Genomic DNA, 72089 nt, shown 5'->3' with positions numbered 1-72089 from the left:
CATGGATGTCATAATATTATACATGGAAAACCATAAAGATCCTACCAGAAAACTGCTAGAACTCATCAACGAATGGGGCAAAGCTACAGGATACAAAAAATAGAGAAATCTTTTGTATTTCTATACACTACCAATGAAAAATGAGAAAGAAAAATTTAAAAAACAATTCCATTTTACATAGCCTCAAAAAGAATAAAATAACTAGAAATAAACCTACCTTAGGAGACAGAAAAAACCTGTACTCTGAAAGTTATAAGATGCTGATTAAAAAAAATAAAATATGACACAAAAATTGGAGAGAGGTACCATATTCTTGGGCTTCCATGGTGGCTCAGTGGTAAAGAATTCACCTTCAACGAGGAAACCACAGGTGACATGGGTTCGATCCTTGGGTCTGAAAAATCCCTTGGAAGAGGGTATGACAACCTGCTCCAGTATACTTACCTGGAAAACCCTGATAAACAGAGGAGCCTGGCAGGCTACAGTCCACTGGGTCATAAAGAGTCAGACACGACTGAAGTGAGTTAGCACGCAAGCATATTCTTGATAGAAGAACCAATATTGTCCAAATGAGTATACCACAGAAAACAATCTACAGAGTCAATATAATCCCTACCAAATTACCAAAGGCATTTTTTCACATAACTGGAACAAAAAAGGAATGTCCAAACTACAAGACAGTTGCACTAATTTCACATGCTGGTAAGGTTATGCTCAACATCCTTCAAGCTGGCTTCAGCAATATATGAACCAAGAACTTCCAGATGTACAAGCTCGGTTTAGAAAAGGCAGAGGAAACAAAGAGCAAATATCTAACATTTAATGGATCATAGAGAAAGCAATGGAACTTCAGGAAAAAAATCTACATATGTTTCATTAACTATGCTAAAGCCTTAGACTGTGTGGATCACAACAAATTGTGGAAAATTCTCAAATAGATGGGAATACCAGACCACCTTACTTGTTTCTTGAGAATGTTGGATGTGGGTCAAGAAGCAACAGTTAGAATTGGACACGGAACAACTGACTGGTTCAAAATTAGGAAAGGAGTATGACAAGGCTGTATGTTACCATCCTTTTTTAACTTATATGCAGAACATATCATGTGAAATGCTGGGCTGAACGAATCACAAGCTGGAATCAAGATTGCCAGGAGAAATATCAAAAACCTCAGAAATACCAACAACCTAGGAGTTGGAAAATTCAATCTCCATGACTTCATGATGATACCACTCTAATAACAAATGGTGAGGAGAAACTAAGGAACCTCTTGATGAGGGTGAAAAAGGAGAATATAAAAATTAACATTAAAACTCAACATTACAAAAACTAAGATCATGACATTCAGTCCCATCACTTCAGGACAAATAAAAGGGGAAAAAGTGGAAGCAGTGATAGATTTTATTTTCTTGGACTCCAAAGTCACTGCAGATGGTGATTGCAACTTTGAAATGAAAAAATGCTTACTCCTTCTAAGAAAAGCTATGACAAACCTAGACAGTAAATTAAAAAGCAGAGAAATAACTTTGCAATCAAAGATCCATACAGTCAAAGCTATGGTTTTTCCAGTAGTCATGTATAGATGTGAGTTGGACCATAAAAAAGGCTGAACACCAAAGAATTTATACCTTGAATTGTGGTGCTGGAAAAGACCCCTGAGAGTCTCTTGGACAGCAAAGACATCAAGCCAGTAAATTCTAAAGGAAATCATCCCTGAATAGTCATTGGAAGGACTGATGAGGAAGCTAAAGCTCCAATAATTTGGCCACTTGATGTGAAGAGCCAATTCATTAGAAAAGACCCTAATTATGGGAAAGATCAAAGGCAAAAGGAGAAAGGAGTGGCAGAGGATGAGGTGACTAGATAGCAACATTGACTCAATGAACACAAAATTGAGCAAACTCTGGCAGATAGTGAAGGACAGTGGAGCTTGTTGCATTGCAGCCCATGAAGTCATAACGAATTGGACATGATTTAGTGACGGAACAAAAAAAGAACCAAAAATCTTTAAAGTATAAGCATGTATGGAAACACAAGAGATCTTGAATAGTCAAATAAATATTGAGAAAGAAAAATGGAGCTAGAGAAATCAGGCTCCCTGACTTCAGACTATACTACAAAGCTAGCAACATCAAAGTAGTATGGTACAGGCAAAAAAAAAAAGAAATATAGATCAATGGAAAGTGATCACAAATACAGAGATAAACACATGCACCTATGGCCAAGTAATGTCTGACAAAGGATGCAAGACTCTACTATGGAGTACAGATGGTCTCTTCAACATGTTGTGCTGGGAAAACTGGACAGCTACGTTTAAAAAGTTAAATTAGCACATTTAAAAAAACCATTCATAAGAATAAAATCAAAGTGGATTAAAGACCTAAATATAAGACTGAATACTATAAAACTTTCAGGGAAAAACTTAGGTAGAACACACACGGACACAAGTCACAACAATATCTTTTGCAGTCTGTCTCCTAGAGTGCAGAAAATAAAAACAAAAATAAATAAGTAGGAGCTACTTAACTCAAAAGCTTTTGCACAGCAAGGGAAACCATGAAGAAAATGAAAAGATGATCCACAGAATGGGAGAAAATATTTGCAAATGACGACTGACAAGAGATAATTCTTCAAAATTTACAAACTATACGTGTGATTAATATGTAAAAAAATAAAAATAAATGGGCAAATGATCTAAATAGACATTTATTCACAGAAGACATACAGATGCAAAACACACACACACACAAGAAATGTGCTCAGTTCAGGTTAGTTCAGTCGCTCAGTCATATATGACTCTTTGCAACCCCATAGACTTCATCATGCCAGGCTTCCTTGTCCCTCACCAACTCCCAGAGCTTGCTCAAACTCATGTCCATCGAGTCAGTCATGCCATACAACTATCTCATCCTCTGTCATCCCCTTCTCCTCCCAATTTCAATCTTTCCCAGCATCAGGGTCTTTTCAAATGAGTCAGTTCTTCCCATCAGGTGGCCAAAGTATTGGAGCTTCACCTTCAGCAACAGTTCTTCCAATGAATATTCAGCAATGATTTCCTTTAGGATGAACTGGTTGGATTCCCTTGCACTCCAAGGGACTCTCAAGAGTCTTCCCCAACACCACAGTTAAAAAGCATCAATTCTTTGGTGCTCAGCTTTCTTTATGGTCCAACTCTCACATCCATACATGATGAGTGCAAAAACCATAGCTTTGACTAGACAGATCTTCATTGGCAAAGTAATGTCTCTGCTTTTTAACATGCTCTCTATATTGGTCATAGCTTTTCTTGCAAGGTGCAAGTGTCTTTTAATTTCATGACTACAAGGTGACAGAGTAGAAGGACATGTGCTCATCTTCTCCCGTGAGAACTCCAAAATTACAACTGGCTGCTGAAAAACATTAATAGTAGAATGTTCAGTTCAGTTCAGTTCAGTCACTCAGTCGTGTCCAACACTTTGCGACACCATGAATTGCAGCACGCCAGGCCTCCCTGTCCATTGCCAACTTCTGGAGTTCACGCAAACTCACATCCATCGAGTCAGAGATGCCATCCAGCCACCTCATCCTCTGTCGTCCTCTTCTCCTCCTGCCCCCAAACCCTCCAGGATCAGAGTCTTTTCCAATGAATCAACTCTTCGCATGTGGTGGCCAAAGTACTGGAGTTTCAGCTTTAGCATCATTCCTTCCAAAGAACACCCAGGACTGATCTCCTTTAGGATGGACTGGTTGGATCTCCTTGCAGTCCAAGGGACTCTCAAGAGTCTTCTCCAACACCACAGTTCAAAAACATCAATTCTTCAGTGCTCAGCTTTCATCACAGTCCAACTCTCACATCCACACATGACCACTGGAAAAACCATAGCCTTGACTAGATGGACCTTTGTAATGTCTCTGTTTTAAATATGCTATCTAGATTGGTCATAACTTTCCTTCCAAGGAGTAAGCGTCTTTTAATTTCATGGCTGCAATCACCATCTGCTGTGATTTTGGAGCCCCCCAAAATAAAGTCTGACACTGTTTCCACTGTTTCCCCATCCATTTCCCATGAAGTGATGGGACAAGATGCTATGATCTTCGTTTTCTGAATGTTGAGTTTTAAGCCAACTTTTTCAGTCTCCTCTTTCACTTTCATCAAGAGGCTTTTTAGTTCCTCTTCACTTTCTGCCATAAGGGTGGTGTGATCTGCATATCTGAAGCTATTGAGATTTCTCCTGGCAATCTTGATTCCAGCTTGTGCTTCTTCCAGCCCAGTGTTTCTCATGATGTACTCTGCATATAAGTTAAATAAGCAGGGTGACAATACCTTGACATACTCCTAACCCTAACCCTAGCCTTGACATACTCCTTTTCCTATTTGGAACCAGACGGTTGTTCCATGTCCAGTTCTAACTGTTGCTTTCTGACCTGCATATAGGTTTCTCAAGAGGCATGTCAGGTGGTCTGGTATTCCCATCTCTTGAAGAATTTTCCACACTTTATTGTGATCCACAAACTTAAAGGCTTTGGCATAGTCAATAAAGCAGAAAGAGATGGTTTCTTGGAACTCTCTTGCTTTTTCCATGATCCAGCAGATGTTGGAAATTTGATCTCTGGTTCCTCTGCCTTTTCTAAAATCAGCTTGAACATCTGGAAGTTCATGGTTCATGTATTGCTGAAGCCTGGCTTGGAGAATTTTGAGCATTACTTTACTAGTGTGTGAGATCGGTGCAATTTTGCAGTAGTTTGAACATTCTTTGTCATTGCCTTTCTTTGGGATTGGAATGAAAACTGACCTTTTCCAGTCCTGTGACCACTGCTGAGTTTTCCACATTTGCTGACATATTGAGTGCAGCAGTTTCACAGCATCATCTTTCAGGATTTGGAATAGCTCAACTGGAATTCCATCACCTCCAATAGCTTTGTTCGTAATGATGCTTTCTAAGGCCCACTTGACTTCACATTCCAGAATGTCTGGCTCTAGGTCAGTGATCACACCATCGTGATTATCTGGGTCGTGAAGATCTTTTTTGTACAGTTCTTCTGTGTATTCTTGCCATCTCTTCTTAATATCTTCTGCTTCTTTTAGGTCCATACCATTTCTGTCCTTCATCGAGCCCATCTTTGCATGAAATATTCCCTTGGTATCTCTAATTTTCTTGAAGAGATCTCTAGTCTTTCCCATTCTGTTGTTTTCCTCTATTTCTTTGCATTGATCGCTGAGGAAGGCTTTCTTATCTCTCCTTGATATTCTTTGGAACTCTGCATTCAGATGCTTATATCTTTCCTTTTCTCCTTTGCTTTTTCCTTTCTTCTTTTCACAGCTCTTTGTAAGCCCTCCCCAGACAGTCATTTTGCTTTTTTGCATTTGTTTTCCATAGGGATGGTCTTGATCCCTGTCTCCTGTACAATGTCATGAACCTCCGTCCATAATTCATCAAGCACTCTATCAGATCTAGTCCCTTAAATCTATTTCTCACTTCCATTGTATAATCATAAGGGACTTGATTTAGGTCATACCTGAATGATCTAGTGGTTTTTCCCTACTTTCTTCAATTTAAATCTCAATTTGGCAATAAGGAGTTCATGGTCTGAGCCACAGTCAGCTCCCAGTCCTGTTTTTGCTGACTGTAGATCCCACCAGAAAAGATCCCCCAAGCCCAACAGCAACGAAGAAGCTCCAGCAAGGGTAGGAGGGGCAAAATTTCATTTAGAATAAAACTCCATACCTGGCAGAGACACTCAGAGGGCTCAGACAAAACCTTTTGCACACCAGGAGACCCCACAGAGACTGAGCCAGGTCTGCCTTTGGGTGTTTGAGTGTCTCCTGTGGAGGTATGGGTCAGCAGTGGCCTGCTGCAGGGGCAGGGGCTCTGGTTGCAGCAGACCTCAGTATGGCAAAAGCTCTATTGGGAGGGGTCACCATTAACCCCACCACAGAACCACCAGAACTTACACAGGACTGGGGAAACAGACTCTTGGATGTCACAAACAAAACCTTGTGCCCACCAGGACCCAGGAGAAAGGAGCAGTGACCTCACAAGAGACTGACTCAGACTTTCCTGTGAGTGTCCGTGAATCTCTGGCAGAGGCATGGGTTGGTGGTGGCCTGCTGCAGGGTTGGGGGCACTTAGTGTGGCAGTAGGTGCAAAGGACCTTTTGAAGGAGGTTGCCATTATCTTCATTGCCTCCACCATACTTTGGCCTCAGATAAAACAACAGGAAGGGAACACAATCTTGCCCATCAACAGAAAATTGGCTTACTGAGCATGGCTCTACCCATCAGAACAAGTCCCAGTTTCCCCCACAGTCAATCTCTCCCATCAGGAAGTTTCCATAAACCTCTCATCCTTATCCGTCAGAGGGAAGACAAAATGAAAACCACAATCACAGAAAACTAATCAAACTGATCACATGGACCACAGCCTTATCTAACTCAATGAAACTATGAGCATGCTGTGTAAGGCCACCCAAGATGGACAGGTCATGGTAGAGAATTATGACAAAACATGGTCCACTGGAGAAGAGAATGGCAAACTGCTTCAGTATTCTTGCCTTGAGAACCCCATGAAAAGTGCTCATATGACTACTGGAGAAATGAAAATCAAAATTACACTGAGATATAGTCTCACTCCAGTCAGATAGCCATCATCAAAATGTCTACAAACAATAAATGCTGAGAAAGGATGTGGGGATAAGGGAACCGTCCTATACTGTTGGTGGAAATGAAAATCATTGCAGTCACTATGGAAAACAGTATGGAGCTTCCTTAAGAAAGCTAAAAATAGTCTATCATGTCATCCAGCAATCCCACTCCTGGGCATATATCTGGATAAAACCATGGTTCAAGAGGATACATGCACCCAAATGTTCATTGCAGCACTATTTACATTAGTCAAGACATGGAAGCAAACTAAATGCCCATCGACAGACAAATAGTTAAAGTATATGTGGTACTTGTATAAAATGGATTATTATTCAAGCCATGAAAAATAATGAAATAATGCCATTTGCAGCCACATAGGTGGACCTAGTGACTATCATACTAAGTGAAATATCAGATTAAAAAATACAAATATTATATGATATTTCTTATCATGTAAGCAATATCACATAAGACTCTGATTTATCAGAATGTAAAAATATATGATACAAATGAACTTAGTTACAAAACAGAAACAGACTCAAAGACTTTTGAATGAAATTATGGTTGCACACATCCTAAGTTGCTTCAGGCGTGTCAAACTCCTTGGGACCCACCCTATGGATTATAACCCACTCAGGCTCCTCTGCCCATGGGATTCTCCAGGCAAGAACACTGGAGTGGGTTACCATGCCCCCCTCCAGGGAACATTCTTAACCCAGGGATTGAACCTGTGTCTCTTATATCCCATGCACTGGCAGATGGGTTCTTTACCACTAGTGCCATCTGGGAAGCCCTGAAATTATGGTCACCAAAGTTTAACTGTCATGGAGAGGGGTACAATGAGAGTTTTGCATTGACATGTATACACTTCCATATTTAAAATATAAACAAAAAAGACCTACTGTCTAGCATAGGGATCTCTGCTCAGTATTCTGTAATAGCCTAAATGAGAACAGAATCTGAAAAAGAAAAAATGCAAGTATACGCAAAACTGAAACACTTTTTCTCTAAAGCAGAAACTAACACAATATTGTTAATCAACTATCCTCCAATATAAAATACTTTTCTCAGAATAGCAACATTACAAATGATAACACAGAAATACAAAGTATCATAAAAGACTACTATGAACAGTTATATACCAATGAAGTGGGATACCTAGGAGAAATGGAATAATTTTTAGAAACATGCAAGACTGAATCAGGAAGAAATAGAAAATCTGAATAAACCAATTACTGGCAATGAGATTATACCAGTAATCAAACATTTTCTAATGAAGTAAAACTGAAGACCAGATAGCTTTACTGGTAAATTGTACCAAACATTTAAACAAGAATTATACCATGAGTGCATGCATGCTGAGATACATCAGTCATGTCTCACTCTTTGCAACGCTATGGACTGTAGCACACCAGTCTCCTCTGTCCTCGGAGTTCTCCAGGCAAGTATCCTGGAGTGGGTTGCCATGCCCTTCTCCAGGGAACCTTCCCAACCCAGAGACTGAACCCTCATCTCTTATGTCTCCTGCATTAGCAGGTGGTTCTTTACCACTAGCGTCACCTGGGAAGCCCCAAGAATTATACCAATCCTTCTCAAATTCTTCTTAAAGATAGAAAAGGAGGAGACATTCTCAAACTCATTTTAAGAGTTTTATTACCATTATTATTATTATTTTGATGCCAAGACTTAATAAGGGAACCCTTAGTAAAGAAAATTACAGGACAATATTCTTGATTAATATAGATATAAAAATTGTCAACAAATTACTAGAAAACCAAATATCAGATTGGAAAATAATAAAAATGATCTCCATATGTTGATGACAAGGGTTTAAAGTCTTGAAGACTGAAGAGAAAACTTCTAGACATAATCAATGAATTCCCTAATATTTCTGGATGTGAAATTAAGTTACAAAAATCAATGACATTTCAATACACTAGTGACAAATTTTCTGCCTATGATCACACCCACAGTAGTAAGCTAGTCAAACAGAAGGAACAATGCAGGCAGCATAGAGGCAACCTGAGAACATACAGCCCTGGTGAAAGGTGGGCAGTGAGCTGTTGTGCCTCATAGAACATTTACTGCATAAGATTATTTCTCAAGAATTGGGAAATGTAACCAGTGTAGCAAATAAATATAAATAAAAACAGCAAATTAAGCAAAATGTGGCAACAGAGGAATAGCTCCCAAGTGAAGGACCAAGATTAAATCCTAGAAGAATTAAGTGAAGTGGAGATAAGCAAACTGCCTGATAGAGTCCTAGGTAATGTACATATAGAAACTGAAATGACTTGGGAGAAGAATGGATTAACAGAGTGAAAAGTTAGAAGTTTTTAACATAGAGTTAGAACATATAAAAAAGCAGCAATAAAAAATAAAATAAATGAAATAAATACACAAGGAGTCAACAATATATTTGATGAAACAGGGGAACCTATCACTAACTTGGAAAATAATGTAGTAGAAAACACTCTGTGTGTGATAGAGAAATAGAATATATGAACAGAGAAATCAAAAGCACAGAAATCAAAGCTGTAATCAAAAATCAGCATCCATATCAAACTACCAATGATATTGTTCACAGAACAAGAACAAATAATTTCACAATTTGTATGGAAACACAAAAGACACTGAATAGCTAAAGCAGTCATGAGAAAGAAGAATGGAAATGGAGGAATCAGTCTTACAGACTTCAGATTATACTACAAAGCTACAGTCATCAAGACAGTATGGTACTGGTACAAAGACAGAAATATACATCAATAGAACAAAATAGAAAGTCCAGAGATAAATCCACACACCTATGGACACCTTATCTTTGCGAAAAGAGGCAAAAAATACAATGGAGAAAAGACAGTCTTCAACAAGTGGTGTTGGGAAAACTGGTCAACCAATTGTATAAGAATGAAACTAAAACATTTTCTAATGCCATACACAAAAATAAACTCAAAATGGATTAAAGATCTAAAGGTAAGACCAGAGAAGACCAGAGACTATAAAACTCTTAGAGGACAATATAGGCAGAACACTCTCCGACATAAATCACAGCAAGACCCTCTATGACACATCTCCAAGAATAATAGAAATAAGAACAAAAATAGACAAATGGGATCTAATTAAACTTAAAAACTTTTGCACAACGAAGGAAACTATAAGTAAAGTGAAAAGACTGCCCTAAGAATGGGAGAAAATAATAGCAAATCAAACAGCTGGAAGGAGTTAATCTCCAAAATATGGAATCAGCTCATGAAGCTCAATACCAGAAAAATGAACAACCCAATCAAAAAGTGGGTGAAAGACCTAAACAGACATTTCTCCAAAAAATACATATGGATTGCTGATAAACACATGGAAAGATTCTCAGCTTCACTCATTAGAAAAATGTAAATCAAAACCACAGTGAGGTATCATCTCACATCAGTCAAAATGGCCATCATTAAAAGTTCACAAACAATAAATGCTGGAGAGGTTGTGGAAAAAAAGGAACCCTGTTACACTGTTGATGGGAATGCATACTGGCACAGCCACTCTGGAAAACAGTGTGAAAATTCCTTAAAAATCTAGGAATAGAACTATCATATCACCCAGCAATCCAGTGCTGGGCATACATCACAAAGAAACCAGATTTGAAAGAGAAACATGTACCCCAGTGTTCATTGCAGCACTATTTACAATAGCTAAGATATGGAAGCAACCTAAATGGCCATCAGCAGATGAATGGATAAGGAAGTTGTGATATATACATACAATGGGATATTATTCAGCATTTGAGTCAGGTCTAATGAGGTGGATGAACCTGGAGGCTATTATACAGAGTGAAGTAAGTCAGAAAAAGAAAGGTAAATACTGTATGTTAACCCATTTATGTGGAATTTATAAAAATGGTACCAATGATCCTACATGCAGGGCAGCAAAGGAGACATAGATGTAAAGAAACTTTTGGACTTAGTGGGAGAGGGCAAGGGTGGGATGATTTGAGAGAATAGCACTGAAACATGTATGTTATCCTATGTAAAATAGATGACCAGTGCAAGTTCGATGCATGAGGCAGGGCACCCAAAGCCAGTGCTCTGGGACAACCCAGAGAGATAGAGTGGGGAGGGAGGTGGGAGAGAGGTTCAGGACAAGGGGGAACACATGTTGGCCAATTCATGTTGATGTACAGCAAAAACCATCACAGTATTGTAAAGTATCATCCAATCAAAATAAATAAATTGAAATAACTAAATAAAATGAGGCATTAAGAGAGACAAGATGGTGGAGGATTTGGTGAACATCTCTCTCCATGCGTGGATCAACAATACATCCTCAGATGCAGAGGCTTTCACAGAGCACCAACTGATTGCTGGCAGGAGCCTCTGATCACCAGAAAACTCTATATCATTTCAGTTCAGTTCAGTCACTCAGTCGTGTCTAACTCTGCTATCCCATGAATCACAGCACGCCAGGCCTCCCTGTCCATCACCAACTCATAGAGTGTATGCAACCCATGTTCATTGAGTCAGGGATGCCATCCAACCATCTCACCCTCTATCATCCCTTTCTCCTCCTGCCTTCAATCTTTCCCAGCATCAGGGTCTTTTCAAATGAGTCAGCTCTTCACATCAGGTGGCCAAAGTATTGGAGTTTCAGCTTCAAAATCAGTCCCTCCAATGAGCATCCAGGACTGATCTCCTTTAGGATGGACTGGTTGGATCGCCTTGTAGTCCAAGGGACTCTCAAGAGTCTTCTCCAACACCACAGTTCAAAAGCATCAATTCTTCTGCACTCAGCCTTCTTCACAGTCCAACTCTCACATCCATACATGACCACTGGAAAAACCATAGCCTTGACTAGACGGACCTTTGTTGAAAAAGTAATGTCTCTTATTTTTAATATGCTGTCTAGGTTGGTCATAACTTTCCTTCCAAGGAGTAAGCATCTTTTAATTTCTTGGCTGCAATCGCCATCTGCAGTGATTTTTGAGCCCAGAAAAATAAAGTCAGCCACTGTTTCCCCATCCATTTGCCTTGAAGTGATGGGACTGGATGCCATGATCTTAGTTTTCTGAATTTTGAGCTTTAAGCCAACTTTTTCACTCTCCTTTTTCATTTTCATCAAGAGGCTCTTTAGTTCTTCTTCACTTTCTGCCATAAGGGTTAGTGTTAGGGTTAGATCCACTCAAAACTCAGTAGGATGAAAGAAGGAAGGGAAAAATAGGAGAGCAAGCAGGACTGGTCCTGCACCCAGGCAGTGGGACAGCTGAAGTAGGGGTGAGATCCCCACATCAAGACCAAGCAGTTCGGACAGACAGGGAGCATTTGAGGCTGTCAAGGTGAAGCAGCTGATCTGTAACAGTCTAAATGGAGTGAGAACCCACACAGACTTCCATGTTGCAGCTTTACATACCCTTGACAGGGACGCAAGTTCACCAGAATGTATAGTGGCTAGGAGTTGGAATGGGGCATTTGAGAGCAATCCCAGGGCAAAAACTGCTGTTGACTCTGGGGAAATGGTCTCAGGGAATGCCTTTGAAGGAAAGCTGGACAGCCATGTAGGCAGGGCACTACTGCTCAGCCACATGCAGGTAGTGCAGCCATCACTATAGTCACTCTGCCCCTACATGCCAGCACTGGCATGCTGACCAGTAGAAAAAGACCCCAGCAAGGGTGGCACTTTGAAAGTCTGAAGTACAAAGCAGTAGAAAAGGATCCCATCTAGAAGCCCCTTTGAAAAGTGCCTTCTGCCAGAGGCTACAAAAGGATCCTAATAGCACCATATCTTCTGCACCTGTGGCTGCTGCCTTCCCTGCACATCTGGTGCTGCTGGGGTCCCTGCAATGTAAACATCTGTGCTACATCCATGCTCAGTCCTCACAGGGGCAGAGCTGCCAGAGGGTTAGAAAAACCTTAATATCACCATATCTCTTACACCCATGGCCCTTGGCTTCCCTGCACACCTGGCACTGGCAGGGTTTCAATGATCCTAGCAGCCATGCTATCTACATGCCTTCTCCTCACTGGGGCAGAGCTGCCAGAGTCTAGGAAAGAATCCTAATAACATGATATCTCCTGTTCCTGTGGCTTGCCTGTGCACTGGGCACTGCCAGGGCCCATGCAATCCAAGCAGCTGCACCACCTCTATGCCTAGTCCTAACTGTGGCAGACTCAAGTCCTTCAGGGCAGCCTCAGGAGCAAACTCCTATGGATAACCCCCATGGAAAGGTGGGGATAAATCTCTATTGAGCTCCAGGGGTGCAGTGCATAAGAAAGAGGGTTGAAAACCTTTCCACCACCTATACAAGCTACAGATTAAATCCATGTGATTAACTGAGTCTGGTTTTGGAATATGTGAAAGGACAATGAATGTTCTCAAAAAGAAAATGCTCTAGCTCTGGAAGCAAGAACACACAGGAGTAGGGACAGATTAGTCCATGTAGTCCCATAGCAGGTCCAGAGACAGCCCTCCACAGTGCTGGAGGGCCTCCTAGGGAGGTGGAGGTGGTCTGGCCTCCTAGGGAGATGGAGGTGGGCTGTGGCTCACAGCAGGGGAAAGGACACTTACAGCTGAGATCCAAGAAAAATATTTAATATTAGTCTTATATTTTGATTCTTTCTGTAGTAGCTTCTGGATATTTTTTTCTTCTTTTTTTTTCTAAATTGCTGTGGTTGATTTATTATCTCTATTTAAGCTTTGCAGAATTTTAAAAAATCATACTTTTAATTTATTTTAAGTACTTCTACTTTCACTTTGGCTTTCTGTAGTTCTGTGGAGTGTTTTTGATTGTTTATTTTGTTGTTGTTGTTCTTTCCTTGTTGTACTTGTTGTTTTTTTTTTTTTTTTTTGAAATTATGGATTTTTATTTTTTTTAATTTTATTTTATTTTAAAACTTTACGTAATTGTATTAGTTTTGTCAAATATCAAAATGAATCCGCCACAGGTATACATGTGTTCCCCATCCTGAACCCTCCTCCCTCAGTATCGTGCATCGAACCTGGACTGGCAACTTGTTTCTTACATGATATTTTACATGTTTCAATGCCATTCTCCCAAATCTTCCCACCCTCTCCCTCTCCCACAGAGTCCATAAGACTGTTCTATACATCATGTCTCTTTTGCTGTTTCGTACACCGGGTTATTGTTACCATCTTTCTAAATTCCATATATATGCGTTAGTATACTGTATTTATGTTTTTCCTTCTGGCTTACTTCACTCTGTATAATAGGCTCCAGTTTCATCCACCTCATTAGAACTGATTCAAATGTATTCTTTTTAATGGCTGAGTAATACTCCATTGTGTATATGTACACAGCTTTCTTATCCATTCATCTGCTGAAGGACATCTAGGTTGCTTCCATGTCCTGGCTATTATAAACAGTGCTGCGATGAACACTGGGGTACACGTGTCTCTTTCTCTTCTGGTTTCCTCAGTGTGTATGCCCAGCAGTGGGATTGCTGGATCATAAGGCAGTTCTATTTCCAGTTTTTTAAGGAATCTCCACACTGTTCTCCATAGTGGCTGGACTCGTTTGCATTCCCACCAACAGTGTAAGAGGGTTCCCTTTTCTCCACACCCTCTCCAGCATTTATTATTTGTAGACTTTTGGATCGCAGCCATTCTGACTGGTGTGAAATGGTACTTCATAGTGGTTTTGATTTGCATTTCTCTGATAATGAGTGACGTTGAGCATCTTTTCATGTGTTTGTTAGCCATCTGTATGTCTTCTTTGGAGAAATGTCTATTTAGTTCTTTTGGGCCCATTTTTTGATTAAATCGTTTATTTTTCTGGAGATGAGCTGTAGGAGTTGCTTGTATATTTTTGAGATTAGTTGTTTGTCAGTTGCTTCATTTGCTATTATTTTCTCCCATTCTGAAGGCTGTCTTTTCACCTTGCTAATAGTTTCCTTTGATGTGCAGAAGCTTTTAAGGTTAATTAGGTCCCATTTGTTTATTTTTAATTTTATTTCCAATATTCTGGGAGGTGGGTCATAGAGGATCCTGCTGTGATGTTTGTTCTTTAATATATATAGATCTTTTTATATAATTATGTTTAACTTTCCTTCTCTGTTCTTTTTCCTTTTTTCCACTATGTTTGTTTCCTTGCTTTCTTTTCTGTATTTCTCAGTTGACACTCTGTTTTGGTCTTGCTTACTCTTTTGAGTTTTAGATATTTTTGTTTCTAATTGGTTGATTTATTTTTTGGATTTTCTTTGATCCCTGCATAACACTTTTATACTTTTTTTTTTTTTTTGGTCTGTTTTGGCTCTCTATATGTGTGTGTGTATGTTTGTGTGTGTCTGCTCCTTTGTTTTTGTCTCTATTTGTATGGTTTTGCTTTTATCATTTGTCTGGTGTTCACTTTTTGTTTCCTTTTTTTTTGTAGTTATTTTGTTCCGTACTTTTTGGTTGTAATTCCCTTTATTGCCATAATAAAACAGCTTGTAGGATCTTGGTGCCTCAACAAGAACTCAGGTCTGAACCTCTGGAATTGGAGTCCTGAGTCCAGGACACTAGACCACCAGGGACTGTCAATCAGTAAGAACTCCCACAAAGGCCTTCACCTATATCCAAGACCTGGTACCATCCTACTGGCTGCAGAACCCAGTGCAAGATGCCTCATATAAACAACAAGCAAGACAGGAATACAAACCCAATAATCAGCAGACAGACTTCCCACGAACATCCCAAAACAAACCACCTCACATGACTCTACTAATCAGAGAGGGAAAAAATCACGTCCTTCCACCAGAATGCAGGCACCAGTCCCTCCCAACATGGAGCCTACACAAACCACTGAACCAACTACAACCACCAGAGGCAAAGACCAAAAGCAAGAGGAAGTGAAACCCTATAGCCTTGGGGAAAGAGATCTCAAACTTGATAAGTGAGAAAGAAATGAAAAGACAGAGAAATATTGTGCAGATGAAAGAACAAGGTAAAAATCCAAAAGATGAAATAAACAAAGAGGAAATAGGCAAACTACCTGAAAAACAATTCAGAGTAATGATAGTGAAGATAATCCAAAATTGTGAAAATTGAATGGAGAAAATAAAAGAATCATTTAAGACATTTAACAAAGACCTAGAAGAAATTAAAAATGACCAAACAATGAAGAACAAGATAATTAATGAAATTCAAAATACTCGAGAAGAAATTAATAGCAGAATAACTGACAAAAGAGTGGATAATAGACCTGGAAGATAGAATGGTGGAAATAACTGCTGAATAGCAAAATAAAGAAAACAAATGAAAATAATTGAGGATAACCTCAGAAACATCAGGGACAATATTAAATGCACCGACATTTGAAGTGTAGGGGTCCTAAAAGAAGATGAAAAAAAGAAAGGTCTGAAAAAATTTTTGAATAGATTATAATCAGAAAATACTCTAACATGGGTAAGGAAATAGAAGTCCAAGAAAAGCAGAGAGTCCCATAACAGGAGAAATCCAAAGGGAAACACTCTGAGACACATATTAATCAAACTAACAAAAATTAAATGCAAATAAGAAATGTTAAAAGCAGCAAGGGAAAAGCAACAAATAACATAAAAAGGAAACCCCATAAGGTTAAAAGCTGAACTTTCAGTTTAAATTCTGAAGTCTAGAAGGGTATGGCAGGATACATTTAGAGTAATGAAAGGGAAAAACCTACAACCAAGATTACTCAACTAAACAAAGATCTCATTAAAAATTTACAGAGAAATCAATAGTTTTGCAGATAAGCAAAAGTTACGAGAATTCAACACCAGCAAACCAACTTTACAAAAAATGCTAAAGGGATTTCTATAGGCAGGAAACATAAAAAAGGGAAAGACACACTAAAATAAATGCAAAGCAAAATTAACCTCCAATTAAAATAAATAAATTTATATTTAAAAATTAAAAAATAAAATAAATAAAAAACCAAAAAAAAAAAATGTGAATAGGAATATACATATCAATAATTACTTTAAATATAAATGAATTAAATGCACCAACCAAAAGACACAGATTGGCTGAATGGATACAAAATCAAGACCCTTATATGTGCTGTCTACAAGAGACCAATAGACATAGAGACACATACAGACTGAGAGGGAGAGGATGGAAAAATATATTTTATGAAAATACAAATCAAAAGAAATTCATACAAACAATTCTTTTTGTTGTTGTTGCTGATGTTTTTCTTTTATAAATTCAATTTATTTATTTTAATTAAGGGCTAATTACTTTACAATATTGTAGTGGTTTTTTGCCATAATTAAAATGAATCAGTGATTGGTGTACATGTGTCCCCCATGCTGAAACCCCCTCCTACTTCCCTCCCCATCCCATCCCTCTGGGTCATCCCACTGCACCAGCCTGGAGCACCCTGTTTCTCGCATATAAGGTTATTGTTACCATCTTTTTAAAATTCCATATATATATGCATGAGTATACTGTATTGGTGTTTTTCTTTCTGGAACTTCACTCCATACAATAAGCTCCAGTTTCATCCACCTCATTAGAACTGATTCAAATGCATTCCTTTTAATGGCTGAGTAATATTCCATTGTGTATATGTACCACAGCTTTCTTATCCATTCATCTGCTTTTGGACATCTAGGTTGCTTCCATGTCCTGGCTATTATAAACAGTGCTGCGATGAACATTGAGGTACACATGTCTCTTTCAATTCTGCTTTCCTCAGTGTGTATGCCCAGCAGTGGGATTGCTGGGTCATATGGCAGTTCTATTTCCAGTTTGTTAAGGAATATCCACACTGTTCTCCAGAGTGGCTGGACTAGTTTTCATTCCCACCAACAGTGTAAGAGGGTTCCCTTTTCTCTGCACTCTCTCCAGCATTTATTGCTTGTAGATGTTTGGATAGCAGCCATTCTGAAATGATACCTCATTGTGATTTTGATGTGCATTTCTCTGATATTGAGTGATGTTGAGCATCTTTTCCTGTGTTTATTAGCCACCTGTATGTCTTGTTTGGAGAAATATCTGTTTAGTTCTTTGGCCCACTTTTTGATTGGGTAATTTATTTTTCTGGAATTGAGCTGCAGGTGTTGCCTGTGTATATTTGAGATTAATTCTTTGTCAGTTACTTTGTTGTAATTTTCTCACATTCTGAAGGCTGTCTTTTCACCTTGCTTATAGTTTCCTTTGCTGTGCAAAAGCTTTTAAGTTTAATTAGGTCCTACTGGTTTATTTTTGCTTTTATTTCCAATATTCTTTGAGGTGGGTCAGAGAGAATCCTGCTGTGATTTATGTCGGAGAGTGTTTTGCCTATGTTCTCCTCTAGGAGTTTTATAGATTCTGGTCTTAGACTTAGATTTTTAATCCATTTTGAATTTATTTTTGTGTATGGTGTTAGAAAGTGTTCTAGTTTCATTCTTTTACAAGTGGTTGACCAGTTTTTCCAGCACCACTTGTTAAAGAGATTGTCTTTTCTCCACTGTATATTCTTGCCTCCTTTGTCAAAGATAAGGTGTCCATAGGCGCATGGATTTATCTCTGGGCTTTCTATTTTGTTCCATTGATATTTCTGTCTTTGTTCCAGAATCATACTGTCTTGATGGCTGTAGCTTTGTAGCAGACCCTGAAGTCAGGCAGATTGATTCCTCCAGTTTCATTCTTCTTTCTCAAGATTGCTTTGGCTATTCGAGGTCTTTTGTATTTCCACACAAATTGTGAAATTATTTTTTCTAGTTCTGTGTAAATATCATTCGTAGCTTGATCGGGATTGCATTGAATCTATATAGGTTGCTTTGGGTAGTATACTCATTTTCAGTATATTGTTTCTTCAAATCCATGAACATGGTATATTTTTCCACCTATTTGTGTCTTCTGTGATTTCTTTCACCAGTGTTTGATAGTTTTCTATATAGAGATCTTTTGTTTCTCTAGGTAGATATATTCATAAGTATTTTATTATTTTTATTGCAGTGGTGAATGGAATTATTTCCTTAATTTCTCTTTATTTTTTTTTTTCATTGTTAGTGTATAGGAATGCAAGGGACTTCTGTGTGTTAGTTTTACATCCTGCAACTTTACTATATGCATTGATTAGCTCTAGTAATTTTCTGGTGGAATCGTTAGAGTTTTCTATGTAGAGGATTGTGTCATCTGCAAATAGTGAGAGGTTTACTTCTTCTTTTCCAATCTGGATTCCTTTTATTTCTTTTTCTTCTTTGACTGCTGTGGACAAAACTTCCAAAGCTATGTTGAATAGCAGTGGTGAGAGTGGGCACCGTTGTCTTGTTCCTGACTCTAGGGGAAATTATTTTTTATTTTTCACCATTGAGAATAAAGTTTGCTGTGGGTTTGTCATATATAGCTTTTATTATGTTGAGGTATGTTCCTTCTATTCCTGCTTTCTGCAGAGTTTTTATCATAAATTGATGTTGAATTTTGTCAAAGGCTTTCTCTGCATCTATTGAGATAATCATATGGTTTTTATTTTTCAGTTTGTTAATGTGGTGTATTACATTGATTGATTTGCAGATATTAAAGAATCCTTGCATCCCTGACATAAAGCCCACTTGATCATGATGTATGATCTTTTTATTATGTTTTTGGATTCTGTTTGCTAGAATTTTGTTAAGGATTTTTGCATCTATGTTCATCAGTGATATTGGCCTGTAGTTTTCTTTTTTTGTGGCATCTTTGTCAAGTTTTGGTATTAGAGTGATGGTGGCCTCATAGAATGAGTTTGGACGTTTGCCTTCCTCTGCCATTTTCTGGAAGAGTTTGAGTAAGATAGGTGTTAGCTCTTCTCTAAATTTTTGGTTGAATTCATATGTGAAGCCTTCTGGTCCTGGGCTTTTGTTTGCCCAGATTTCTGATTACAGTTTTGATTTTCATGCTTGTGATGGGTCTGTTAAGATTTTCTATTTCTTCCTGGTTCAGTTTTGGAAAGTTATCCTTTTGTAAGAATTTGTCCATTTCTTCCAAGTTGCCCATTCTATTGGCATATAGTTGCTGATGGTAGTCTCTTGTGATCCTTTGTATTTCGGTGTTGTCTGTTGTGATTTCTCCATTTTCGTTTCTAATTTTGTTGATTTGGTTCTTCCTTTGTTTCTTCATGAGTCTGGCTAATGGTTTGTCTATTTTATTTATGTTCTCAAAGAACCAGCTTTTAGCTTTGTTAATTTTTGCTATGGTTTCTTTTGTTACTTTTGCATTTATGTGTGCCCTAAATTTTAAGATGTATTTCCTTCTACTAACCCTGGGGTTAGGTTATTTATTTGACTTTTTTCTTGTTTCTTGAGGTAAGCATGTATTGCTATGAACCTTCCCCTTAGCACTGCTTTTGCAGTGTCCCATAGGTTTGAGGTTGGTGTGTTTTCATTTTCATTTGTTTCTATGCATCTTGATTTCTTTTTTCTTCTGCAATTTGTTGGTTATACAGCAGCGTGTTGTTTAGCCTACATATGATGGAATTTTTAATAGTTTGTTTTCTTGTAATTGACATCTAATCTTACCTCATTGTAATCAGAAAAGATGCTTGGAATGATTTCAAATTTTTTTTGAATTTACCAAGGCTAGATTTCTAGCCCAAGATGTGATCTATCATGGAGAAGGTTCCATGTGCACTTGAGGAAAAGGTGAAATTCGTTGTTTTGGGGTGAAATGTCCTATACATATCAGTTAGGTCTAACTGGTCCATTGTATCATTTAAAGACTGTGTTTCCTTGTTAATTTTCTGTTTAGTTGATCTATCTATAGGTGTGATTGGGGTATCAAAGTCTCCCACTATTATTGTGTTATTGTTAATTTCCCGTTTCATAGTTGTTAGCATTTGTCTTACATATCCTGGTGCTCCTATGTTGAGTGCATATATATTTTTAATTGTTATATCTTCTTCCTGGATTGATCCTTTGATCATTATGTAGTGTCCTTCTTTATCTCTTTTTACAGCCTTTATTTTAAAATCTATTTTATCTTATATGAGTATTGCTACTCCTGATTTCTTTTTTTATCTATTTGCATGAAATATATTTTTCCAACCCTTCACTTTAAGTCTGTTTGTGTCCCTAGTTTTGAGGTGGGTCTCTTGTAGACAGCATATTTAGGGTTCTTCTTCTTCTTCTTCTTCTTCTTCTTCTTCTTCTTCTTCTTCTTCTTCTTCTTCTTCTTCTTCTTCTTCTTCTTCTTCTTCTTCATCCATTCAGCCAGTCTTTGTCTTTTTGTTGGGGCATTCAACCCATTTATGTTTAAGGTAATTATTGATAAGTGTGAACCTGTTGCCATTTAGTTTGTTGTTTGGGGTTCAAGTTTATACACCCTTTTTGTGTTTCCTGTCTAGAGAAGATCCTTTAGTATTTGTTGAAGAGCTGGTTTGGTGGTGTTGAATTCTCTCAGATTTTGCTTGTCTGTAAAGCTTTTAATTTCTCCTTCATATTTGAATGAGATTCTTGCTGGGTACAGTAATCTGTGTTGTAGGTTTTTCTCTTTCATCACTTTAAGTATGTCCTGCCAGTCTCTTCTGGCCTGAAGAGTTTCTATTGAAATCCCCTTGTGTATTATATGTTGTTTTTCCCTTGCTGCTTTTAATATTTGTTCTTTATGTTTGATCTTTGTTATTTTGATTAATATGTATCTGGGGTGTTTCACCTTGGGTTTACCCTGATTAGGACTCTCTGGGTTTCTTGGACTTGGGTGGCTATTTCCTTCCCCATTTTAGGGAAGTTTTCAACTATTATCTCCTCAAGTATTTGCTCATGGTCTTTCTTTTTGTCTTCTTCTTCTGGGACTCCTATGATTCGAATGTTGGGGCATTTAACATTGTTCCAGAGGTCTCTGCAGTTGTCCTCATTTCTTTTAATTCTTTTTTCTCTTCTCTCTGTTTCACTTATTTCTACCATTCTATCTTCTACCTCACTTATCCTATCTTCTGCCTCCATTATTCTACTGTTTGTTCCCTCCAGAGTGTTTTTTATCTCATTTATTGCATTATTCCTTATTGATTGAATATTTTTATTTCTTCTAGGTCCTTATTAAACATTTCTTGCATCTTCTCAATCCCTGTCTCCAGACTATTTATCTGTAGCTCTACTGTTTTTAAGATTTTGGATCATTGTTACTATCATTATTCTGAATTATTTTTGAGGTAGACTCCCTATATCCTCCTCTTTTATTTTGTTTGGTGGGCATTTATCATGCTCCTTCACTATGAATATTTCTCAGCCTTTTCATCTTGTTTAGATTGCTGTGTATGTGGTGGCCTTTCTGTATTCTGGCAGTTTGTGGTTCCTCTTTTTGGTGGAGGTTCCTCCCTGCAGGTGGGGTTGGATGAGTGGCTTATCAAGGTTTCCTGGTTAGGGAAGCTTGCTTCAGTGTTCTGGTGGTGGAGCTGGATTTCTTCTCTCTGGAGTGCAGTGAAGTGTCCAGTAGTGAGTTTTGAGATGTTTATGGGTTTGGGGTGACTTTGGGCAGCCTGTATATTGAAGCTCAGGGCTATGTTCCTGCGTTGTTGGAGAATTTGTGTGGTATGTCTTGCTCTGGAACTTGTTGGCTCTCTGGTGTTGCTTGGTTTCAGTGTAGGTATGGAGGCTTTTGGATTATTTCTTATCGATTAGGAGTCAGGAGTTCTCTGGTATTCTCAGATTTTGGGGTTAAGCTTCCTGGCTCTGGTTTTCAGTCTTATTCTTAAAGTAGCCTCAAGACTTCTCCATCCATATGGCACCGATGATAGACCATCTAGGTTAATGGTGAAAAGATTCTCCACACTGAATGACACACATAGAGGTTCACAGAATTACATGAAGAAGAGAACAGGGAGGAGGGAGATAGAGGTGACCAGGAGGAGAAATGGGGGGATCAAAAGGCAAGAGATAGATCTAGGCAGTAATCAGTTGCCTAAGTGTTCTCCACAGCCTGGAACACACACAGAGATTCAGAGTTGGGTAGAGAAGAGAAGGTGGAGGGAGGAGATAGAGGTGACCTAGGGGAGAAAAAGGAGAGTCAAAAGGGGAGAGGGCAATCAAGCAAGTAATCACTCTCCTAAGTAAAAACAGGTACTGAAGATTGAATTTTTAAAAGTACAAAATGGCACGCCACTCCAGTACACTTGCTTAGAAAATCCCATGGATGGAGGAGTCTGGTAGGCTGCAGTCCATGGGGTCGCTATAGGTTGAATGCGACTGAGCGACTTCACTTTCACTTTCACTTTCACACAATGGAGAAGGCAATGGCAACCCACTCCAGTGTTCTTGCCTGGAGAATCCCAGGGACAGCAGAGCCTGGTGGGCTGCCGTCTATGGGGTCGCACAGAGTCGGACACGACTGAAGCGACTTAGCAGCAGCAGCAGCACCCAAAAGCAAAGATTAAAAATCTAGAGTAAAGGTCAGACTCTGGAGCTGTTGAGGGCAGTATGTGTTCAGTTAAGTTTCAGATAGTTACTTGTTCCAGCTTATATTTTTCAAGATGTATACGCCCCTTCCAATGTAGTTGGTGCTAACTACAGGGTTTTAATCTGTTGCACCTGTCACTTGCAAAGCGGTTCCCTCTGTTTATTTTGGCTTCTTCTGTTTTCAGGTCTCTTCAGTGTCTACTTTCTGCCCTGACACAAGGGGGCGAAGGTGGTCACTTATTTAGGCTCACTTGTTCAGTTGTCCTGTGGGGAGGGAGGAACTATGCAAACATATCACTGGAGTGTGTGGGGAGTGCTTGCAGTGATTTGGCCACACTGGGTTTGCCCCTGTTCATGGTCTGTGTGCTTTCCCAGTCTACACTGCTCAGGCTCCAGGTTGCCCTCCAGGGGAGCTATCTAAAGCAGGCCCTGGGTTGTGTGTACTTCCCAGGTCTAAGCTGCTCAGGTTCAGATTCTCGGGTACTCCACAAAGGCACAGACTCTGTTGGGCCTGCATTTTGTGCCTTTCCCAGGTCTGAGCAGCTCAGGTGACCAGGTGCTTGGTAAGCACACTCTCCCCAGGCTGGGGGTGTGTCTTATCTCCTCCCCATCCCAGCCACTCAGTTTCCTGGTGTGTAGCAGGCCCACCTTCTCAGGTGTGCCTTGTGTCTCTTCTGGGGAACTGATCTCTGGCCATGACCCTCCTGGCGAATGCCATCCATCCAGAATTCCAAGAAGTCTGGTTTAGCAACTGGGAGCCTACTCACAGTTTGGTATAGGACGCTGTCTCTGTGGCCGAAATTGCCCCTTTCCACCTCTGGCTGCCCCCTGCCTGCCTCTGGTGGGGGATGGGCTGGTCCGCAGCTAGCTAGCTAGCTCTCCTCTGGTATTCACTCAGTCTTTGTTCTGTGAGCAGGCCTGGCAGTGCCTTAGGTTAGGGCTTTTCACAGGATAGTACTCTCTCTCTTTTTCTTTTTTCTTCTTCTTCTCTCTCTGGCTCTCCCACAGTTTGGGTTGCTATTTCACGGTTGCTCCCTCAGATTGCCCTCAGGGAATTCAGGCCCAGTCACTACCCTAAGCAATGCAGCCCATGCCTCTTTGTTCAGCTCCAGCTTGCTGGTGGTGGATGCGAGCATCTGGGCTACTTCTCTGCTAGGAGATGTAGTTAGGCACATAATCTGTGGGGTTTATTTATTTATTTTTCCTCCCAATTATGTTGCCTTCTGAGATTCCAAAACTCCCCACAGACCCACCAGTGAGAGTGTTTCCTGGTGTTTGGAAACGTCTCCTGTTTTATGACTCCCTTCCTGTGACAGGTCTCCATCTCTAACTCTTTTGTCTCTTTTTATCTTTTCTATTTTGTCCTACCTCCTTTTGATGACAATGGGCTGCATTTTCTGGGTGTCTGACGTCCTCTGCCAGCGTTTAGAAGTTGTTTTGTGGAATTTGCTCAGCATTTAAATGTTCTTTTGATGAATTTGTGGGGGAGAAAGTGGTCTCCCCATCCTATTCCTCTGCCATCTTAGGACCATCCCCAAACAATTCTCATATCAGATAAAATAGACCTTAAAATAAAGACTGTTATAAGAGATAGGGAAAGACCTATATAAAGATCAAGGGTCAATCCAAGAAGGATATATAGCAATTGTAAAAATGTATGCACCCAACATAAGAGCACCTCATTACATAAGGCAAATGGTAACAAACAAAAAAGTGAAATTAGCAGTACCACAATAATAGTAGCATATTTTAACACCCAACTTTCATTAATAGCCTGACCATCAAGATAGAAAATTAATAAGGAAACAAAAGCCCTAAATGACACATGAGTGTCATTGGTATCTTCAGGACATTCCATCCAAATGCAGAGGAATACACCTTCTTTTCAAGGGCACACAGAACATTCTCCAGGATAGACCACATCTTGGGTTACAAAATAAGGCTTTATAAATTTAACAAAATTGAAATCATATCAAACATCTTTTCTGACCACAATGTTATAAGACTGGATATCATTTACAGGAACAAAACTATGTAAAACACAAATACATGGAGATTAAGCAGTGGCTCAGAGGTTAAAGTGTCTGCCTTCAATGCTGGAGACCCGGGTTTGATCCCTGGGTTGGGAAGATCCCCTGGAGAGGGAAATGGTAACCCACTCCAGTATTCTTGACCAGAGAATCCCATGGACGGAGAGGCCTGGTAGGCTATAGTCCGTGGGGTCACAAAGAGTTGGACAGGACTGAGCGACTTCACTTCACTAAGCAATACACTTCTAAATAGCCAACAGAAAATTCAAAGAAAATCAAGGACGACATCAAAGAATACCTAGAAACAAAAGACAATGGAAATACAATAACTCAAAACCTTTGGGATGCACCAAAAGCAGTTTATAGCAAAACAATCAATTCTACCTCAAGAAACAAGTAAAATATCAAACAGACAACTTAATCTCACACCTAAAGCAACTAGAAAAAGAAGGGGGGGGAAGAAATCCCTAAAGTTAGTAAAAAGAAAGAAATCATAAGGCTAAGAAGAGAAGTAATAAAAAACGAAGAAAATAGCAAAAATCAATAACACTAAAAGCTGGCTCTTGAGAAGATAAACTAAACTGGCAAACCATTAGCAGGAATTATCAAAAAAGGGAGATGACTCAAATCAACAAAATTAGAAATGAAAAAGGATAGGTTACAACAGACAATGTAGAAATAGAAAAGATCATAAAAGATTATTATGAGCAACTATATGCCGATAAAATGGATAACCTGGAAGAAATGGACAAATCCTTTAAAAAGTTCAGCCTTCCAAGACTGAACCAGGAAGAAATAGAAATTATGTACAGACCAACCACAATCACTGAAATTGAAACTGTGATTTAAAAAAAAAAAAATCTCCCAAAAAGAAAAGCCCAGGGCCAGACGGCTTCAGAGATGAATTCGATGAAATGTTTAGAAAAGAGCTAATGCCTATCTTTCTCAAAATCTTCCAAAAAGTTGCAGGAGGAAAAAACACTTCCAAACTCATTCTACGAGGCCATACTCCCACTGATACCAAAATCAGACAAAGACACCACAAAAAAAAAAAAAAGAAATTAAAGGCTAATGTCACTGATGGACATAGATTCAAAAATCCTCAACAAACTACTAGCAAAAAGAATTCAACAACACATTAAGAGGATCATACATGATCACATCAAGTTTATCCCAGGGATGCAAGGATTCTTTAATATATGAAAATAAATCAATGTGATATACCATATTAATAAATTGAAAGATAAAATTCATATTATAATAGATGCATAAAAAGTTTTTTGACAAAATTTAGCATCAATTTAAGATAAAATCTTTTCAGAAGTCAGAATAGAAGAAATATACCACAACATAATGGTTATATATGACAAACTCCCAGCAAACATTAATCTCTATGGTGAAAATCTGAAAGCGTTTCTTCTAAAATCAGGAATAAGATAAGAGTGCCCACTCTCACTACTATTATTTATCATAGTTTTGGAAGTCCTAGCCATGGAAATCAGAAAAGAAAAAGAAATAAAAAGAACTCAGAATGGAAAAGAAGTAAAACTCTCACTGTTTGCAGATAACAGGATGCTATAAATACAAAATCCTAGAGATATTATCAGAAAATTTCTAGACCTAATCAGTGAATTTAGTAAAGTCACAGGATACAAAATTAATATATGGAAATCTCTTGCACCCTAATACACTCTCAATGATAAATTAGAAAGAGAAATTAGGGAAACAATTCCATTCACCATTATAACAAAAATAATAAAATACCTAGGAATCAAACTAACTTATTTGACAAAATATCATAAAATACTCAAGAAAGAAATCAATGACACAAAAAGATGGAGAGATGTACCATGTTCTTGGGTTGGAAGAATCAATATTGTGAAAATAATTGTACTACCAAAAACAGTCCACAGATTCAATGCAATCCTTATCAAATTACCATTGACATTTTTCACAGAACTAGATTTAAAAATTTCACAGTTTGTATGGAAACACAAAAGACCCCAAAGAGCCAAAGAAATCTTGAGACAGGAAAACAAACTGGAGGAATCAACGTTCCTGACTTCAGACTATACTAGGAAGTTTCAGTCATCAAGACAATATGGTACTGCCACAAAAACAGAAATATAGACTAATGGAAAAAGACAGATTTCCCAGAGATAAGCCCATGCATCTATGGGCAACTTATCTTTGAAAAAGGAGGTGAGATTATACAGTGGAGAAAAGACAATCTCTTCAATAAGTGATATTGGAAAAACTAGACAGAAACATGTCAAAAAATGAAATTAGAACACTTCCTAATACTATACACAAAAATAAACTCAAATGGATTAAATATATAAATAGAGGACCAGAAACTATTAAACTCATAGAGGAAAGCATAGGTATAACAATGTATAACAAAAACTGAAGCAAGGTCCCCTATGACCTGCTTCCTGGAATAATGGGGAAAAAAAAAAAATAAACAAAAGGAACTTAATTATACTTAAAAGATTTGCACAGCAAAGGAAACTATGAACTAGATTAAAAGACAAGGCAAAGAATAGGAGAAAATAATTGAAAATGAAGCAACTGACAAAGGATTGATCTCCAAAATATAAACACAACTCATGCAGCTCAAAATCAGGGAAAAACAAAACAAAACAAAACACACAATACAAAATATGCAAAAGACAAAATAGGCATAGAAAAGAATGAAAATGAAAACACAACAATCCAAAATCTATGGGATTCAGTAAAAGCAATGAAAAGGGGAAGGTTCATAGCAATATGAGCCTACCACAAGAAACAGGAAAAAAAATCAAATAAATAACCTAACTAGATTGATTATATTCTTTGCAGCCAAAGATGGAGAAGCTCTATATAGTCAGCAAAAACAAGACCTAGAGCTGACTGTGGCTCAGATCATGAACTTATTGCCAAATTCAGACTAAAATCGAAGAAAGTAGGGAAAACCATCAGACCATGCAGGTATGACCTAAATCAAATCCCTTATGATTATATCATGGAAGTGAGAAATAGATTTAAGGGACTAGATCTGATGGGTAGAGTGCCTGATGAACTATGGACGAAGGTTCGTGACATTATACAGGAGACAGGGATCAAGATAATCCCCATGGAAAAGCAATGCAAAAGGCAAAATGGCTGTCTGGAGAGGCCTTGCAATTAGCTGTGAAAAGAAGAGAAGCAAAAAGCAAAGGAGAAAAGGAAAGATATAAGCATCTGAATGCGGAGTTCCAAAGAATAAATAGCAAAGAGAGATAAGAAAGCCTTCCTCAGTCATCAATGCAAAGAAATAGAGGAAAACAACAGAATGGGAAAGACTAGACATCTCTTCAGGAAAATCAGAGATACCAAAGGAACATTTCATGCAAAGATGGGCTCAATAAAGGACAGAAATGGTATGGACCTAACAGAAGCAGAAGATATTAAGAAGAGGTGGCAAAAATACAAAGAACTGTACAGAAAAAATCTTCACGACCAAGATAATCACGATGGTGTAATCATTCACTTAGAGCCAGACATCCTGGAATGTAAAGTCAAGTGGGCCTTAGAAACCATCACTACGAACAAAGCTAATGGAGGTGATGGAATTCCAGTTGAGCCACTTCAAATCCTGGAAGATGATGCTGTGAAAGTGCTGCACTCAATATGCCAGCAAATGTGGAAAACTCAGCAATGGCCACAGGACTGAAAAAGGTCAGTTTTCATTCCAATCCCAAAGAAAGGCAATGCCAAAGAATGCTCAAAGTACCACACAATTGCACTCATCTCACACGCTAGTAAAGTAATGCTCAAAATTCTCCAAGGCAGACTTCAGCAATACATGAACCATGAACTTCCAGATGTTCAAGCTGGTTTTAGAAAAGGCAGAGGAACCAGAGATCAAATTTCCAACATCTGCTGGATCATGGAAAAAGGAAAAGAGTTCCAGAAAAACATGTATTTCTGCTTTTTGACTATTCCAAAGCCTTTGATTGTGTGGATCACAATAAATTGTGGAAAATTCTGAAAGAGCTGGGAATACCAGACCACCTGACCTGCCTCTTGAGAAACCTATATGCAGATCAGGAAGCAACAGTTAGAACTGGACATGGAACAACAGACTGGTTCCAAATAGGAAAAGGAGTATGTCAAGGCTATATATTGTCACCTTGCTTATTTAACTTATATGCAGAGGACATCATGAGAAACACTGGGCTGGAAGAAGCACAAACTGGAATCAAGATTGCCAGGAGAAATATTAATAACCTCAGATATGCAGATGACATCACCCTTATGGCAGAAAATGAAGAGAAACTAAAAAGCCTCTTGATGGAAGTGATAGAGGAGAGCGAAAGTCTTGGCTTAAAGCTCAACATTCAGGAAACGAAGATCATGGCATCTGGCCCCAGTACTTCATGGGAAATCGATGGGGAAACAGTGGAAATAGTGTCAGACTTTATTTTGGGGGGCTCCAAAATCACAGCAGATGGTGATTGCAGCCATGAAATTAAAAGATGCTTTCTCCTTAGAGGGAAAGTTATGACCAACCTAGATAGCATATTCAAAAGCAGAGACATTACTTTGTCAACAAAGGTCTGTCTAGTCAAGGCTATGGTTTTTCCATTGGTCATGTATTGATGTGAGAGTTGGACTGTGAAGAAGGCTGAGCACAGAAGAATTGATGCTTTTGAACTGTGGTGTTGGAGAAGACTCTTGAGAGTCCCTTGGAATGCAAGGAGATCCAACCAGCCCATTCTAAAGGAGATCAGTCCTGGGTGTTCATTGGAAGGACTGATGCTAAAGTGGAAACTCTAATACTTTGGCCACCTCATGCGAAGAGGTGACTCATTGGAAAAGACTCTGATGCTGGGAAGGATTGGGGGCAGGAGGAGAAGGGGACGACAGAGGATGAGATGGCTGGATAGCATCATCGACTCGATGGACATGCGTTTGGGTGAACTCCGGGAGTTGGTGATGGACAGAAAGCCCTGGCGTGCTGCATTTCATGGGTTCGCAAAGAGTCAGACACAACTGAGTGACTGAACTGAACTGAACTGATATCTAAAGCAACTAGAAAAAGAAAAAATGCAGGAGCCCAGTGTTAGTAGAAGGAAAGAAAGCATAAAAATTGGGGCAGAAATAAATGCAAAAGAAACAAGGGAGACCATAGTTAAAATCAACAAAGCTAAAAGCTGATTCTTTCAGAAGATAAATAAAATAGACAAAATATTAGCTAGACTTATCAAGAAAAAGAGGGAGAAGAATTAAATCAACAAAATATAAATGAAAATGGTGAAATCACAACAGACAGTACAGAAATACAAAGAATCATAAGAGACTTCTATCACCAATTATATGCCAATAAAGTGGACAACTTGGAAGAAATGAAAAAATTCTGAGAGAAGCATAACTTTCCAAAACTGAACCAAGAAGAAATAAAAAATCTGAACAAACCCATCACAAGCATGGAAATAGAAACTGTAATCAGAAAACTTCCAACAAACAACAGCCCAGGACCAGATTGCTTCACAGCTGAATTCTACCAAAAATTTAGAGAAAAGCTAACACCTATCTTACTCATAATCTTCCAGAATATGGCAGAGGAAGGTGAACTTCCAAACTCATTCTATGAGGCCACCATCACCCTAATATCAAATCCAGACAAAGATACCACCAAAAAAGAAAACTACAGGCCAATATCACTGATGAACAAGATGCAAAAATCCTTAACAAAATTCTAGCAAGCAATCCAACAACATATTAAAAAGATCATACATCATGACCAAGTGGGCTTTATCCCAGGGTTTCAAAGATTCTTCAATATTTGCAAATCAATGGGATACACCACATTAACAAATTGCAAGATTAAAAACCATATGATTATCTCCATAGACTGAGAGAAAGCCTTTGACAAAATTCAACATTCACGTATGATAAAAACCCTCCAGAAAGCATATATAGAAGGAACATACCTCAACATAATGAAAGCCATATATGATAAACCCATAGCAAACATTATCCTCAATGGTAAAACATTGAAAGTATTTCCCCTAAAGTCAGGAACAAGACAAGGGTGCCCACTCTTATCACTGCTATTCAACATAGATTTGGAAGTTTTGACCACAGCAATCAAATAAGAAAAAGAAATAAAAGAAATACAGATTGGAAAAGAAGAATTAAAATTCTCACTGTTTGCAGATGACATGAACCTCTACAGAGAGAACCCTAATAATTCCACCAGAAAATTATTAGAGCTAATCAATGAATATACTAAAGTTTCAGGATATAAAATTAACACAGAGAAATCCTTTGCATTCTTATACACTAACAATGAGATAATAGAAAGAGAAATTAAGGAAACAATTCAATTCACCACTGCAATGAAAATAAAATACTTAGAAATAAATCTACCTAAAAAACAAAAGACATCTATATAGAAAACTATACAAGACTGATGAAGCAAATCAGTGATGACACAAACAGATGGAGAAATATACCATGTTCATGGATTGGAAGAATCAATAGAGTGAAAATGAGTATACTACCCAAAGCAATCTATAGAATCAGTGTAATCCCTATCAAGCTACCAAAGGTATTTTCAAAGAACTAGAAAAAATAATTTCAAAATTTGTGTGGAAATACAAAAAAACCTCGAATAGCCAAAACAAACTTGAGAAAGAAGAATGGAACTGGAGGAATCAATCTGCCTGACTTCAGGCTCTGCTACAAAGCTACAGTCATCAAGACAGTATGGTCCTGGCACAAAGACAAAAATATAGATAAATATAACAAAATAGAAAACCCAGAGACAAATCCATGCACCTATGGACACCTTATCTTTGACAAAGGAGGCAAGAATATACAATGGAAAAAAGATAATCTCTTTAACAAGTGGTGCTGGGAAAACTGGACAACTTGTAAAAGAATGAAACTAGAACACTTTCTAATGCTATACACAAAAATAATCTCAAAATGGATTAAAGATCTAAAGACAAGACCAGAAACTATAAAACTCCTAGAGGAAAATGAAGACAAAACACTCTCCGACATAAATCACAGCAGGATCCTCTCTGACCCACCTCAAAGAATATTGGAAATAAAAGCAAAAATAAACAAATGGGACCTAATTAAAATTAAAAGCTTCTGCACAATGAAGGAAACTATAAGCAAGGTGAAAAGACAGCCTTCAGAATGGGAGAAAATAATAACAAACGAAGCAACTGAAAGAATTAATCTCAAAAATACACAAGAACTCCTGCAGCTCAATTCCAGAAAAATAAACGACACAATCAAAAAATGGGCCAAAGAACTAAACAGATATTTCTCCAAAGAAGACATACAGGTGGCTAACAAACACATGAAAAGATGCTCAACATCACTCATTATCAGAGAAATGCAAATCAAAACCACAATGAGGTACCATTTCACACCAGTCAGAATGGCTGCTATCCAAAAGTCAACAAGCAATAAATGCTGGAGAAGGTGTGGAGAAAAGGGAACCCTCTTACACTGTTGGTGGGAATGCAAACTAGTCTAGCCACTCTGGAGAACAGTGTGGATATTCCTTTAAAATCTGGAAATAGAACTGCCATATGACCTAGCAATCCCACTGCTGGGTGTACACACTGAGGAAACCAGAACTGAAAGAGACACGTGTACCCCAATGTTCATCGCAGCACTATTTTACAATAACTAGGACAGGGAAGCAAACGATATCCATCAGCAGATGAATGAATAAGAAAGCTGTGGTACATATACACAATGGAATATTGCTCAGCTATTTAAAAGAATGCATTTGAATCAGTTCTAATGAGGTGGATGAAACTGGAGCCTACTATATAGAGCGAAGTAAGTTAGAAAGAAAAACACCAATATAGTATATTAACACATATTTATGGAATTTAGAAAGATGGTAATGATTATCCTATATGTGAGACTGCAAAAGAGACACAGAGGTAAAGAACAGACTTTGGACTCTGTGGGAGAAGTCAAGGGTGGGATGATTTGAGAGAATGGCACTGAAACATGTATATTATCATGTGAGAAATAGATTACCAGTCCAGGTTCAATGCATGAGACAGGGTGCTCAGGGCTAGTGCACTGGGATGACCCTGAGGGTTGGGGATGGGATGGGGATGAAGGTGGGAGGGAGGGTCAGGATGGGGAAGACATGTACACGCATGGCTGATTCATTTGAATGTATGGCAAAAACCACCACAGGATTGTAAAGTAATTAGCCTCCAATTAAAAAAAAAAAAAAACAGGTGGTTTAAAAAAAAGTTCCTATTGATATACGTGCACTACTATATAAAATAGATAACTAATAAAGACCTACTCTATAGCACAGAGAGTTCTACTCAATACATTGTAATTACCTACATGGGAAAAAGAATCTTAAAAAGAGGGGATATGTGTATATGTATAAATTACTCACTTTGCTGTACACCTGAAACTACAAAATTGTAAATCAACTATATTCCAATAAAATTTTTTAAAAAAGAATGAAAAACTAAAAAAAAAATGCAGAAAAATTGAACAGACATTTCTCCAAAAAGGATATACAAATGTCCAATAAACACTGGAAAAAATGCTCAACATTGTTCATTATGAGAGAAATGCAAATCGAAATACAATGAGGTATCATCTCACATCTGTCAAAATCGCTATCATCAAAAAGCTATAAACAATAGTGGCTGTACTAGTTTGCATTCCCACCAACAGTGTAAGAGGGTTCCCTTTTCTTCACACCCTCTCCAGCATTTATTGCTTGTAGACTTTTGGATCGCAGCCATTCTGACTGGCATGAAATGGTACCTCATTGTGGTTTTGATTTGCATTTCTCTGATAATGGGTGATGTTGAGCATCTTTTCATGTGTTTGTTAGTCATCTGTATGTCTTCTTTAGAGAAATATCTGTTTAGTTCTTTGGTCCATTTTTTGATTGGGTCGTTTATTTTTCTGGAATTGAGCTGCAGGAGTTGCTTGTGTATTTTTGAGATTAGCTGTTTGTCAGTTGCTTCATTTGCTATTATTTTCTCCCATTCTGAAGGCTGTCTTTTCATGTTGCTTATAGTGTCTTTTGTTGTGCAGAAGCTTTTAATTTTTATTAGATCCCATTTGTTTATTTTTGCTTTTATTTCCAATATTCTGGGAGGTGGGTCATAGAGGATCCTGCTGTGATGTATGTCAGAGAGTGTTTTGCCTATGTTCTCCTCTAAGAGTTTTATAGTTTCTGGTCTTATGTTTAGATCTTTAATACATTTTGAGTTTATTTTTGCGTATGGTGTTAGAAAGTTTTCTAGTTTCATTCTTTTAAAATTGGTTGACCAGTTTTCCCAGAACCACTTGTTAAAGAGATTATCTTTTCTCCATTGTATATTCTTGCCTCCTTTTGTCAAAGATAAGGTATCCATAGGTCTGTGGGTTTATCTCAGGGCTTTCTATTTTGTTCCATTGATCTATATTTCTGTCTTTGTACCAGTACCATACTGCCTTGATGACTGTGGCTTTGTAGTAGAGCTTGAAGTCAGGCTCCTCCAGTTCCATTCTTATTTCTCAAGATTGCTTTGGCTATTCTAGAGAACAGTATGGAGATTCCTTAAAAAACTGAAAATAGAACTGCCATACGACCCAGCAATCCCACTGCTGGGCATACACACCAAGGAAACCAGAACTGAAAGAGACACGTGTGCCCCAATGTTCATCACAGCACTGTTTATAATAGCCATGACATGGAAGCAACCTAGATGTCCATCAGCAGACGAATGGATGAGAAAGCTGTGGTACATACACACAATGGAGTATTACTCAGCCATTAAAAAGAATTCATTTGAATCAGTTCTAATGAGGTGGATGAAACTGGAGCCTATTATACAGAGTGAAGTAAGCCAGAAAGAAAAACACCAATACAGTATACTAACACATATATATGGAATTTAGAAATATGGTAATGACAACCCTGTATGCAAGACAGCAAAAGAGACACAGATGTATAGAACAGCCTTTTGGACTCTGTGGGAGAGGGAGAAGGGGATGATTTGGGAGAATGGCATTAAAACATGTACAATATCATAAGAAACGAATCACCAGTCCAGGTTCGATGCAGGATACAGGAAGCTTGGGGCTGGAGCACTGGGATGAACCAGAGGGATGGTATAGGGAGGGAGATAGGAGGGGGGTTCAGGATGGGGAACACGTGTACACCCATGGCGGATGCATGTTGATGTATGGCAAAACCGATACAATATTGTAAAGTAAATAAATAAATAAAAAGCTATAAACAATAAATGCTGGAGAGGATGTGGAGTAAAGGGAATCCTCTTGCACAGTGGGTTGTAATGTGCATGCATTATAAATTGCTTCAGTTTTGTCTCTTTGTGACCTTATGGACTCTAGCCTGCCATGCTTCTCTGTCCATGGGATTCTCCAGGCAAGAATACTGGGGTGATTTGCCATGTCCTCCTCCAGGGGATCTTCCCGACCCAGGGATCAAACTCACTTCTCTTCTGTATTGGCATGCAGGTTTTTTACCACTAGCATCACCTGGGAAGCTCAAAACTAACATATGGCCCAGCAATCCCACTACTGAAACTGTACCCTTGTTGTTGTTCAGTTACTAAGTCATATCTGACTTTTAATGACCTCATGGACTGCAGCACGCCAGGCCTCCCTGTCCCTCATCATCTCCTAGAGTTTGCCCAAGTTAATGTCCACTGTATCAGTGATGCCAACCAACCATCTCATCTTCTGTCACCCTATTCTCCTTCTGCCTTTAATCTTTCCCAGGGTCTTTTCAAATGAGTCAGCTGTTCCCATCAGGTAGTCAGTCTTGGAGCTTCAGATTTAGCATCAGTCCTTCCAGTGAGTATTCAGGGTTTCCTTTAACATTAAGGAAACATTTAACATTTTATTTAACATGGTTTGATCTCCTTGCTGTCTAAGGGACTCTTAAGAGTCTTCCTCAGCATCATAGCTCAAAAGAATCAACTCTTTGGTGCCCTGCCTTCTTTATTGTCCAACTTTCATAACCATATGTGACTACTGGAAAGACCATAACCTTGACATATGGACTTTTGACAGCAAATGACGTCTATGCTTTATAATACACTTTCTAGGTTTGTCAGAATTTTCCTGCCAAGAAGCAATCCTCTTCTAATTCCATGGCTGCAATTCAAAAAGTCACATGTACCCTCAATGTTCATTGCTGTACTATGTACTATTTACAATAGCTAGGACATGGTAGCAACCTAGATGTCCATCAACAGATAAATGGATAGAGAAGTTGGGGTACATGTATAAATGACATATTAGTCAGACATAAAAAGGAGTGAATGTGAGTTTGTTCTAGTGAGATGGATGAAACTAGAGCCTATTATACAGAGTGAAGTAAGTCAAAGAAAAAAATTACATAACAGTGTGTGTGTGTGTGTGTGTATATATATATATAATAGAAAAATGTTACTGATGAACCCATTTGCAGGGCAGGAATAGAGACACAGATACAGAGAACATACTTGTGGACATAGCAGGGGAAGGACAAGATGGGGCAAATTAAGACAGGACCACTGAAACATATATATTATAATATGTAAAATAGGTAGTTGGAATTTCTGTATAACAAAGGAAGATGAACCCAGTAATTTGTAGCAACCTAGAAGGGTGTAATGGGGTGAGGAGTGGGAGGAAAGTTCATGAGGGAGGAGACATGTATACGTATGCCTGATTCCTGTTGTATGGCAGAACAGTTAAAAATTAAATTGAAAATGAAACATCATGTTTCCTGATTTCAAACTATATACTACAAACCTATAGTATCCAAATCAGTACAGTACTTGTATAAAAACAGATACATAGGTCAATGGAACAGAACAGAGAACTCAGAAATAACACACTTTTATGGAAAATTAATCTATAATAATTGTAGAGGAGACAGGGATCAAGACCATCCCCATGGAAAATAAATGCAAAAAAGCAAAATGGCTGTCTGGGGAGGCCTTACAAATAGCTGTGAAAAGAAGAGAAGCAAAAACAAAGGAAAAAAGGAAAGATATAAGCATCAGAATGCAGAGTTCCATAGAATAGCAAGAAGAGTTAAGAAAGCCTTCCTCAGTGATCAATGCAAAGAAATAGAGGAAAACAACAGAATGGGAAAGACTAGATATCTCTTCAAGAAAATTACAGATACCAAAGGAATATTTCATGCAAAGATGGCCTCGATAAAGGACAGAAATGGCATGGACCTAACAGAAGCAGAAGATATTAAGAAGAGGGGGCAAGAATAAACAGAATAACTGTACAAAAAAGATCTTCATGACCCAGATAATCATGATGGTGTGAACAATGACCTAGAGCCAGATATCCTGAAATGTGAAGTCAAGTGGGCCTTAGAAAGCATCACTATGAACAAAGCTAGTGGAGGTGATGGAATTCCAGTTGAGCTATTTTGAATCCTAAAAGACGATGCTGTGAAAGTGCTGCACTCAATATGCCAGCAAATTTGGAAAAATCAGCAGTGGCCCCAGGAACGGAAAAGGTCAGTTTTCATTCCAATCCCAAAGAAAGGCAATGCCAAAGAATGCTCAAACCACCACACAATTGCACTCATCTCACATGCTAGTAAAGTAATGCTCAAAATTCTCCAAGCCAAGCTTCAGAAATATGTAAACCCTGAACTTCCTGATGTTCAAGCTGGATTTAGAAAAGGCAGAGGAACAAGAGATCAACTTGTCAACATCCGCTGGATCATGGAAAAAAAGAGAGTTCCAGAAAACCATCTATTTCTGCTTTATTGACTATGCCAATAGTCAAAAAAAAAAAAGAGTTCCAGAAAACCATCTATTTCTGCTTTATTGACTATGCCAAAGCCTTTGATTGTGTGGATCACGATAAACTGTGGAAAATTCTGAAAGAGATGGGAATACCAGACCACCTGACATGCCTCCTGAGAAATCTGTATGCAGGTCAGGAAGCAACAGTTAGAACTGGACATGGAACAACAGACTGGTTCCAAATAGGAAAAGGAGTACGTCAAGGCTGTATATTGCCACCCTGCTTATTTAACTTCTATGCAGAGTACATCATGAGAAACGCTGGACTTGAAGAAACACAAGCTGGAATCAAGATTGCTGGGAGAAATCTCAATAACCTCAGATATGCAGATGACACCAGCCTTATGGCAGAAAGTGAAGAGGAACTAAAAAGCCTCTGATGAAAGTGAAAGTGGATAGTGAAAAAATTGGCTTAAAGCTCAACATTCAGAAAACGAAGATCATGGCATCTGGTCCCATCACTTCATGGGAAATAGATGGGGAAACAGTGGAAACAGTGTCAGACTTTATTTTTTGGGTCTCCAAAATCACTGCAGATGGTGACTATAGCCATGAAATTAAAAGATGCTTACTCCTTGGAAGGAAATTATGCCCAACCTAGATAGCATATTCAAAAGCAGAGACATTACTTTGCCAACAAAGGTCCGTCTAGTCAAGGCTATGGTTTTTCCAGTGGTCATGTATGGATGTGAGAGTTGGACTGTGAAGAAGGCTGAGCACAGAAGAATTGATGCTTTTGAACTGTGGTGTTGGAGAAGACTCTTGAGAGTCACTTGGACTGCAAGGAGATTCAACCAGTCCATTCTGAAGGAGATCAGCCCTGGGATTTCTTTGGAAGGAATGATGCTAAAGCTGAAACTTCAGTACTTTGGCCACCTCATGCGAAGAGTTGACTCATTGGAAAACACTCTGATGCTGCGAGGGATCGGGGCAGAAGGAGAAGGGGACGACAGAGGATGAGATTGCTGAATGGCATCACTGACTCAATGGATGTGAGTCTGAGTGAACTCCGGAAGTTGGTGATGGACAGTGTGGCCTGGCATGCTGTGATTCATGGGGTCTTAAAGAGTCCGAGACGACTGAGCGACTGAACTAAACTGAACTGAATCTATAATAAAGAAGGTGAGAATTTACAATGAGGAAGACACAGCCTCTTCAAACAATGGTGCTAGGAAAACTGGATAGCTATATGTTAATGAATTGGTCTGTACTACTTTCTCACACCATATACAAAAATAAATGCAAATTGGATTAAAGACTTAAATATAAGACCCCAAACCTTAAAACTTCTACAAGAAAATATAGGCAGCATGTCTTTTACATTGATCTTAGTATTGTCTATTTTTTATGTGTTTCCTCAGGCAAGGGAAAAATAAAAATAGAAAAATAAACATATAAACATAGGAAAAATAAACATACAAAAGCTGCATCAAACTATAAAGTTTTGCACAGTGACGAAAACAATCAACCAAACAAAAGATGGCCTGTTGAGTGGGAGAAGATATTGTTGAACCATATAACTGATAAGGGACTAGTATCCACACAATACAAAGAACTTATACAACTCAACATCAAATAATTCAATTTTTAAAAAATGGGCAGAGGACCTAAATTGGCATTTTTACCAAGAAAGTACACAGATGGCTGACAGGTACATGAAAAGTCATTAATCATCAGGGAAATAAAAATAAATACCAAATTGAGATATCAAATTACACCTCTCATAATGGATGTTATCAAAAAGACAGCATATAACAAGATATTAGAAGATGTATAACAAAGATGGCAATGGGCACCCACTCCAGTACTCTTGCCTGGCAAATCCCATGGATGGAGGAGCCTGGTAGGCTGCAGTCTATGGGGTCACTAGGAGTCAGACACGACTGAGCGACTTCACTTTCACTTTTCACTTTTATGCACTGGAGAAGGAAATGGCAACCCACTCCAGTGTTCTTGCCTGGAGGATCCCAAGGCCGGCAGAGCCTGGTGGGCTGCCGTCTATGGGGTTTCACAGAATCAGACACAACTGAAGCGACTTAGCAGCAGCAGCAGCAGCAGCAGAAGTTCTATACAGTCAGTAAAAAACAAGACCGGGAGCTGACTATGGCACAGACCATGAACTCCTTATTGCCAAATTCAGTTTTAAATTTAAGAAAGTAGGGAAAACCACTAGATAATTCAGGTATGACCTAAATCAAATCTCTTATGATTATACAGTGAAAGAGAGAAACAGATTCAAGGAATTAGATCTGATAGAGTGCCTGAAGAGCTATGTTTGGAGGTTTGTGACATTATACAGGAGTCAGGGATCAAGACCATCCCCAAGGAAAAGACATGGAAAAAGGCAAAATGGTTGTCTGAGGAGGTCTTAGAAATAGCTGTGAAAAGAAGGGAAGCAAAAAGAAAAGGAGAAAAGGAAAGATATAAGCATCTGAATGCAGAGTTCCAAAGAATAACAAAGAGAGATAAAAAAGCCTTCTTCAGTGATCAATGCAAAGAAATAGAGGAAAACAACAGAATGGTAAAGGCTAGAAATCTCTTCAAGAAAATTAGAGATCCCAAGGGAATATTTCACACAAAGATGGGCACAATAAAGAACAATAATGGTATGGACCTAACAGAAGCAGAAGATATTTAGAACAGGTGGCAAGAATACACAGAAGAACTATACTAAAAAGATCTTAATCACCCAGATAATCATGATGGTGTGATCACCAACCTCAAACCAGATATCCTGGAATATGAAGTCAAGTGGGCCTTAGGAAGCATCACTATGAACAAAGCTAATAGAGGTGATGTAATTCCAGTTGAGTTATTTTGAATCCTAAAAGATGATTCTGTGAAAGTGCTGTACTGAATATGCCAGCAAATGAGGAAATCTCAGCATTGGCCACAGAACTGGAAAATTTCAGTTTTCATTCCAGTCCCAAAGAAAGGAAAATGCCAAAGAATGGCAAAACCAATACAATATTGTAAAGTAATTAACCTCCAATTAAAATAAATAAATTTATATTAAAAGAAAACCAAAAAAAGAAAAAGAATGCTCAAACTACCACACAATTGCACTCATCTCACACGCTAGTAAAGTACTCAAAATTCTCCAAGCCAGGCTTCAGTAATAGGTGAACCATGAACTTCCAGATGTTCAAGCTGGATTTAGAAAAGGCAGAAGAACCAGAGATCAAATTGCCAACATCCACTGGATCATCAAAAAAGCAAGAGTTCCAGAAAAACATCTATTTCTGCTTTATTGACTATGCCAAAGCCTTTGACTATGTGAACCACAGCAAACTCTGGAAAATTCTTAAAGAGATGGGAATAGCAAACCACCTGACATGCCTTCTGACAAATTTGTATGCAGATCAGGAAGCAACAGTTAGAACTGGATATGGAACAACAGACTGGCTTCAAATAGGAAAAGGAGTAAATCAAGGCTGCATATTGTCACCCTGCTTATTTAACTTATATGCAGAGAACATCATGAGAAACACTGGGCTGGAGAAAGCACAAGCTGGAATCAAGATTGCCGGGAGAAATATCAATAATCTCATATATGCAGATGACACCACCCTTATGGCAGAAAGTGAAGAAGAACTAAAGGGCCTCTTGATGAAAGTGAAAGAAGAGAGTGAAAAAGTTGGCTTAAAACTCAACATTCAGAAAACGAAGATCATAGCATCTGGTCCCATTACTTCAGGGCAAATTGATGGGGAAACAGTGGAAACAGTGTCAGACTTTATTTTTTGGGCTCCAAAATCACTGCAGGTGGTGACTGCAGCCATGAAATTAAAAGATGTTTACTCCTTGGAAGAAAAGTTATGACCAAACTAGATAGCATATTAAAAAGCAGAGACATTACTTTGTCAACAAAGGTCCGCATAGTCAAGGCAACGGTATTTCCAGTAGTCATATATGGATGTGAGAGTTGGACTATAAAGAAAGCTGAGCGCCAAAGAATTGATGCTTTTGAACCATGGTGTTGGAGAAGACTCTTGAGAGCCCCTTGGACTGCAAGAAGAGCCAACCAGTCAATCCTAAAGGAAATCGGTCCTGAATATTCATTTGAAGGACTGAGGTTGAAGCTGAAATTCCAATACTTTGGCCACCTGATGTGAAGAACTGACTTATTTGAACAGACCCTGATGCAGGGAAAGATTGAAGGTGGAAAGAGAAGGGCACGACACAGAATGAGATGGTTAAATGGCATCACCAACTAACGGACATGAATTTGAGTAAACTCTATAAGTTGGTGATGGATGGGAGGCCTGGCATTTTGCAATCCATAGGGTCCCAAAGAGTTGGACACAGCTGAGTGACTGAACTTAACTGAATATGTGTTGACAAGGATGTACAGAAAGAGAAATCCTCATATACTGTTGGTGGAAATTTAAATGGGTGCTAGCAACCACTTTGGAAAATAGTATGGAGATTCCTCACAGAATTCAAAACAGAGATAAAATACGATTCATCAATTCTGGATATTTATCCAAAGAAAATGAAAAAACTAATTTGAAAAAGTATATGCAAGTTGCAGAATTACTTACAACAACCAAGATACAGATGCAACATAAATGTCCATTAATAGATAAATGTATAAAGAACAAGTGGTATGCATCTGAAATGGAATATTACTTAGCCATGAAAAATAATGAAATCTTGCCATTTCTGAAGACATGGACAGATGTACAGCATATTATGCTCTGTGAAATAAGTCACACAGAGAAATACAAATGGTATAATATGTCAATTATGTATTGTATCTGAAAAAAGTAAACATAACTGAAAAATAGTCACAAATACAGAGAACAAATAGGGCAGGATGATGGTAAAAGGAAATAAATAGGTGAAGGGGACTAATGTACAAACTTTCAGTTACAAACTAAATGAATCACAGGTATGAAATTCACAGTGTAGGGAATACAGTCAGTAATTATATAATACCTTTGTATAGTGACAGGTGGTAATTAGACTTTAGTGGTGGTCATTTTGTAATGTATAGAAATATCAAATCACTATGTTTTGTTTTGTATTTTTAATCAGGAACTAACATAGTGTTGTAGTTTAATGATAGCTCAAATGCAAGCAAACAAACTCATACAAAAAGGAATCAGATTTGTGGCCACCGGAGGCTGGGGGTGGGTGGAAGGGAATTGCATGAAGGTAGTTAAAAGGTACAAACGTCTATTTATATGATAAATAAGTAATAGGGATATAATTTACAATATGATAAATATTACTAACACTGTTTTACATATGAAAGTTGTAGAAGAAATCTTGAGTCCTCACACAAGGAAAAGAGCTTTTTTCTCTTTTTAAAATTTTGTTTTAGTGTGAGATGATTGTGGTAATCATTTCATGATATACACATCAAATAATTATGTTGTATACCTTAAACTTACACACTGCTATATGTCAATTGCATCTCAACAGAACTGCAAGACAAAATGAGACAACAAATGCAGGAAGAGATGGAAAGAGAAAATGTGGATGTGGAAAGATGTGGAAAATAGTATGGAGGAATATTAAAAACTAAAAAATAGAACTAACATATATAATCCAATAATTTCATTTCTGGGAATATATCCAAAGGGAAAGAAAACACTAACTGAAAAAGAAATATGTACTCCATGATCATAGTACCATTGTTTACTATAGGCATGACATGGATGCAACCTAAATGTCCATGAATGAATGAATAGATAAAGTATTTGTAGTACACAATGGAATATTGTTTATCCATAAAAAACAGAGAATTTCTGCCATTTGCAGCAATATGAATAGATCTTGCAGACATTATGCTACATGAAATGTCAGGCATAGAAAGACAAATAGTAGGATCTCACTTATATGTGATATAAAAAAAAACACTCAAGATAAAGAGATCAGACTTGCTATTACCAGAGATGGAGAGTAAGGGAAGGGATAATCAGAGAAAGGTGTTCAGAAAGTACAAATTTTGAGTTATAAGATAAATAAATATTAGAAATTTAATGTACAACTTCATGACCGTAATTAGCACTATAGTTGATATATAGGAATGTTGTTCAATTGGCAAATCCTAAGAGTTCTCATCACAAGAAAAATTTTTCCTTTATTTGTTTTCTTCTTTCTTTTTATTGTATCTATATGAAAAAAATCAACGTTAGGGGAATGTATTGTTTAAATTATTTAATAGTATATGTAAATAAAGCTATCATGCTGCACACCCTAAATTTATACAAGGATGTATTCTTTCTCAGTAAAACTGGAAGAAAAACATACAAAAATATATGAAACAATTATTTTTAAACATTGGACAAGGCCTCACAGGGTCCCTGAGACTAGGAAAACAATAATGTAAGCCCTACAATTGCCCTAGCATGCTGCAGGAAAGAGTCTTCAGTATATAACACAGAAGGCAAGAATCCAAACAGTCTGATATTCCCACTCAGTTGAGGCAACAGGGCAGAGGATTTGAGGAGGTCAAAGTGAAGAGGCCTAAGAGATCAATGCAAAGAAATAGAGGGAAATAATAGAAAAAATCTAGTGGAGGTGATGGAATTCCAGTTGAGCTATTTCAAATCCTAAAAGATGATGCTGTTAAAGTGCTGCACTAAATATGAAAACAAATTTGGAAAACTCAGCAGTGGCCACAGGACTGGAAAAGGTCAGTTTTCATTCCAATCCCAAAGAAAGGCAATGCCAAAGAATGTTCAAAGTACTCTACAATTGCACTCGACTCACACAAAGTGATGCTCAAAATTCCCAAAACCAGGCTTCAACAGTATGTGAACTGAGAACTTCCAGATTTTCAAGCTGGATTTAGAAAAGGCAGAGGAACCAGAGATCAAATTGCCAACATTGGTTGTATCATAGAAAAAGCAAAAGAATTCCAGAAAAACATCTACTTCTGTTTTATTGACTACACCAAACCTTTGGACTATGTGGATCACAACAAACTCTGGAAAATTCTTAAAGAGATGGAAATACCAGACCACCTTACTGGCCTCCTGAGAAATCTGTATGCCTGTCAAAAAGCAATAGTTAAAACTGAATATTGAATAACAGACAGGTTTCAAATTGGAAAAGGAGTACATCAACACTATACATTGTTACCCTGCTTATTTAACTTGTATGCAGAGTACATCATGTGAAGTGCGGGCTAGATGAAGCACAAGCTGGAATCAAGATTGCCAGGAGAGATGTCAATAACCTAGGATATTCAGATGACACCACCCTTATAGCAGAAAGTTAAGAGGAACTAAAGAGCTTCTTGATGAAAGTGAAAGAGGAGAGTGAAAAAGCTTGGTTAAAACTCAGCATTCAAAAAACAAAGATCTGGTTCCATCACTTCATGTCAGATAAATGGGGAAACAATAGAAACAGTGCCAGACTTTACTTTGGGGGGGCTCTAAAATCACTGCAGATGGTGACTGCAACCATGAAATTAAAAGAGGCTTACTCCTTGGAAGAAAAGCAATGACCAAGATAGACAGCATATTAAAAAGCAGAGGCATTACTTTGCCTGCAAACATCCACCCAGTCAAAGCTATGGTTTCTCCAGTAGTCATGTATGGATGTTAGACCATAAAGAAAGCTGAGCGCTGAAGAACTGATGGTTTTGAACTGTGGTGTTGCAGAAGACTCTTGAGAATCCTTGGATTGCAAGGAGATCAAACCAGTCAATCATAAAAGAAATCAGTCCTGAATATTCATTGGAAGGACTGTTGCTGAAGCTCAAGTTCCAATGCTTTGGCGACCTGCTGTGAAGAACCGACTCACTGGTAAAGATCCTGATGCTGGGAAAGATTGAAGCCAGGAGAAGGGGACAACAGAGGATGGATTGCATCACTGACTCAATGGACATGAGTTTGAGCAAGCTCCAGGAATGGGTCATGGACAGGGAAGCCTGGCGTGCAGCAGTCCATGGGGTCACAAAGAGTCAGACACTACTGAGAAACTGAACAGAAATTGTTATAAAGGGCATAGCACTAGTGAGGAAAAGTCTCCACAGAGTGAGCGCTCAGGAGATCTTCAGAGGCCTCTCCCATCTTCGACTGAGTTCTGATCATGTGTATGAAGAAACTACCATCAGACTATTAGAAATGAGTAGGCAGAACAATTCTTGATGCTTATACAGGGTTGTGAAGAGTTCACATTTCCAAAACCAAAGTCAAGAAATCTCTTAATGAGTAGGACATCAGCAGATGAATGGATAAGAAAGCTGTGGTACATATACACAATGGAGTATTATTCAGCCATTAAAAAGAATACATTTGAATCAGTTCTAATGAGGTGGATGAAACTGGAGCCTATTATACAGAGTGAAGTAAGCCAGAAGGAAAAACACCAATACAGTGTACTAGCCCATATATATGGAATTTAGAAAGATGGTAACGATAACCCTGTATACGAGACAGCAAAAGAGACACTGATGTATAGAACAGTCTTATGGACTCTGTGGGAGCGGGAGAGGGTGGGAAGATTTGGGAGAATGGCATTGAAACATGTGAAACATCATGTATGAAACGAGATGCCAGTCCAGGTTCAATGCACGATGCTGGATGCTTGGGGCTGGTGCACTGGGACGACCCAGAGGGATGGTGTGGGGAGGGAGGAGGGAGGAGGGTTCAGGATGGGGAATACATGTATACTAATTTTTTAAGAATAAAAAAGAAAGAAAAAAAAAAGTATATTACCTCAAAACACAGGACAGATCAGCCCTAAATCAAAATATTTTTGTAGCTCTCATATCATCTAAAAACTTTTAAAAGCAAACCTTGAAATGATCAAATGGTTTTCAAATATCTTAATTGTATTGGAGATCAAAGCTTTTTAAAAAATGGGGAAAAAATCAGCATCCAACAACGTAAAATTTGCAATGTCTGGTATCAAATCAGGTAGTACCAGGCGTGCGAAGAAACAGGAAAATACAACCCATAATGAGGAGAAAAACCGATCAACAGAAACAGCTGCCAAAATAACACAGATGGTAGACAAGGATATTAAAACAATTATTGGTAAATGCACCTACATGTTCACTGCTTACCCACAAGGTCATAAATACATTCTCTTTGTTAACCCCCTAGGGATGGACTTTGCGTATATTCATAACAGAAGTCAAGATTCAAACATTTATTTTTTACTATATGGCTATCCAATTCGCCAAGAATCATTAATGGACAAAGAACATCTCTGCCACAAATGAAGTTTTCTCATATGAATGTCTCCTTTTGGTCTATTCTATTTTGTTAGTCTTTTTGCCTAAACCCCCAGAACTGTCTTATATTAAGAACTTTTCAAGGAAAAGTGATACTTTGGTTTCTTTCCACATGTTCCCTGGGTGCCAATGATCCACAGATTAGACCAAGCTGATACTTACCTGTCTCTTTTTCTGCAACTTGGTTTAGACTCATGGGAAACTGGGTAATATCTGTCATCACTGACTCATATCTATAGGAGACTATGAGGAAGAATAATTTTTGCCTTCTTTTATTCAGTGATGTAACTTTGACCAAAGGTCATTTCTCAAAACTTTGTCTGCTTGTACCAGATTTCTCAGACATTAACCAAAGAATGAGATGCCTGTTGCTCCTTCATTGCTGCTGCTGCTAAGTCGCTTCAGTCGTGTCCGACTCTGTGCAACCCCATAGACGGCGGCCCACCAGGCTCCTCTGTCCCTGGGATTCTCCAGGCAAGAATACTGGAGTGGGTTGCCATCTCCTTCTCCAATGCATGCCTGCGTGCTAAGTTACTTCAGTCGTGTCCAATTCTGTGTGACCCCATGGACAGCAGCCCAGCAGGCTCCTCTGGCCACAGGATGCCTAAAACATTTTGCCCTCAGCACTGAACCACCTTTAAAATAATGTTTGCATTAGCTCCTGTAAAACTCAATTACATTTGTGAGGACTCTTTTCATCATTGGATACTTTTTATATGGCTCGTACCTAAACTCCTTTATTGGAGAGACTTGGTGGCATTCTTCTCTATCTCCACTAGGGGTCAGAATGCTCCTAAATTTTTTAGGCAACTGAGGTTTCAAAGTAACCATAACCATTTTCAAACGTTTTGACTACACTTTGTAGTTTTCAGCTGCACAATGATTCTTGTGAACCACAGACAAGGTCAACAAATGTTTGATTAAGCAATATGTGCAGAGATATGTGTAGGGAGGAAGATCTCTGTTTTCATAACTCCACACACTGTCCTTGGCCCTGAAAGACTCAATCTGTGTAGAGTGCACATCTTATTTGTATCCTCTTTCAAACAAAGTCCTTAGTGGTTATTAGCATGCAAGCTTCTCTCAGTTCAAATCAGTACCTACTTAATACACTCACATATTGAAATATAAAGCATATTTTATATAATGAAAACATTTAGCATAGTCCATTAACAAAATACCGTGTTGTGTCATTAATTTTATGGACATTTTAACATTTCTTCATTTATTTATTTTTTGGATTATTTTCCCATTCCCTAATTATTTTCTCTGTAACATGGTTTTTATGAAGCTTCAAGGAAGAATGCTGATTAAATCAACTCCTCCCTAATTTAACAGTAAAATACATATGAGTAGTTAAAGAAAGCTAAAATCAGCAAAATGATAGATACTTGATGTGTTATTATTCAAATGTTGTGACCCTCTTCAAATGTGTTTTGTTACTATCCTTTTAATAGAATCTTACTAATGTTTGCTGCAAGATTTCTCCTCTCCTCTCCTTCACCAATCTCAGGCTTATTGAGCTATAACTGACACATCACATTGTGTAAATTTAAGGTTCACAACATGAGAAGTCAATACACGTATTTATTGTGAAATGATTCCAAGAATAAAGTCAGTTGATATATCCATTATTTCAAATAATCACATTTTTGGTAAAGAGAACATTTAAGAAAATCTTTTAGCAATTTTCAAGTATAATGCAGTGTTATTAACTGCAGTCACCAGGCTATTCATCCTATTCAGTTCAGTTCAGTTCATTCAGTAGTGTCCAACTCTTTGCGACCCCATGAATCGCAGCACGCCAGGCCTCCCTGTCCATCACCAACTCCCGGAGTTCACCCAGACTCACGTCCATCGACTCAGTGATGCCATCCAGCCATCTCATCCTCTGTCGTCCCCTTCTCCTCCTGCTCTCAATCTCTCCCAGCATCAGGGTCTTTTCCAATGAGTCAACTCTTAGCATGAGGTGTCCAAAGTACTGGAGTTTCAGCTTTAGCATCATTCCTTCCAAAGAAATCCCAGGGCTGATCTCCTTCAGAATGGACTGGTTGGATCTCCTTGCAGTCCAAGGGACTCTCAAGAGTCTTCTCCAACACCACAGTTCAAAAGCATCAATTCTTTGGCACTCAGCTTTCTTCACAGTCCAACTCTCACATCCATACATGACCACTGGAAAAACCATAGCCTTGACTAGACAGACCTTTGTTGGCAAATTAATGTCTCTGCTTTTGAATATGCTATCTAGGATGGGCACAACTATCCTTCCAAGGAGTAAGCGTCTTTTAATTTCATGGCTGCAATCACCATCTGCTGTGATTTTGTAGCCCCCAAAAATAAAGTCTGACACTGTTTCCACTGTTTCCCCATCTATTTCCCATGAAGTGAGGGGACCAGATGCCATGATCTTTGTTTTCTGAATGTTGAGTTTGAGAGAGTTATTTCCTAGGCAGGTTGATAGGGAGTCTAGGGGTCCCCAAGGAGAGAAGGGTCTGGAATTCTCAAGGAGGAAGAAAGGACAAACTTTTTTCTTTCTCCACATTCCTTAGGATTATATAACAATAATGTATCCTGCCTAAGGACAGTCTTTGGATTCAACCTTCTGTTATCTTAAAATGTTAATTATGGGAGTAGACCTGGTCTTTACAAGGATGTATCTTGCCTGAGGACAGTGTTATCTTAAAATGTAAATTATGGGAGTGGGTCTGATGAGGTCTTTACAACCTCCAGACATTCTTTGGATTATATAACCTCATTGTTAACACTAGCAAGGGGGTACTCTTTCTACGCCCTTCTGATGCCTATGTCAGAAGCTTTCTCTATCTCCTTTATACTTTAATAAAACTTTATTAAACAAAAGCTCCGAGCGATCAAGCCTCGTCTCTGGCCCTGGATTGAATTCTTCTCCTCCAGGGGCCAAGAATCCCGGTGTATTCGCGTGATTCAACAACAACCTTTCATCTTGGGGGCTCGTCCGGGATCCTTCAGGACAAGGTAAGGATGCTTGGAGCTTTAGTTCTTTGTTCTCTTAGCGAACACGTTTTCTGCTGTGCTTTACTAACCGTGTGCTTGTGTGAATGAATGGCATGCCCTGCGTGAAACAAGTAAGGAGCCCTGCTCTGTGGTTCCACAGTGATCTCATACAGCTTATGGCAGAAACCTGTCGGGGCGTTATACCGACCTGCCAATGCCAAGAGGCACCCAATGTCTCCTTCGGGAACCAACCAGAAATGGGCAAAGCGTGTGGACCGAACTCTTCTTTCTCGGTCAAACTTTTCGGTCTCTTTGACCATTTCATAACTCCTTGAGAATTAGAAGTACTAACCTAATCTATCGGATCATAGACTTTCAAGGGACTTGTGATCTATACTGTTACTGTGTACTGTGGCTTAGGTCCCAAACTTGGATTGGTAGTCAAGAAAGTGTCTAGCCTCGCTAAGAATCGAAAGTTCGGAAGCTAGATGGAGCTCTAGCTCCCAGAACATCTCTGAGGTTAAAGGTTACTCAGATTGGGACTGCGATGGGTTTTTTTTTCTTGGTAACGCCGGCTCTTAGTGGATCAGAGGAGGCTGTTATACTGGTGTGGTGATGCTTGGAAAGAACATCTCAGTTTTATGTTCGCGTTGGTCTTATTGTGGTCAGGAAATACTCAGGGTCATGCACAGGCACTCAGGTGACGAATGTTTCCCACAATGGTCTTAGCTTGGGAGGCATTCCGGAAGGTTACTCTGATTCACCCCGGGTGACATCAGAGGCAAACAAGGTTAAGGGTGAAGAGCTGGACGTCAAGTAGGGATGCTATCAAGTCTACCCCTGGTACATCCCCACCCCATCTCGGTGGTAGAACCAGGAGGGACGAGTACAGCACCTGCGTTGGTAAGGGACAGACTAAGTCCAACCAGGAAGGAAAAGCTTTTGGTGTAACGTCTGTCTACACCCCCATCTAGAGCAGGGAGGGATGCCTCCGGTAGAAAAAATGGTGCTGGTCTCATTTTTTCTCTCTTACAGATGGGAGCTAGCAATTCCAGCCTCACTCCTTTGAACTGTATCCTGAACTGGGATAGATTTGATCCCCAGGGCTTAAAGAAGACACACCTGGTCTTCCTATGTGATACTGCATGGCCACGGTATCCATTGGAGGATGGCGAACGGTGGCCAGTTGGAGGGTCTATGAAGTATAATACTGTTCTACAATTAGACCGGTTCTGTAAGGAGCAAGGGAAATGGGTAGAAGTAGCATATGTGTTGCCCTTTTTCTCTCTGTGAAATATGCCAGACTTATGTCCTAAGGGTATAGATTTGGGCGTGAAATCTTCAGCTCCCTGCTGTCCTCTTACATTGCCCCCGTACCTGGGACTCCAAACTGGAATTCAAACTGCCCACATGGAGGTCCAAACAACTCCTGTCTCAGTACGACCTCAAACTACTCTGGTTTCAGTAGAAACTCAGACCATCGAAGTAAGAGATGAGATGGAGGACAGGAGACAAAGAGAAGAGGAAAAACAGGTTTCTCTAATCTATCCCTGGAATCATATGTGCAGAGCAGCCAGAGAGACTGAGGAACAGCCACACAAGCTGTTGCCTCTTTATGAAACACCCACCGGGAGAAATAATCAGTCTGTGAGAGATAATAAGCCTTTTTCTTATCAAGAAATACAAAGAATCAAGGAGGATCTGGGAGACTATTTAGAGGACCCAGAAAAATACATTAGAGCTTTTAAAGGTGTTACTCTGCGTTATGACCTCACTTGGAAGGATGTGATGTATATCTTGGGACAAACGCTGACTCCTGAGTCAAAGACTCGAGTTTTGGGAAAAGCGGTTGCTTATGGAGATGAGTGGCTTGGTAATGAATCAGTAGGGAAGAGGGAGAACGAGATAGCGGCCCTCCCCACTGGGAATCAGGCGGTCCCAACTATAGAACCAGACTGGGACTACAACACAGCTAAAGGAAGATGGGATCAGAGTCATTTTGTTAGATGTATTCTTGAGGGACTTAGGCGGGCATGTTCTAAGCCTTTAAACTATGGCAAATTGGCAGATATAGAACAGGAGGAGAAAGAAGCTCCTGGTAAATTCCTAGATAGACTGAAAGAAGGCCTTCGCAGATTCACTGAGATTGATCCCGAAAGTGAAGAGGGAAAAGTGATCTTAAAGGATAGATTTCTCACTCAGTCGGCTCCAGATATCTGCCGTAAGCTATTAAAACAGGCGTATGGACCAAATCAGTCTTTAGATACTCTGTTACAACTGGCTCAGACAGTCTATTATGGTAGGGAATATGAGGAAAAGAAAGAAAGGCAAAAAAAGACAAAGGAAAAGGCGAAAGCCTTCGCCATGGCTATGAAAAACGTTCTTAAACAGCCTGAGAAAAATGCCCAGAGGGGCCCAGGTGAAAAGGCATGGGCTTGCTTCTACTGTGGAAAGGAGGGGCACCTCAAGCATGATTGCACTCAGGCATCTAAGCCGCCCCCGGCTCCATGTCTGCAAAGGACCACACTGGAAGAGAGACTGCCCCCAGAGGCTTAGGTCTCCCAGGTCAGACTCTGGGGCAACTTATTCTGTGCTTACTGAAGCCCCTGGCCCACTTTCTTCCCAATCCGCTTCCATAATGGGACTGTCTGGACGAGCCAAAAGGTATTATTTCAGTTATTCTTTATCTTGCAACTGGGATTCTGTGCTGTTTTCACACGAGTTTCTGATCGTGCCAGAGTCTCCCTCACTCCTTTTGGGAAGGGATATACTGAGCAAGGTCCATGCTTCTGTTTTCATGAATATGGAGCCCTCCCTTTCTCTCCCTTTAGTTGAACAAAATGTAAATCCTAGAGTATGGGCTGATGGAAAATCTGTGGGTCGAGCAAAAAATGCTATTCCTGTAGTTGTTAAGCTCAAAGACCCACACGTATTTCCACATAAGAAGCAGTATCCACTGAAACCTGAAGTTAAGGAAGGGTTAAAACCCATCATCGAAAATTTAAAGGAGCAGGGACTATTAATTCCCTGTAACAGTCCTTGCAACACTCCTATTTTGGGTATAAAGAAATCGAATGGTAAATGGAGACTAGTTCACGATATACGAATAATAAATGAGGCTGTAGTTCCTTTACACCCCGTGGTGCCTAATCCTTATACTCTATTGTCTGAAATTCCTGAACGGGCCAAATATTTCTCAGTAATTGATTTAAAAGATGCCTTCTATTCAGTGCCTTTGGCGGAAGAAAGTCAATTCCTATTTGCCTTTGAAGACCCTACGCAGCCAGCTTCTCAGTTAACCTGGACAGTTTTGCCCCAGGGATTTCGTGACAGTCCTCACTTATTAGGACAAAGTTTGTCATGGGATCTACAAAACTTTAATAGCTCTGAAGCAGTGGTGTTACAATATGTAGATGATATTTTGCTCTGTGCTGAGACAGAGGAAGCTTGTTCACGAGCCTCAGAAGATTTCTTAAACTTTCTGGCAGACTGTGGTTACAAGGCATCAAGAGAAAAGGCTCAGCTTTGTCAACAATCGGTTAGATATCTGGGCCTAATCATATCAGAAGGGACTAGGGCCATAGGCCCTGAGAGAATTAAACCTATACTAAATCACCCCCTACCTATGACTTTAAGACAATTGAGAGGATTTTGGGGAATCACAGGTTACTGTTGCATTTGGATTCCGGGTTACGGGGAACTTGCCCGGCCTTTATATAAACTTATAGCTGAAACTCAGCAGGCCCAAACCGACAAACTGATTTGGTCTCCAGAAACACAAAAGGCTTTTAAGGTTCTTCAGACTGCTGTCCTGCAAGCTCCAGCTCTGAGCTTGCCCACAGGGTCAGAATTTAATTTGTTTGTCACTGAAAGAAAAGGTGTGGCATTGGGAGTTTTGACACAACCCCGAGGGCCTCACCAGCAACCTATTGCTTATCTAAGCAGAGAATTCGATGTAGTTTCACGTGGGTGGCCCCACTGCCTAAGAGTAATTGGGACAGCGGCTTTATCAGCACCTGAAGCTTTAAAAATAATTAATGGACGAAACCTTACTGTACTGACTTCTCATGATGTGAGTGGAATCTTAAATTCTAAGGTTAATGTTTGGATGACAGACAGTAGGCTTCTTAAGTATCAGTCATTGTTGTTAGAAGGACCAGTAACTAAGCTTAAAGTGTGTGGAAATTTAAATCCTGCCACTTTCCTTCCTGAGAAGGAAAATGAAACACCCAATCACCATTGTTCTCAATTCCTAACTTTAAACTATGCAGCTCGGGAGGATCTAAAGGATACCCCACTAGACAATCCTAACATGGAAATATTTACAGATGGCAGTTCTTTTGTTCGGGATGGAAAGCTTAAAGCAGGTTACGCCGTGGTGACTGCTGAACAGGTTTTGGAAGCAAAATCTCTCCCCCAGGGAACCAGTGCTCAGTTAGCGGAGCTTGTGGCCCTGACCCGAGCTCTAGAGTTAAGCAAAGGGCAGTGGGTAAATATCTACACAGATTCTAAGTATGCTTATTTGACTTTACATGCTCATGCTGCAATATGGAAAGAGAGACACTTTAAAACAGCAACAGGAGAACCTATTAAGCATTTCAGAGAGATCGAGAGACTTTTAACTGCTATATATTGTCCTAAAGAAGTAGCTGTTATGTACTGCAAAGGGCACAGCAGGGATGGGAGTAAAATAGCCGAAGCTAATCATGGCTGACTGTCAAGCCAGAAAAGCGGCTCTTTACGAAACCCCTTCACTACAGACGCCTTTGATATGGACAGGTCCTGTGGAACAGGAAAGACCATAATATACTGAGGAAGAAATAGAAAGATATGAGAAACGAGGAGCAAAGATTACTGATAAAGGATGGTTACAGTCCGAGGATGGACGATTAATAATTCCTGAAAATGCTCAGTGGAAAATTCTTAAGGGTTTACATCAGAGTTTTCATTTGGGTGCCGAGAGTACTTACCAAATGGTTTCTCGTTTGTTTGAAGGTAAAAATGTAATGAAAACTGTCACGCGAGTGTATGTTCCTCGGTTCTTTGTCTCGTCACAACAAAGATTTGGAGCAACGGACATTAAAGCCCTCGGGGCATCACAGCTCTCAGGTCTTGGACAAACCGTGCTACAGCTCTTAGGCAAATCAGTGTTACAGCTCTATTTTATTTATAAGATAGCAGGAGAATCCAAGACTCGAAGAGAAGAGAGTGGAGGAGTGCGTGGAGAGGGAGAAAGAGAGAGAGAGAGCGCGCGGGCATGCACCCGGGAGAGAGAGTCCGAGAGAGAGCACTTTGGCTCCTCCTTTTATATGTTTTTTTCTCCACCTGGGCCTGCCCTATGCAAATTGGGCTTAGCCAGGAGTGCTGTTTGTTCTGTTTGTTCTGCCTGAAGTCTTCACTCTGGTCCTCGGACCTTCCTTGTCTTTTAGCCATCGCCATTTTGGACTCCTTTTCCCTATTCTACCTACCTAACAAAAACTTTAAAGAATATTATCAAAAGGTGTGAGATTTGTCAAAAAAGTAACCCAAAGACTGAAAAGCTAGCAAAATCTGGATTACAACGAAGTGGGAAGTATCCTGGAGAGGATTGGGAAATTGATTTTACTCATATGCCAAAAGCTAATGAATATTCTTGCTTACAAGTTTGGGTAGATACCTTTACTGGATGGATTGAGGCTTTTCCCTGTCATAGTGAACAGGCTAAGGAGGTTATAAAGATTTTAATCCATGAAATTATCCCCAGGTTTGGGCTGCCACGGAGCCTTCAGAGTGACAATGGCTCTGCCTTTAAAGCTGCTGTAACTCAGGGGATATCTAAAGCTCTAGGAATAGAATATCACTTACACTGTTCCTGGAGACCCCAATCCTCCGGAAAAGTTGAAAAAGCTAATGACATTATCAAAAGACATCTGCGCAAATTAACTCAAAAGACGCAGGACAAATGGATTAAAGTCCTACCCATAGCTTTAATGAGGGCTCGAACTACCCCCAAAAAGGAGGGACTGTCCCCCTTTGAATGTATTTATGGAAGGCCTTTCTTATGCACAGACATTGTTATAGACCCTGAAGCCTTGGAATTAACTAATTGTGTAACTCAGCTCTTAGCTTTTCAACAGGCATTAACAGAACTCCGGGAGACGACTCCTGACCCAGCCTCCGAGACAAGCAAGCCTCTATTTGAGCCAGGAAACGAGGTCCTCATAAAAACATTGGGATCTGGGGGCCCATCCCTCGAGCCTCTCTGGGAAGGTCCTTACCAGGTTATTCTTTCTTCTCCCACAGCTGTCAAAGTGCCAGGAATTGATTCGTGGGTACATCATACTCGAGTTAAGAGGTGGCACCCTGACCAAAATTAAGTGACTACATTTTATGTCTTTACTTTCTATGCTCTGACTTTGTACCTTTTAGATGGGCCTGATAACCTATGTGAGCTTACTTCTGCTGGCTCCAAATATCCTGAGTCTGCCGTTGGATCCTCAAGACAATGTCTTCCTGTCCTGGGCTCACTCTTATGCTGCATTCCACAATCGGTCTAACTGCTGGGTCTGCGGAGCGCTCCCCTCTTCATCAGTGGAAGGCTTCCCGTGGGGACATACCCACTTCAAGAAAAAGACTTTATCCAAGTCTGTGAATACCTTCGACAACAATCACATGCAATGCCTCTTCTTCATCTGATGACATCCACCAACCCTAAAATGGACTGGTGCAACTTTGTACTCTAACTATGGACATAATGTGACTTTTAATTTTGATTCCTCAATTGCCTCACTTTGGGAGACATTAACTAGTTCCCCATGGTGGACAACTATCTTAATTACAATAATTCTGGTTGTTTTGTTTTTGCTGTTTGCTCCCTGCATCTGTAATTGTATAACTGGATTTGTTCTAGCCGCAAGAAAGCTTTTAAGTTACAAATGGTTGCTCAAACTCCTGCTACTGCTGTAGCTTCCTCCAGCTACTATTTGGGGCCCCTGAATCAGATATCCTTAATATGAGGATTAGGAGAATATGTTGCCTCACCAATTTAGGGACAATGACCCTTGTCAGCTCGGAAGTAGTTATGCAATGAGAACAAGGCCCCTTTTCCCTAGGCAACATAATTCTCCTAAAAGAAAAGGGGGGAATGAGAGAGTTATTTCCTAGGCAGGTTGATAGGGAGTCTAGGGGTACCCAAGGAGAGAAGGGTCTAGAATTCTCAAGGAGGAAGAAAGGACAGACTTTTTTCTTTCTCCACATTCCTTAGGATTATATAACAATAATGTATCCTGCCTAAGGACAGTCTTTGGATTCAACCTTCTGTTATCTTAAAATGTTAATTATGGGAGTAGACCTGGTCTTTACAAGGATGTATCTTGCCTGAGGACAGTGTTATCTTAAAATGTAAATTATGGGAGTGGGTCTGATGAGGTCTTTACAACCTCCAGACATTCTTTGGATTATATAACCTCATTGTTAACACTAGCAAGGGGGTACTCTTTCTACGCCCTTCTGATGCCTATGTCAGAAGCTTTCTCTATCTCCTTTATACTTTAATAAAACTTTTACACAAAAGCTCCGAGCGATCAAGCTTCGTCTCTGGCCCCAGATTGAATTCTTCTCCTCCAGGGGCCAAGAATCCCGGTGTATTCGTGTGATTCAACAACAACCTTTCAAGTTTTAAGCCAATTTTTTCACTCTCCTCTTTCACTTTCATCAAGAGGCTTTTTAGTTCCTCTTCACTTTCTGCCATAAGGGTGGTGTCATCTGCATATCTGAGGTTAGTGATATTTCTCCTGGAAATCTTGATTCCAGCTTGTGTTTCTTCCAGCCCAGCATTTCTCATGATGTACTCTGCATAGAAGTTCAATAAGCAGGGTGACAATATACGGCTTTGAACGTACTCCTTTTCCTATTTGGAACCAGTCTGTTGTTCCATGTCCAGTTCTAACTGTTGCTTCTTGACCTGCATACAGATTTCTCAAGAGGCAGGTCAGGTGGTCTGGTATTCCCATCTCTTTCAGAATTTTCCACAGTTTATTATGATCCACACAGTCAAAGGCTTTGGCATAGTCAATAAGGCAGAAATAGATGTTTTTCTGGAACTCTCTTGCTTTTTCCATGATCCAGCAGATGTTGGCAATTTGGTCTCTGATTTCTCTGCCTTTTCTAAAACCAGCTTGAACTTCTGGAAGTTCATGATGCATATATTGCTGAAGCCTGGCTTGGAGAATTTTGAGCATTACTTTACTAGCGTGTGATATGAGTGCAATTTTGTGGTAGTTTGAGCATTCTTTGGTAATGTCTTTCTTTGTGATTGGAATGAAAACTGACCTTTTCCAGTCCTGTGGATATTTTCTGGCATATTGAGTGCAGCACATTCACAGCATCATCTTTTAGGGGCTGGAGTTTGTAGGAAATGAAGGGATATTGGTCAAATGTTATAAACTTCTAGTTAAAAGATGAATAAATTTTGCAGGTCTAATATTCAGTTTTCCTTCCAATCCCAAAGAAAGGCAATGCCAAAGAATGCTCAAACTATAGCACAATTGCACTCATCTCACACGCTAGTAAAGTAATGCTCAAAATTCTCCAAGCCAGGCTTCAGAAATATGTGAACCGTGAACTTCCAGATGTTCAAGCTGGTTTTAGAAAAGGCAGAAGAACCAGAGATAAAATTGCCAACATCCGCTGGATCATGGAAAAAGGAAGAGAGTTCCAGAAAAACATCTATTTCTGCTTTATTGACTATGCCAAAGCCTTTGACTGTGTGGATCACAATAAACTGTGGAAAAGTCTGAAAGAGATGGGAATACCAGACTACCTGATCTGCCTCTTGAGAAATCTGCATGCAGGTCAGGAAGTAACAGTTGGAACTGGACATGGAACAACACACTGGTTCCAAATAGGAAAAGGAATATATTCCAAATAGGAAAAGGCTGTATATTGTCACCCTGCTTATTGAACTTCTATGCAGAGTACATCATGAGAAACGCTGGGCTGGAGGAAGCACAAGCTTGAATCAAGATTTCCAGGAGAAATATCACTAACCTCAGATATGCAGGTGACACCACCTTATGGCAGAAAGTGAAGAAGAACTAAAGAGCCTCTTGATGAAAGTGAAAGAGGAGAGTGAAAAAGTTGGCTTAAAGCTCAACATTCAGAAAACTAAGATCATGGCATCTGGTCCCATCACTTCATGAGAAATAGATGGGGAAACAGTGAAAACAGTGTCAGAATTTATTTATTTATTTGGCTCCAAAATCACTGCAGATGGTGATTGCAGCCATGAAATTAAAAGACGCTTACTCCTTGGAAGGAAAGTTATGACCAACCTAGATAGCATATTCAAAAGCAGAGACATTAATTTGCCAACAAAGACCCGTCTAGTCAAGGCTATGGTTTTTCCATTGGTAATGTATGGATGTGAGAATTGGACTGTGAAGAAAGCTGAACGCCAAAGAATCGATGCTTTTGAACTGTGGTGTTGGAGAAGACTCTTGAGAGTCCCTTGGACTGCAAGGAGATTCAACCACCCCATTCTAAAGGAGATCAGTCCTGCATGTTTTTTGGAAGGAATGATGCTAAAGCTGAAACTCTTGTACTTTGGCCACCTCATGGGAAGAGTTCACTCATTGGAAAAGACTCTGATGCTGGGAGGGATTGGGGGCAGGAGGAAAAGGGGACGACAGAGGATGAGATGGCTGGATGGCATCACCATCTCAATGGATGTGACTTTGAGTGAACTCTGGGAGTTGGTGATGGACAGAGAGGCCTGGCGTGCTGAGATTCATGGAGTCGCAAAGAGTCGGACACGACTGAGTGACTGAACTGAACTGAACTGATGTCAATGTTGTATATGGTCACCCTGTTTTCTTTAACTTGGATGAATCACAACCCGAAATCAAGATTGCGGGGAGAAATATCAACCGCCTCAGATATGCAAATGATACCACTCTAATGGGAGAAAGTGAAGAGTAGCTGAAGAGCCTGTTGATGAGGGTGAAAGAGAATTGGAAAACCTGACATATAACTCAACATTCAAAAAACTAAGATCACGGCATCTGGCCCCATCACTTCATGGCAAATAGAAGGAGAAACAGTGGAAACAGTAACAGATTTTATTTTCTTGAGCTCCACAATCACTGTGGATGGTAAATGCACTCACGAATTTAAACGTCACTAATTCCTTGAAAGGAAAACTATGACAAACACAGTGTATTAAATAGCAAAGACATCACTTTGCCAACAGAGGTCCATATAGTCAAAGCTATGGTTTTTCCAATATTCATGTATGGATGCAAGAATTGGACCATAGTGTATTCGTGTTTTTCTTTCAGGATACGGGATGCTTGGGGCTGATGCACTGGGATGACCCAGAGGCATGGTATGGGTAGGGAGGTGGGAGGGGTGTTCAGGATTGGGAACACATGTACACCCGTGGCGGATTCATGTTGATGTATGGCAAAACCAATACAATATTGTAATTAGCCTCTAATTAAAATAAATACATTTAAATTTTAAAAAAAAAGAGTTGGACCATAAAGAAGCCTGAGTGCCAAAGAAGTGCCAAATTTGATGATTTCAAATTGCAGTGCTCAAGAAGACTCTTGAGACTCTCTTGGACTGCAAGGAGATCAAACCAGTCAATTCTAAAGGAAATTATCCTTGAATATTCTTTGGAAGGCCTGATGCTGAAGCTAAAGCTCCAATATTTTGGACACCTGATGCAAAGGGCCAACTCATTAGAAAAGACTGTAATACTGGGAAAATTTAAGGGAAAAGGAGAAGGCGGCAGAGGATGAGATGTTTAGACAGTGTCCCTGACTCAATGGACATGAATCTGAGCCATCTGAGATAGTGAAGGACAGGAGAACTTGGCATGCTGCAGTCCATGGGGTCTCAAAGAGTTGGACATAGAGACTGAACAACAACAATAATTGGTAATGCTGAGCATATTTTCATATGCATTTTAGAAATCTGTATGACCTCTTTTTAAAGAATTATTTAGATTATTTACCCATTTTCTAATCAGAGTTTTTGTCTTCTTGCTCTTTAATTATTTGTGTTCTTTATGTATTTTGGAAAATAAACATTTGTCAAACATATTTGCAAATATTTTTCCATTTATTAGGTTGCTGTTTCATTTTTTTTATGGTTTCCTTTGCTTCCCTTTGCTGTGAAGAAGCTTTTTAGTTCAATGTAGTCCCACATGTTTATTTTTGCTTTTGTTAACTTTTACCATAGTTTGAAATCAGGGAGCATGGTACTTCCAGCTTTGTTCTTCTTCCTCAAGATTGTTTTGGCTATTCAGGTTCTGTTGTGATTCCTTACCAATTTTAGAATTGTTTGTTCTTGTGTGTCTTCTTTGGAGAAATGTTTGTTTAGGTCTTCTGGCCATTTTTTTTTTTTATTTGATTGTTTTTCTGATATTGATCTTCATGAGTCGCATTGTTTGTTTTTCTGATATTGATCTTCATGAGTTGCTTATGTATTTTGGAGATTAATTCTTTGTTCATTGCTTTGTTTGCAATTATTTTCTCCCATTCTGAAGATTTTCTTTTCGTCTTGTTTAAAGTTTCCTTTACTGTGAAAAAGCTTTTAAGTTTACTTAAGTCCCATTTGTCTAATTTTACTTTTATTTCCATTACTGTAGGAGGTGGGTCAGAGAGGATCTTGCTGTGATTTCTGTCAAAGAGTATACTGCCTATGTTTTCCTCTAAGACTTTTAGAGTTTCTGACCTTATATTTAAGTCTTTAACCCATTTTGAGCTTATTTTTGTTTATGGTGTTAGGACATGTTCTAATTTCATTCTTTTACATGTAGCTCTTTAGTTTTCACAGCACCGTTTATTGAGGAGACTATCTTTTATCCATTGTATGTTCTTGTATCCCTTATCAAAGATAAAGTGTTCATATGTTTGTAGGTTAATCTTTGGGCTTTCTATCTTATTCCTTTGGTCTATATTTATGCCTTTGTGCCAGCACCATACTGTATTGATGACCATAGCTTTGTCATATAGTCTGAGGTCAAGAAAGCTAATTCTTCCAGTTCTGATTTTCTTTCTCAAGGTTGTTTGGTAATTTGGGGTCTTTTGTTCTTCCATACAAACTGTAAAACTTTTTGTGTTGGTTCTGTGAAAAACTATATATAACAGAGAATTACACTAAATATTGAAAGGGTAACAGGCAGGAAGGCTAGGGTGCGAGTGTCAGATATTTTTTATCTCTCTCTTAAGCAGCAGGAGGAAGCAAACTACAAGGGTCAGACATTTTTCCCTTCTCTATTCAAAATTAAAAGGAGATTTATTTTAAAATTCTGTATTGCCATGATGATACCTGGTTCCACCCGAACTTAACTTTTCTCAAACCGTGAACTAACCAATGCGTTTTTCTTATGGAAATGTTTTTCTTAAGTTGTGTTAATGAACTATGTATTTACCTTAGACTCAGTCTTTCTTCAAGTCAGTTCTGCCTAAGACTCAGAACCAATAACAGCTCAACAGACCAGTACGTTTTACTCATGGAAATGTTCTCTTTAGCTATATTAATGAAGTTCTGTATTTGCTTGGAAATCTGCCTTTCTTCAAGATTCATGTTGATAGTTTTATGGCCCAGGATGACTCACCTTGTGCCAGTGTTATTTCAAAATGCATGTTGTGAGTGAGGTGCCATTCTCTGAGTTTTGAGACATTTCCTTTTCTCTAATTAGCAGCTTGCTAATAGTATGTAACTTCTTGCTAAAACTAGCGAGGGAGCACTCTTTCTGCCCCTGTCTGATGTCTGTGTCAGAAGCTTTCTCTATCGTTTTTATACTTTAATAAAGCTTTATTACACAAAAGTTCTGAGCAATCAAGCCATGTCACTGGACCCAGATAGAATTCCTCTCTTCTGGAGGCCAAGAATCCCAGCATGATTCACAGCTCATAGTGACAAATTTTCAATACATTATGACAACCTACAGTGAAACAATATATTCAGACAATATGACATATAATAAACATATTCAGATATGTGTTTCGATGTGTATATATATATATTTGAAAGATTTGCTGTACAATTGAATATAACACATTTTAAATCTACCAGATTTCAATAAATATTTTAATTATAAATAAATAAAATTAATTTTTAAAATGCCATTAAATTTGATAGGGATTGCATTGAATCTGTATGTTGCTTTGAGTGGTACAGTGATTTTCAAAATATCAGTTCACTCCAGTCTCACAGCCATGTCTCACTCTTTGTGACCTCATGGACTACTCCATGCCAGGCATCCCTGTCCAACACCAACTCCTGGAGCTTGCTCAAACTCATGTCCATTGAGCCGGTGATGCCATCCAACTATCTCATCCTCTGTCATCCCCTTCTCTTCCCACCTTCAATATTTTCCAGCATTGGGGTCTTGTCCAATGAGTCAGTTCCTCACATCAGGTGGTCAAAGTATTGGAGTTTCAGCTTCAGCATCAGTCCTTCCAATGAATATTCAGGGCTGATTTCCTTTAGGATTGACTGGTTGGATCTCTTTGCAGTCCAAGGGACTCTCAAGAATCTTCTCCAACATCAAAGTTGAAAGGTGTCAATTCTCTGGTGCTCAGCTTTCTTTATAGTTCAACTCTCACATACATACATGACTATTGGCAAACCTATAGTTTTGACTAGTAATGTCTCTGCTTTTTAATATTGTGTCCAGGTTTGTCATAGCTTTTCTTCCAAGCAGCAAGCGTCTTTTAATTACAAGTGGCTGCAATCACCATGTGCAGTGACTTTGGAGCCCCAAAAAATATAATCACTGTTTCCATTGTTTTCCCATCTATTTGACATGAAGTGATGGGACTGGATGCCATGATCTTAGTTTTTTGAATGTTGAGTTTAAAGCCAACATTTTCACTCTCCTCTTTCACTTTCATCAAGAGGCTCTTTAGTTTCTCTTCACTTTATGCTCTATGGGTGGTATAATCTGCATATCTGAGGTTATTGATATTTCTCCTGGCAGTCTTGATTCCAGCTTGTTCTTTGTCCAGCCCAGCATTTAGTATGATTACTCTGCATATAAGTTAAATAAGCAGGGTGACAATATACGGCTTTGATGTATTTCTTTCCCAATTTGGAACCAGTCCGTTGTTCCACATCCAGTTCTGTTGCTTCTTAACCTGCATACAGATTTCTCAGGAGGCAGGTTAGGTGGTCTGCTATTCCCACTTTTTGAAGAATTTTTCAGTTTGTTGTGATCCACACAGTCAAAGGCTTTGGTGTATTCAATAAAGCAGAAGTAGATTTTTTTCTGGAATTCTCTTGCTTTATTTATGATCCAACAGATGTTGGCTATTTGATCTCTTGTTCCTCTGCTTTTTCTAAACCCAGCTTGAACATCTTGAAGTTCTCTGTTCATATACTGTTGAAGACTTGCTCAGAGAATTTTGAGTATTACATTGCTAGTGTGTGTGATGAGTGCAATTGTGTGGTAGTTTGAACATTCTTTGGCATTGCCTTTCTTTGAGGTTGGAATGAAAGCTGATCTTTTATAGTCCTGTGGCCACTGCTGAGTTTTCCAAATTTGCTGTCATATTGAGTGCAGCACTTTCACAGCATCATCTTTTAAGATTTGAAATAGCTCAACTGGAGTTCCATCACCTCCACTAGCTTCATTGCTAGTGATGCATCCTAAGGCCCACGTCACTTTGCATTCCAGGATATCTGGCTCTAGGTGAGTGATCACACATCATGGTTATCTGAGTCATGAAGATCTTTTTTGTATGTTCTTCTGTGTAGTCTTGCCACCTCTTCTTAATATATTCTGCTTCTGTTATATTTATACCATCTGTCCTTTGTTTTGATAATCTTTGCATGAAATATTCCCTTGGTATCTCTAATCGTCTTGAAGAGATATCTAGTCTTTACCGTTCCACTGTTTTTCTCTATTTCTGTGCATTGATCACTGAGGAAGGCTTTCTTATGTCTCCTTGCTATTCATTGGAACTCGGCATTCAAATGAGTATATCTTTCCTTTTCTTCTTGGCCTTTCACTTCTCTTCTTTTCTCAGCTATTTTTAAGGTCTCCTTGGATAACCATGTTGCCTTTTTGCATTTGTTTTTTGGGGGGATGATTTTGATCACCATTTCCTGTACAATGTTATGAATCTCCATCCATAGTTCTTCAGGCACTCTATCAGATTTAATCCCTGGAATCTGTCACTTCCACAGTATAACTGTAAATGCTTTGATTTAGGTCATACCTGAATGCTCTAGTGGTTTTCCCTACTCTCTTCGAGTTAAGTCTGAATGTTGCAATAAGAAGGTCATGATCTGAGCAACATCCAGCTCTTGTTCTTGTTTTCACTGGCTGTATAGAGCTTATCCATCTTTGGCTGCAAATAATATAATCAATCTGATTTTGGTATTGACCATCTGGTGATGCCCATGTTTAAAGTCTTCTCTTGTACTGTTGGAAGAGGGTGTTTGCTGTGACCCATGCATTCTCTTGGCAAAACTGCGCTAGGCTTTGCTTTGCTTCATTTTGTACTCCAAGGCCAAAGTTGCCTGTTACTCCAGGTAACTCTTGACTTCCTGTTTTTGCATTCCAGTCCCATATGATGAAAAGGACATTTTTTTTTTTTTTTTTTGGTTGTTAATTCTAGAAGGTCTTGTATGTCTTCATAGAGTCTTTCAAATTCAGCTTCTTCGCTGTTACTGGTTGGGCATAGACATGGATTACTGTGATATTGAATGGTTTGCCTTGGAACGAATGGAGAACATTCTGTTGTTTTTGAGATTCCACCCAAGTGCTGCATTTCAGACTCCTTTGTTGACTGTGAGCACTACTGTTTGTTCTATGGGATTCTTGCCCACAGTAGTAGATATCATGGTCATCGAATTAAGTTTGTCCATTCCAGTCCATTTTAGTTCACTAATTCCTAAAATGTCGATGTTCACTCTTGCCATCGCTTGTTGAATCCTTGTAATTCAAGAAAATTTTATATCTCTTCATCTATTTGTGTCATCTTTGATTTCTTTCATCACTGTCTTATAGTGTTCTGCATAAGGTCTTCTGTCTATTTAGGTGGGTTTATTTCTAAGTTTATTTCTTATTGCCAAATTCAGACTTAAATTGAAGAAAGTATGGAAAAATACTAGACCATTCAGGTATGACCTAAATCAATTCCTTATGATTATACAGTGGAAGTGAGAAATAAATTTAAGGGACTAGATCTGATAGAAAGAATGCCTGATGAACTATAGACAGAGGTTCATGACACTGTACAGGAGAAAGGGATCAAGACCATCCCCATGGAAAAGAAATGCAAAAAAGCAAAATGGCTGTCTGGGGAGGACTTACAAATAGCTGTGAAAAGAAGAGAAGAGAAAAGCAAAGGAGAAAAGGAAAGATATAAGCATCTGAATGCAGAGTTCCAAAGAATAGCAAGGAGAGATAATAAACCCTTGCTCAGTGATAAATACAAAGAAATAGAGGAAAATAACAGAATGGGAAAGACTAGAGATACCTTCAAGACAATTAGAGATATCAAGGGAACATTTCATGCAAAGATGGGCTCGATAAAGGACAAAAAAGCTATGGACCTAACAGAAGCAGAAGATATTAAGAAGAGGGGGCAAGAATACACAGAAGAACTGTACAAAAAAAAATCTTCAAGACCAAGATAATCATGATGATGTGATCACTCACCTAGGGCCAGATATCCTGCAATATGAAGTCAAGTGGGCCTTAGAAAGCATCTACAAACAAAGCTAGTGGAGGTGAGGAAATTCCAGTTGAGCTATTTCAAATACTGAAAGATGATCCTGTGAAAGTGCTGCACTCAATATGCCAGCAAATGTGAAAAACTCAGCAGTGGCCACAGGACTGGAAAAGGTCAGTTTTCAGTGTAATCCCAAAGAAAGGCAATGCCAAACAATGCTCAGACTACCACACAATTGCACTCATCTCACAAGCTAGTAAAGTAATGCTCAAAATTCTCCAAGCCAGGCTTCAGCAATATGTGAACCGTGAACTTCCAGACGTCCAAGCTGGTTTTAGAAAAAGCAGAGGAACCAGAGATCAAATTGCCAACATCCACTGGATCATGGAAAAAGGAAGAGAGTTCCAGAAAAACATCTACTTCTGCTTTATTGACTGTGCCAAAGCCTTTGACTATGTGGATCAGAATAAACTGTGGAAATCTCTGAAAGAGATGAGAATACCAGACCACCTGACCTGTCTCTTGAGAAATCTGTATGCAGGTCAGGAAGTAACAGTTAGAACTGGATATGGAACAACAGACTGGTTCCAAACAGGAAAAGGAGTACGTCAAAGCTATACATTGTCACCCTGCTTATTTAACTTCTATGCAGAGTACATCATGAGAAACACTCAGCTGGAGGAAGCACAAGCTGGAATGAAGATTGCCGGGAGAAATATCAATAACCTTAGATATGCAGATGACACCGCCCTTATGGCAGAAAGTGAAGATGAGCTAAAAAGCCTCTTGATGAAAGTGAAAGTGGAGAATGAAAAAGTTGGCTTAAAGCTCAACATTCAGAAAACGAAGATCATGGTATCTGGTCCCATCACTTCATGGGAAATAGATGGGGAAACAGTGGAAACAGTGTCAGATTTTATTTTGGGGGGCTCAAAATCACTGCAGATGGTAATTGCAGCCATGAAATTAAAAGATGCTTACTCTTTGTGAGGAAAGTTATGACCAACCTAGATAGCATATTCAAAAGCAGAGACATTACTTTGCCAACAAAGATTCGTCTAGTCAAGGCTATGGTTTTTCCAGTGGTCATGTATGGATGTGAGAGTTGGACTGTGAAGAAAGCTGAGTGCCAAAGAATTGATGCTTTTGAACCGTGGTGTTGGAGAAGACCCTTAAGAGTCCCTTGGACTGCAAGGAGATCCAACAAGTCCATTCTAAAGGAGATCAGTCCTGGGTGTTCTTTGGAAGGAATGATGCTAAAGCTGAAACTCCAATACTTTGGCCACCTCATGGGAAGAGTTGACTCATTGGAAAAGTCTCTGATGCTGGGAGGGATTTGAGGCAGGAGGAGAAGGGGGCAACAGAGGATGAGATGGCTGGATGGCATTACCGACTCAATGGACATGAGTTTGTGTGAACTCTGGGAGTTGGTGATGGACAGGGAGGCCTGGCATGCTGCCTTTCATGGGGTCGCAATGTATTGTACACGACTGAGTGACTGAACTGAACTGATTCCTAGGTATCTTGTTCTTTTTTTTGCAATGGTGGTTAAGATTGTTTCCTTAATTTCTCTTTCTTTGCTTCTTTTTTTTTTTTTTTCATTGTTAATGTATTAGAATTGAAGGGATTTCTGTGTATTACTTTTGTATCCTTGGATTTTACTAAATTCATTGATAGCTCTAGCAATTTCTGGTAGCCTCTTTAGGGTTTTTTACGTATAATACCATGTTTTCTGAAAACAGTGAGAATGTTATTTATTCTTTTCCCATCTGGATTACTTTTATCTCTGTTCTTCTCTGATTGCTGAGGCTATGACTTTCAAAACTATATTAAATAATAGTGGTAAGAGTGGGCACTCTTGTCTTGTTCCTCATTTAGAAGAATTGCTTTCAGTTTTCCACCACTGAAAATAAAGTTTGCTGTGAGTTGGTCATGTATGGCCTTTACTGTGTTGAGGTAACTTCCTTCTATGCTGATTTTCCCATTCAACCAGTCTGTGGCTTTTGGTTGGAACTTTTAATCCATTTACACTATTGTAATTATTTGTATATATGTTCCTATGCACATATTCTTAATTGTTTTCGGTTTGTTTTTGTAGGTCTTTTTCCTCTTTTGTGTTTCCTGCCTAGAGAAGTCCCATTATCATTTGTTGTAAAGCTGGTTTGTTGGTGCTGAATTCTCTTAAATTTTGCTTGCCTGTAAAGTTTTTCATTTCTCTACCAGTTCTAAATGAGATCATTGCTGGGTAGAGTAATCTTTGTTGTAGTTTTCTCCCTTTCATTACTTTAAATATGTCTTGCAACTCTCTTCTGGCTTACAGAATTTCTGTGGAAAGATCAGTTAACCTTATGGGGTTTCCATTGCATGTTGCTTGTTGCTTTTCCCTTGATGAGTGAGTGAGTGAGTGAGTGAGTGAGTGTAGTCTCTTAGTTGTTTCCGACTCTTTGCAACCCCGTGGACTGTAGCATACCAGCAGCCTCTGTCCATGGGATTTTCCAGGCAAGGGTACTGGAGTGGGTTGCCATTTCCTTCTCTAGAAGATCGAACCCAGTTCTCCCACATTGCAGGCAGACACTTTACCATCTGAGCCACCAGGGAAACCTTCCCTTGATGATTTTAATGTTTTTTCCTTTGTGTTTAATTTTTGTCAGCTTAATTAATATGTGTTAGTGTGTTTATCCTCAGGTTTATCTTCTATGAGACTTGATTATTTCCCTTTCCATTTTAGGGAATTTTTCAACTCTAATCTTTTCAAAAATTTTCCCAGGTCTTTTTGTCCTCTTCTTCTTCTGAGTCGCCTATAATTCCAATGTTGGTGAATTTATTACTGTCCCAGAGTTCTCTGAGACTATCCTCAATTCTTTTCATTCACTTTTCTTTATTTGGATCTTCAGCAGTTATTTCGTTTTATCTTCCAGCTCACTTATCCATTCTTTGTTGTTTCTTATTCTTCAGTCACTCAGTCGTGTTGGACTCTTTGCGAACCCATGGACTATAGCACACCAGGCTTCCTTGTTCTTCACCATCTTCCAGAACATGCTCAGATTCATGTCCATTTAGTCAGTGATGCCATCTATCTCATCCTCTGTCATCCTCATCTCCTCCTGCCTTCAATATTTCCCAGCATCAGGGTCTTTTCTAGTGAGTTGACTCTTTGCATCAGGTGACCAAAGTATTGGAGCTTCAGCTTCAACATCAGTCTTTCCAGTGAATATTCAGAGCTGATTTATTTTAGGATTGATTTATTTTAGGCATTTCAAGATATTTTCAAAAGTCTTCTCCAACACCATAGATCGAAAGCATCAGTTCTTCAGTGTTCAGCATTCTTTATGGTACAAATCTCACACCTGTACCTGACTACTGGAAAAACTATAGCTTTGAGTATATGGGCCTTTGTTGGCAAAATGATGTCTCTGCTTTTTAATATGCTGTGTAGGCTTGTCATAGCTTTACTTCCAAGGAGAAAACATCTTTTAATTGCATGGCTGCAGTTGAGAGAGTTAATTCTTAGGTAAGTTGATAAGAAGTGCGGGGTTCCAGAGAAGGAGAAAGGTGTCTGGGGTTCTCAAGGAGGAGAAAAGGACAAACTTTTCTTCTATATTCCTTAGTCTTAGTCACATAAAAAAAATATTTTTTTTCATTAAGCCCAGAGCTGATTATTACACAACAAAACAACTCATCTTAAACTCTGTCCTAAGGAGTATATAACAATGTATCCTGCTCTAGGACATGTTTCTCCTTCTGAAGCCACTTCTGACTAATCCTGTTACCTTAAAATGTATGTTGTGGGAGTGGGTCTGGTAAGACCTTTACAACCTTGAGACATTCTTTTGATTTACTGTAATATCCAATTAAAAATGTATATACCTCCTTTTCTGAGACTAGTGAGAGGGCACTCTCCATCCCACTTCTGATGTCTATGTCAGAAGCTTTCTCTGTTTTGTTTTATACTTTAATAAAACTCTGCTACACAAAAAGCTCTTGAGTGAACAAGACTGGTCCCTGGTTCTGAAGCTAAATCTTCTTCAGAGACCATGAGTCCGACATTGTTCACCCTCTCACAGTCAGTGCCCACTGTGATTTTGAACGCCAAGAAAAGAAAATTTGCCACTGCTTCCACTTTTTCCCCTTCTATTTGCCATGAAATGATGGAATGGGATGCCATAATCTTAGTTTTATGAATGCTGAGTTTTAAGCCAGCTTTTTAACTTTCCTCTTTCACCCTCATCAAGAGGCTCCTTGGTACCTCTTCACTTTCTGCTATTAGAGTGGTATCGTATGCATATCTGAGGTTGCTGATATGTCTCACAGAAATCTTGATTCCAGCTTGTGATTCATCCAGACTGGCATTTTGAATAATGCGCTCTGCATAAAAGTTAAATAAGCAGGGTGACAATATACAGCTGTGATATACTCTTTGCCCAGTTTTAAATCAATTGGTTGTTCCATGTCTGGTCCTGTTGCTTCTTGACCTGCAAACAGGTTTCTCAGAAGGCAGGTAAGGTGGTCTGGTATTCCCATCTCTTTAAGAATTTTCCACAGTTTGTTGTCATCCACACAAAGGCTTTAGCCTAGTCAGTGAAGCAGAAGTAGATGCAATTCTGGAATTCTCTTGCTTTTTCTATGATTGAATGGATGTTGACAATTTGATCTCTAGTTCTTCTTCCTTTTCTAAATCCAGCTTGAACATCTGGAAGTTATTGCTTAATGTACTGTTGAAGTATAGCTCGGAGAATTTTGAGCGTTACTTTGTTAGCATGTATCCATTCTTCTGCCTCAGTAATTCTGCTCTTGTTTTCTCTAGTATATTTTTAATTTCAGTAGTTAAGTTGTTTGTCTCTGTTTGCTTATTCTTTATTTCTGCTAGGTCCTTGTTAAATGTGTTAAATGATTCTTGCATTTCCTTCATTCTATTTTTAAGATTTTGTGTCATCTTTACTATCATTACTCTGAATTGTTTTTAATGTAGTTTGCCTGTTTTCACCTCATTTATTTGGTCTTGTGAGTTTTTACCTTGTAACTTCATCTGCTTAATATTTCTCTGTATTTTCATTTTGTCTTCCTGTTTTTGAGATCTCGTTTCCACAGGCTATAAGATCATAATTCCTCTTGCTTTTGGTCTCTATTCCTGGTGGGTGAGGTTTGTTCTGTGGCTTGAATAGGCTTCATATTGGGAGGGACTTGTGCCTGTGTTCTGGTTGGAGCAGTTGAGTTTTTTCCCTCTGATGGACAGGGCTATGTTAGGTGGTGCATCTGGGGATGCATGTGGGTAGCCTGTCTGCTGATTATTGTTTGTGGTCTTGCCTTGCTTGTTATTTGATTTTGGCGTCCAGTGCTGGGTGCTACAAGCAATTGTGTGGTTCTGGTTCCTGAAATCAGGTGGATGCTTTTCTAGGAGTTCTCACTGATTAATATTTCCTTGGGTAAGAATTCTCTGGCAGTCTAGTGTCCTGGACTCAGTGCTCCCACCCCA

Source organism: Bos mutus, chromosome X (assembly GCF_027580195.1).
Source record: "Bos mutus isolate GX-2022 chromosome X, NWIPB_WYAK_1.1, whole genome shotgun sequence".
Classification (NCBI taxonomy): Eukaryota; Metazoa; Chordata; class Mammalia; order Artiodactyla; family Bovidae; genus Bos; species Bos mutus.
The sequence above is the reverse complement of the archived record's forward strand: the minus strand, read 5'-3'. Positions refer to the sequence as shown.